Source organism: Loxodonta africana, chromosome 7 (genome assembly GCF_030014295.1).
Source record: "Loxodonta africana isolate mLoxAfr1 chromosome 7, mLoxAfr1.hap2, whole genome shotgun sequence".
Classification (NCBI taxonomy): Eukaryota; Metazoa; Chordata; class Mammalia; order Proboscidea; family Elephantidae; genus Loxodonta; species Loxodonta africana.
This window is the reverse complement of record NC_087348.1, coordinates 82,406,478-82,467,425: the sequence shown is the minus strand read 5'-3', so window position 1 is coordinate 82,467,425 and position 60,948 is coordinate 82,406,478. Positions and strand designations below refer to the sequence as shown.

The window sequence follows — 60,948 nt, the reverse complement described above, 5'->3', positions numbered from 1 at the left end:
TTTCACCACACTTATTCAATCTTTTTGCTGAGCAAATAACCAGAGAAGATGGACTATGTGAAGAAGATTTTGGCATCAGAAGTGGAGGATGATTCCTTAATAAACTACGATATGTAGATGACACAACCCTGTTTGCTAAGAGTGAAGAGGATTCCAAGCACTTACTGATGAAGATCAAAGAACTCACCCTTCAGTATGGAATACACCTCAACATAAAGAAAACAAAAATCCTCACAACTAGACTAAGAAGCAACCTCATGGTAAGCAGAGAAAAGATTGAAGTTGTCAAGGATTTCATTTTACTTGGATATACAATCAATGCCCACAGAAGCAGAGGTCGAGAAATCAAACAATACATTTCATTGAGCAAATCTGCTGCAAAACATCTCTTTAACATGTTCAAAAGCAAAGATGTCACTTTAAGGACTAATGGTGTTTTTAATCATCTTATATGCATATGAAAGCCACACAATAAACAAAGAAGGCTGGAGAAAAACTGATGCCCTTGAATTATGGTGTTAGCAGAGAATATTGAATATACCATGGACTGCCAGATGAACCAACAAATCTGTCTTGGAAGAAGTATAGCCAGAGCGCTCATTAGAGTTGAAGATGGAGAGATTCTCTCTCACGTATTTTGGACATGTTATCAGGAGAGACCAGTCCCTGGAGAAGGACATCATGCTCCTTAGAATAAAAGGTCAGCAAAAAACAGGAAGACCCTCAACGAAATGGATTGACACAGTGACTGCAACAATGGACTCAAGCATAACAACAATTGTGACGATGGTACAGGACTGGGCAGTGTTTGATTCTGTTGTACATAGGGTTGCTATGAATTGGAACTGACTCGACAGAACCTAACAACAACAACATAGTTGTATTTCTTTTTTCTGAGGAATTCTGTCATATGCTTTCCCATTAATCTAATATGGTCTTAATATTTATAAGTATTAATACATTTATTTTTTTAAAGATATTAATACATTCTATGGCCTGTTTTGGATTCCCTGGTGGTGTAATTGCTTGTCTGATAACAAAAAGTTAGAGGTTCAAATCCACCTAAAGACACCTTGAAAGAAATGCCTGAATCTGCTTCTGAAAAGTCAGTGAAAATCCTACAAAGCACATTTCTACTCTGACACAAGTACAGTTGCCATGAGTAGGAGTCCACTCAACGGCACTGGTATAGCATGTCATAATAATTTTTTTTGTAATTTCACCATTTTTCCGGTATAGAGAAACATTTAATTTTCCTGTGTTCACATCCACTTGTCCTTACCTCAGTGATTTTTGTCTGCTTTTGTAAAATTTAGAGAGACATTTCAATAAGAGTAAATACTAATATTATTTTCTCTATTACATATTTTGTTACTGATTTACATTTAACTTCTTAATCCATTTGGAATTTAGCAAAGGCTCTTGATGGTAGAGCTGACTTACCAGCTTACCAGTGAGACCCAAGGTCTCAGGATACCTCTTCAGGTAATCCTGAAGGGACCTGCCACACTTCCCCACCCTCCAGCCTAGGGATTTGCAAAAGGTTGTAACATACCTGCCCCTGTGCCTAGAAGATAAAACAGAGGCCTCAATTAGTGAAGAGGGCACCAGACACAAGAAACCATGGGTCAGATTCCTCAGTGAATGATAAGAGAAGAAAAGAGGGATGATAACTGTTGTTAGAGGATGAAGAGAATTAATAAAGGTAACATACTTAGAATGGTGCCCAAACATAGAAAGTACTCTATAAATGTGATTGTCCTCACTTGGGCTGCTGTAATAGCCATCTGAATGGTCCCACTCCTCCTTCTCTCGCTCTTCTCCTGTACACCTGCCCCTTGCCTCTAGGTTTGTTTTAATATTGTAGAAATATAATCCATGGTATCAGGATGACATTAACTAATGAAAATAAAAAGTGGTATGTTAGACTAGAAATAAGGACTTACCTTGAGGAAGAGTGGCTTTAGTGTATGATAAAAGAGAGAGGCACTAGTGAAAGAGATTACAATGAATTGGAACTAGTGAAACAGGTGAGAATGTTGTTATTAAAGTCAAAGAAGGATTCAAAAGGAGATGTTGGATACAAACAACTCAAAAAGGATGAAAACTCAATATTAGCCATTACTTTTAGCTAGGAGTTCTTTTTAAGTCTTTGTGAGAAAGAACAGTATTGGTAGTGTGATTTGGTTGAAAGACATATTTCAAATTGCTAAGAACTGAATGAGAGTAGGCAAAGAGAAGCAGAAAAAATTTAAAAGTTTCCTATGAAATAAACTGTACTGAGTGTTGAAGAGGTGACCAGTTTTGTGGAAGCAACCTGTGATAAGATAGATTTAGGAGGGCCAACAATGGTGTTCTTGAACTTGTCCTTAGTTACCCCCCAAAACTCTGAATGTTTGTTTGGAAAGAGTTTAGATCAAATGGGCAACAGGTAGAGTTACAGAACAATAAGAGTATTTCTAATGTTTCTGGTTCTCCTTGAGCAAAGACCCTGAGTCTGGAGCCTCATTCATCTATTAAGCCCCAGATAACTAACACTACGCAAGACCCGTTCTGCTTCATCCTAACAGGCATCCCTGGATTTGAGGCCTCTCACATCTGGATCTTCATCCCCTTCTGCTGTTTCTACACCATCTCCATCATGGGCAACACCACCATCCTTTCCTCTGTGATGCTAAGGAGAATATACACTAATATTAGTCTTTGTATTTGGTTCCTAGAAAGTTATTTGAAAGATTAATGAGAGCACTTCTAGTTAGTAAATGCGTATGTCTAAGTATATATGTATATAGACATACACAGGAGCAGGTGAGAAATATAATACAAGAAGATTGCAGGAAGCATAAATTAAACTGGCAGACATGAAAGATTTAAAAAAAAAAAAAGCTCATTTTAAATAGAAGTGAAAGCAGAAGAACCCACCTTTGATAGTGTTCTAGCTAATTACGTGGCTCAGTAGTATTAGATAAAGCAATCCCAGACACATCTTTGAGTCTTGAAATGAATAGACAATGACTCTATGACAGTAGCACACTGATGAGATTCTTATTGTAGGAAACAGACATTCTGGTTCTTCATTCATCAGTCATGTCCAAGGAGAATAACACCACTCAAGACGCCTTCTACTTCATCCTCACGGGTATCCCTGGATTCGAGGCCTTCCACATCTGGATCTCCATCCCCTTCTGCTGCTTCTATACCATCTCCATCATGGGCAACACCACCATCCTCGCCGTCATCCGCACAGAGCCATCTCTCCACCAGCCCATGTACCTATTTCTCTCCATGCTGGCCCTGACTGACCTGGGTCTCACCCTCACCACTCTGCCCACAGTCATGCAGCTCCTCTGGTTCAACATTCAGAAGATCACCTTTGAAGGCTGTTTTGCCCAGTTCTTTTTCCTCCATGGATTCTCATCCATCGAATCTTCTGTCCTCCTGGCCATGTCTTTTGACCGCTATGTGGCCATCTGTCGCCCCCTCCATTATGCCTCCATCCTTACCAGTAAAGTCATTGGCAGGATCGGAGTAGCCATCATTTGCCGTTGTGTTCTGGCTGTCCTTCCCTCCCTTTTGCTGCTCAAGCGCCTGCCTTTCTGCCACTCTCACCTTCTCTCTCACTCCTACTGCCTACACCAGGATATGATTCGGCTGGTCTGTGCTGACATCAGGGTCAACAGCTGGTTTGCACTCGTGCTGGTGTTGCTCATTATTGCAGTTGATCCACTGCTCATTGTGCTCTCCTATGCACTCATCCTAAAAAGTATCTTGGGCACAGCCACCTGGACTGAGCGGGTTCGGGCCCTCAATAACTGTCTGTCCCACTTTCTGGCTGTTTTGGTTCTTTACGTCCCTATGGTGAGTGTGTCTATGACTCACCGCTTTGCCAAGCATGCCTCTCCCCTTGTCCACGTGGTCCTGGCCAATATCTACCTGCTGACACCTCCTGTGATGAACCCCATCATATACAGTGTAAAGACTAAGCAGATCCGACAGGGAATCTTTCACCTCCTTTTTCAGAGAAAAATGCACGAATGATTGAGATTTAGGTTTACAGGAATCCTTTTGCTTGAGTCACATGAAGTCAAGAGCAGAGACCACTATCATTAAATTTGTAAATAGAATAGATGGCGAAGAAATGTTGTTGTTGGTTGCTATCTAGGCTGTGACTCATGGCAACCTTATGTATAACAGAACACAATGTTACAGGTCTTGCGCCATCATTGTGATTGGTGGTATGTTTGAGTCCACTGTTTTGGCTATGTGCCAATCCATCTCATTGAAGGTTTCCCTTGTTTTTGCTGACCCTCCACTTTACCAAGAGTAGAGACTATATAAGAAGTTTTCAGTATAAATAAAGGGACATGATAATACCTTGACTAGAAATTGAAAGAGGTACATTTTTTTTTTTAAACCCAACATTAGTCTAAACCAGCCATGTGACTTTGGGGAAAAAAAATTAAAAATATAATTGAAAATTTAATCTCTATTATGTCCTTTTCATGGTGATGGTGTCGTTATTTAGTGTGTGCTAAAATATAAGATTTCCATTATAAATGCAAAATTCTGGTAAATGAATAAAACTGCTTTTAAAGCTGAAATATGTTTATCCCCTTAAAAACAATTGGTAAAGTCAATATCAGCTTCCAGTTAAATAAAGGTGCTCATGTAACATCAATCAAATAATGGAAAAGTACCTTGATAAACTAGGTCAAATTAAAGAAAGAAAAAATCTCGGATATGGGTGCTACACGGAAATGAAAAATGAGCACTAAATATCAAACTAAAGTGGAAGTAGCCTGGGATTTGAGAACCAGTTGAACTAATTTTCAAGGCAGAGTTCATTTAAACTCATTGATGGGATCAGCCTTTCAGAGAAATGGAAATGACTGCTGAGAGAAGGTAATAGACGTTAGAAGGAGGTATAAGACAAACCCCTCCAGAAGATAAGCATAAGGAGAGCTTGAATGTTAAGGGTGTGATGCATAGAAACAACTGTGAATTGTTTAAATTAGACTTGTTTTCTAAGTTTGGTTGGGCACCTTTAATTTGTCATCATGAGTTGTTAACAAAGGAGCTGAGAAATTCGTTTAACTTTTTAGAGGCGCACTTTCTTCATATGTAAAATGTGTATAATTATACTTCCATGACCTATTTTAATTAAATTAAAACACAGGTAAAATGTGTTTAATAACACAGGTAAATTGTCTTAAATTTTCAACAATTATTTTGGCAAAGGAATATGAATTCAAGAAGACATATATATATACATATAAAAAAATGTATATAAAATGTGTGTATGTATGTACGTGTGTGTGTATATACAAAAAAACCAAAACCAAACCCATTGTTGTCAGTCGATTCTGACTCATTGCTGCTGTATGGGACAGAGTAGAACTGCCCCGTAGAGTTTCCAAGGAGTGGCTGGTAGATATGAACTGCCAACCCTTTTGTTAGCAGCCAAGCTCTTAACCACATATACATATATGTATACATAGCTATACATACACATATGTATACATATATAAACACACACACATACATATGCCTAGTAATGCCCACTAACCCCCCTGAGATATTTCCTACCAAAGTCCCAACTTTCACTGAAACTTCAAAAACAAGATTATAGATAGTGTTCTCAATAATAGATAAAATTCAGGGACAGACAGGATTAAGTCTTGGAAAAGCATATGGATTAAGAATGCCTCTATAAAACTCTTAATTTTTTAAGAAACTATATTAAATTGTTAATTAAATGTCCCATCACAGACTGAGATGTATCTCAAAAAATATTCCTATGTTCAATGGACTTTCTCCAACAGCATCAGGGCCCCAATTTTAGTACCACATTCAAGTGTGAAGCCAGGGAGTTGAGTCAGGTCTCAAAGTGTAACCCATTTAGTTGTGACACATGGCAGTGAAACAATATCTAGCCGCTTGTCCACCTCTGCCAAGGTGGTGAAATCAGATCTAGTATCTCACCCTTAATTATTTTTAAGACTAAGTTGTTAGAAAAGATGTGTTTTACTTACTATATAATTAATTTTGTTTCTTAAATCGAAGACCAGCTACACTAAATTAACAGTAAAAGTCTGCTGCTGAGTAAAATCTGCTTTTGTCGTTTAAGGAAGAGCATTCAAATACAATTATGTTTCCCATGTCCTCACTTTCCCTTTTTCTAAAAAAGAGATAATATTAATATTGTTATTATCACTTAAAAAAAAAAAACTCCCATAAAACAAGACGGGATTTCATTTTTTTTTTTTTGGCTCCTCAATACATAAATGCTGTTATTTATTTGTTTGTTTATTATTTATTTATTTAAATTAATGGTGTAGTTAAGCAACCATTGATAACTGGGACTTTCCAAGTTAGAGAAGTTAATACTGTTAACAGTCCCAGGGGATAGAAATATAATATCTATTTTGAAAATTGGGATTTTTAGGTTCAGAAATACTAAATTAACTTGTCATTGCTACATGGTTACCAAGCAATGCAATTTTCAGTAATCTGCTTGGCTTCTTGTTTTAGCTCTCTTCTTTCTCTCTCTGCGTCTCCTTGACTCCCATCACTTCAATTACCTGCTTGTTATTGCTGTTGGTGACCTTTTTTATCACAGAAGGAAATGTCCTGTGCCATCTTCATGATCATTACTATGTTTGAGTCCATTGTAGTGCCTTGTGTCAGCTCATCTCATTAAGGGTTTCCTTCTTTTTTAGCGACCTTCTCCTTTACCAAGTGTGATGTCCTTTTCTAGCAATTGGTCTTTCCCAATGACACGTCCAAAGTAATAGAGCTGAAGTCTTGCTATCCTCCCTTCTAAGAAGCATTTTGGTTGTATTTATCTAAGATTGGTTTGTTTCTTCTTTTGACAGTCTATGGTATAGTCAATATTCTTTGTCTGTAGCACAGTTTGAATGCATCAATTTGTCTCCTGTCTTTCTTTTTCACTACCCACCATTCGTACGAGCATAAGGAATGGAAAAGATCATGGCTTGGGTCAGACATACCTTAGTTATCAAAGTGACATTTTTGTTTTTTAAAACTTTAAAGAGGTCTTTTGCCACAGATTTGGCTAACCTAAGAGGAAAAAAATCACCAATTATCTTATCTTTGTTTATAATTTTTTTTGTTGTTTATAAATCCCAAATCCATGCTCATAGCCTAAAATTCTTTTTTAGCTTCAAGAATTATACATCCAATTTTTGTCTCTATTAGGATGGCACACCATCATCTCAAACCCATATATTTAAAACTATACTCCTGCACCTCATGCACAGGTATGACTTATCCATCAGTGGAATCTTGTGTGTTGTTGTCATGCTGAACAGGGTTCAGTAGAGCTTTCAAACTATGACAGATTAGGAAAAAAGACCTGGCAATCTACTTCCAAAATTCAGCAAGGGAAAACCCTATGGATCATAACTGCTCTATTCAAAACCTAGCATGGGGTGGCACAGGACTGGGCAGCATTTTGGTCAGCCTTGCAGAAGGTTGCTGTGAGTCAGGGGACAACTTGACAGCATGTAAAAATAATAACAACAGAAAAAATTAAGATGCAGTTTGTAATTTATAGGGTAATCACTAAAAGAATGGTAAAATAATTGTCTCAACACATTAATAGATTAAAAATAAAACAATTATAGAGGAAGTCCCCATTCAAGGAGATTCTGGATAACAGAAAGCATGACTGGATAGTAAGAACAATGATATCACCCACCTACCCAAACACCTCATGGAATTTGTTTCCTTGGTTTGGAGGTTTAGGGTCATGGTTTCACAGGACATTCCACTTATTTGACCTAAAAACTTATTTAGGTTCTACCTCCTAGTTCATTGTGTAGTATCTGGAGTGTTATAAGCTTGCAGGCGGCCATCCAAGGCACAACAATTGGTCTCTATTCACCTGGAGCAACAGAGAAAGAAGGAGACTCAGGAATAGGAGGAGAATATGGAATGTGTGGGCTAATTGCCTCTGAACAACTGCCATGCTTGCCATGAGAACTGAATGGCATTCGGTTACCATTACTGAACACGTTGATCGAGGATTCAATAGAGGAATCCTTATGAAGGCTTTCTTGAGCCATGGTGAACCCCTGAAACTATTGCCTTGAGATAATCTTTAAACCTTAAACCAAATGTATACCTTGGAGTCTTCTTAAAACCAAACAATAGTTTAGCTTAACCAGTAAAAAAAAGTCTGCCTTGAGCATTAAGCTATTTTAAGAACTATCTATATGGGATCAAGCTGACAACAGCAACTCGAAAGATTAGATAGGAACTTTAGTGGGCAGTGAGTATATGTTAATGGGGGAGGAACAACTCAGAAAAGGAGGGTGAGAGTAACTGCACAACTTGAAGAATGTAATCAGTGTCACTGAAATGTAGGTATAGAAACTGGTGGCTTGGTGTAAGTTTTGCAGCGTCCATTCTAAAAAACAATAATAAAATAAATGTACAAAAAAAATTTTTTTAAGATGTCCATGTACTAATTCCAGGGACTGTGAATACGTTAATTTACATGACAAATTAGATTTACAAGAATTTTTATCTCTAAGTAGCATAAACTAAAGAGCTGAGACTACTACCATCAAAACTGTAAATAAACAGGGAAGGAATGTTGTTTGTTGTTAATTGCCACTGAGTTGGCTGCACTCATGGTGAACTTATGCGTAACAGAACAAAGTGTGACATTGTCTTGTGCCAGCTTCAGAATCATTGGTTTGTTTGAATCCATTGTTGCAGTTATTATGTCAATTCATCTCATTGAGGGTTTCACTCAGTTTTGCTGACCATCTGCTTTACCAAGAATACGAAATGTATATGAATCTTGCAGTGTAAACAAACACGGTTATTCCTTGACTAGAGAAATGGTAGGTTTTTCTTTTTTCTTTTGATTCAGCTTTGCTCTTAATTTGTCATATGACTTTGGGAAAAAAATTAAAAATATAATCCATATTCTACCTTTTCCACAGTGGTTTTGTTATTAAGTATGTGAGGGTACATAAGATTTGTGTTGTAAACTCAAATGCTGGTGTGATGGTTAATGCCAAGTGTCAACTAGGCTAGGCTACAATTCTCAATAGTTTGGCAGACACTATGTAATCATCTTCCATTTTGTAATCAGTTTTGAGCAGCCAATCATTTGAAAGGGGAGTTTCCTTGGAGGTGGGGTCTGCCTTCAATACATAAATGGATGCTCTGGTAAAGCTTGCTTCCTCCTGATGCTGCACTCTTCTCGTTGTGTGACCTCTGGTTCTTGAGACATGAGAAGCCTTCAGACTGCTGCCTGATGAGCCAAATTTGAATTTATCAGCCCCTGGAACCACATGAGCTGCCTGTCGCCTGAACCATGGATTTGGGACTTGCCAAACCCCAGAATTGTGTAAGCCATTTCCTTAAAGGAAATGCCTCTGTGTATATTTATACAAACAATTCACTGGTTTTGATCCTCTAGAGAACCCAGATTAAGATAGCTGGTAAATGAATAAAAATGCTTATTGAATCTGGAATGTTTATGCCCTCATAAACAACGTCAATGTCGGCTTTTACACACAGGTACACATTTAATCTCAGTCTGCAAAAAAGAAAGAAAACCTTCATAAAGTGGAGACCAAATGAAAGATAAAAAGAAAGAAGTTGTGGGTATTGGTGCTACATGGAAATGGAAAATGAACACTAAATATCAAAATCCAAGGTGGAAGGAGACTGAAGATTTTCACAACTGTTGAACTAATTCTCAAGGGAGAGTTCAGTTAAACTCAATGGTAGAACCAGAAATTTAAAGAGATGAAAACTATCACTGAAAGAAGATGGTAGATGCTTGTAGGAGCTAAAGACAGACAGACACATCTGGAAGAAAAGTATAAAAAGAGCTTGGATATCAGGAGTTGGAAAATATAGAAATAACCACAAATTGTTTAAATTAGACTTGTTTTCTAAGTGGCTCAATGTGTGCTGTTATTACGTCTAGGACCTTTGATTTTTCATCACGTCTCATTAAGGAATGACCTTTGAAAGTTGTTTCTTCATATGTAATATGTGCATAAGTACATGGTTTTAATTAATTATGTAAAACACATGCAAATAGTCTTAGATTTGCAGCAATCACTTTGGTAAAAGAATATGGAGCCAAGGGGAGAGACCACCTCATCAAACCTGTGAATGGTATCCGTGGTTGTACGTAATGGTACTGTGATAAGAGATTTTCAATAGAAGTAAAAAAATTAAAAAAAACACTGTTTAGAGTACAGATTTCTCTTAATAAATGTCATTTTCTGCCCTTTATTAATTCCATTCTGTGATATTTTCAATTGTCATCTACATGTTTGTGTATATATCTCTATGTGTGTGTGTGTATTGTTGTTAGGTGCCACCGAACCAGCTCTGACTAATGGTGACCCTAGCTACAACAGAACGAAACACTGCCCGGTCTTGCAGGATTCTTACACTGGTTACTATATTTGAGGCCATTGTTGTAGTCATTGTGTCAATCCATCTCGTCGAGGGTCTTCCTCTTTTTCACTGACCCTCTACTTTACCAAGCATGATGTCCTGCTCCAGGGAAGGTCCCTCCTTATAACATGTCCAAAGTCAGTGAGACTCACTTCTAAGGAGCATTCTGACTTCTTCCAAGACAGATTTGTTCATTATTCTGGCAGTCCATGGTATGTTTAGTATTCTTCATCAACATCACAATTCAAAAGAGTCAATTCTTCGGTCTTCGTTATTCACTGTCCAGCTTGCAAATGCATGTGAGGTGACTGAAAATACCATGATTTTCTTCAGGAACACCTTAGCCTTCAGAGTGGGATCTCCGTCTTTTAACACTTTAAACAGATCTTTTGCAGCCTATCTGCCCAATGCAATGCGTCATTTGATTTCTGGACTGCTGCTCTCGTGGCGCTTGATTATAAATCCAAGTAAAATGAAATCCTTTACAAATTCAGTCTTCTCCCTGTTTATCATGACGTTGCTGATTGGTCCAGTTGTGAGGATTTTTGTTTTCTTTATGTTGAGGTGTAATCCATCCTGAAGGCTGTGATCTTTGATCTTCATAAGTATGTGCTTCAAGACCTCTTCACTTTCAGCAAGCGTGTCATTTACGTAATGCAAGTTGTTATTGAGTCTTCCTCAAATCCTGATACCACATTCTTCTTCATATAGTCTAGCTCCTTGGATTATTTGCTCAGCATACAGGCTGAATAAGTATGGTGAAAGGACACAACCCTGATACACACCTTTCCTGGTTTGAAACCACATGTTATCCCCGTGTTCTGTTCGAATGATTGCCTCTTGGTCTACGTACAGGTTGGGCATGAGCACAATTAAGTGTTCTGGAATTTCCATTTTCATGATGTTATCCATAATTTTTTATGATCCATAGAGTAAATGCCTTTGCATAGTCAATAAAACACAGGTAAACTTCTTTCTCCTATTCTTTGCTTTCAGCCAAGACCCATCTGGCATCAGCAATGATATCTCTCGTTCCATGCCCTCTTTGGCATTCCGCTTGAACTTCTGGCAGTTCCTTGTTGACATACGGCTGAAATTGCTTTTGAATGATCTTCAGCAGAATTTTACATGTATATGATATTAATGATATTGTTCAATGATTTTCAATTATTTTGGATCACCTTTCTTTGGAATGAGCACAAATATGGATATCTTCCAGCCAGTTGGACAGGTAGTTGTCTTCCAAATTTCTTGGCATAGATGAGTGAGCGCTTCCGGTGTTTTATCTGTTTGTTGAAACACCTCAATTGGTATTCTGCCAATTCCTGAAGTCTTGGTTTCCACCAATGCCTTCAGCGCAGCTTGGACTTATTCCTTCAATACCATCTGTTTTAGATCTTATGCTATGTCCTGAAATGGTTGAATGTTGACCAATTAATTTTGGTACAGTTACTCCCTATATTCTTTCACCTCTTTTTAATACTTCCTGCATCATTCAATATTTTGCCCATAGAATCCTTCTGTATTACAAACGGAGGCTTGAATTTTTTCTTCAGTTCTTTCAGCTTGAGAAATTTTGAGTGTGTTATTCTCTTCTGGTTTTCTAATGTCTCTGCACATTCCATTATAATACTTTACTTGTCTTCCCGAGCTATGCTTTGAAATTTTCTGTTCAGCTCTTTCATTTCATCATTTCTTCCATTCACTTTAGTTCCTCTATGTTCAAGAACAAGTTTCAGAGTTTCTTCTGATATCCATTTTGGACTTATTCCTCTGTGTTCATGGGTTTTCTCCGTTGTTTGAGAACAATATATACAATCTTGCTTTTTGTGTCTGAGTAGTGAGAGTTGGGAAATGTAGATATATATATATATACATATATATATATATATATACACACACATGGAAACCCTGGTGGCATAGTTGTTAAGTGCTAAGGTTGCTAAGCAAAAGGTCAACAGTTCAAATCCACCAGGCTCTCCTTAGAAATTCTATGGGGTAGTTCTACTCTGTCCTATAGGGTCGCTATGAGTTGGAATCAACTCGACGGCAATGGGTTATATATATACATGTATATATGTATTTGTGTATAATTGGAAATATCCCAAGTAGGTTGGGAATGCCCAGGTAGGTACCTGGGAATGCCCTTACCAACATACTTCCAACCGACTTGGGATAATTCCCTTTACACACAAATATTTTTGTTTTATTCCTAGGAATGCTCTCACTAGTCCACTTGGGATATTTCCTATTCATATGTCCTGGTGGCACAGTGGTTTTAAGCTTGGCTGCTAACCAAAAGGTAGGCAGTTAAAATCCACCAGACACTCCTTAGAAACCCTATGGAGTAATTTTACTCTGTTTTATAGGGTCCCTATGAGTCTGAATCAACTTGACGGCAATGGGTTTATATATATATATATATATATATATACACATACATATTTATGTATGCATATATTTATATACATGTATGTGTGTAATGCAATATATCCGAACCTAAGCTTCCCAACTCTTATTTCTTGGACACAAAAAACAAGATTATACAAAGTGTTCTCAACAACAGAGAAAATCCAAGAACATGGAGGATTAAGTCCTCGAAATGTGGATCAAAAAAGGAGCCCTCTAGAAAAGCCTTATTTTTTTTAAGTCTATAATAAATTCTTAAATGTCCCATCGCAGGTTGAGATGTATCTCAAAAAAGTATTCCTATGTTCGGTGGATTTTCTCCAGCAGCATAAGGACCTCAACTACAGTACCAGGGAGATGAATCTGGTCTCCAAGTGTAATCCATTTAAGTCGGATGTACCACACAGCAGTCAGACAAGGTCTGGTTCCTAGTCCACATCTCCCAAGGTGATGAGATTAGATCAATGCTTCATCCTTAACTACTTATTTTTAAGGCTAAGTTATTAGAAAAGATGTATTTTAATTACTATACAATTCATTTTGATTTATAAATCAAAGACCAGTTACACTAAAATAACAACAAAAATCTGTGCTGAGTAAAACCTGCTTTTGTCACTTAAATAAGAGCATTCAGAACATGTTCTGATGTCCTCACTTTTCCTTTTTCTGAAAGGAGATAATCATAACACTGTTATTATGATTTAAAAAAAAATTCCATACAATATGGGATTCTCAATACATAAATGTTGTTATTATTTATATTGAATTATTTTTTCGGATGGGGTAAGTAAACAGTCACTGATAACTGGGTTATTCCAAGTTTGAAAAGTTAATCCTTATAGCCGCTCCCAAGGAACAGAAACATAATATTTACTTTGAAAATTAGGACTTTTAGGCTCAGAGAGGTTATGTGAACTCATTATTACCAGATAATCAAGCAATGTGGGGCCCGGGTGGCACAGTGGTTAAGCTTTTGTCTGCTAACCAAAAGGTTGGCAGTTCAGATCCATCAGCCACTTCTTGGAAATCTTAAGGGGCAGTTCTACTCTATCCTACAGGGTCACTATGAGTTGGAATAGCAACGGTTTTGGGTTTTGGGTTCTTAAGTGACATAATTTTCAGGAATCTACCTAAACCCAACCAAACCCACTGCTGTGGAGTTGATTCCAACTCAGAGAAACCCTGTAGGACAGAGTAGAACTGCCCTATAGGGTTTCCAAGGCAATAAATCTTTGAAGAAGCAGGCTGTCCTGTCTTTCTCCTGTGGAGTGGCTGGTCAGTTTGAACCACCACCTTTTGGTTAGCAGCCAAGCGATTTAACCACTGTGCCACACACGAGCTCCTGGAATCTACCCAGGTCCCCTTCTCTCTAAGCTCCCTTGTCTCTTAAAGTTCAATTATCTTATATGTCTCTGCAACTCACAAAAATGTACTCAGAGTTTATCATTCTCTTCTGGTCTCTGGAATTATGTACCCAATTTTCATCTCTGCTAGAATGGCTTACCATCATCTCAAATTCAATTTGTCTAAAACTATACCTATTGCCTACTACTCTCTGTACTGTTATCTGCCCTCCTCCCATGCACACATTTACTTTTCTGGCAGTATTGCCTCAGTAAGCTGTTCCCACATGCTCTCAAATTAGAAAGCTCTTATTCTATCAGTGTATCCCCAGAGACAAGTAGAGATTCTGGTTTATACTACATATCTAATGAATATGTATTGATTAAATGAATAAACTTGTGGCCTTGCCTTTCTCAATCATGACACCTTCCCATTCAAACAGTCAACAAAGTCATGTTTATTCTCTCACCTAAATCAATTTCGAAACTTTTTATTTTCTCCCTTTTCACTGCCTCAATTCCTGTCCAAAGAACAATCATCTATGGCCTGAAATATTTCAGTATCTTAACAGTGCATTTACCCTTACCTCCTTCCCAATATATTGTTGTTTTTTTTTTTTCTTTAATTTTTATTGTGCTTTAAGTGAAAGTTTACAAATCAGGTCAGTCTCTCACACAAATACTTATATACACCTTGCTACATACTCCCAATTGCTCTCCCTCTAATAAGACAGCCTGCACACTCCCTCCACTCTCTCTTTTCGTGTCCATTTTGCCAGCTTCTAACTTCCTCAAACCTCTCATCTCCCCTCGAAGGTGGAGATGCCAACCTAATCTCAAGTGTCCACCTGATCCAAGAAGCTCACTTGTCACCAGCATCCCTCTCCATCCCATTGTCCAGTCCAATCCCTGTCTGAAGAGTTGACTTCGGGAATGGTTCCTGTCTTGGGCTAACAGAAGGTCTGGGGGCCATGACCACCAGGGTCCTTCTAGTCTCAGTCAGGCCATTAAGTCTGTTCTTTTTATGAGAATTTGGGGTCTTCATCCCATTGCTCTCCTGCTCCCTCAGGGGTTCTCTGTTGTGTTCCCTGTCAGGGCAGTCATCGGTTGTAACTGGGTACCATCTAGCTCTTCTGGTCTCATGCTGATGTAGTCTCTGGTTTATGTGGCCTTTTCTGTCTCCTGGGCTAGTAATTACCTTGAGTCCTTGGTGTTCTTCATTCTCCTTTGATCCAGGTGGATTGAGACTCATCGATGCATCTTAGATGGCCGCTTGCTAGGGTTAAAGACCCCAGACCCCTCCCTCCAAGGTGGGGTACAGAATGTTTTCTTAATAGATTTGATTATCCCAATTGACTTATATGTCCCCTGAAACCATGGTCCTCAAACCCCTGCCCCTGCTATGCTGGCCTTTGAAGCATTCATTTTATTCCAGAGACTTCTTTGCTTTTAGTTTAGTCCAGTTGTGCTGACCTCCCCTGTACTGTGTGTTAGCTTTCCTGTCATCTAATGTAGTTCTTATCTACTATCTAATTAGTGAGCACCCCTCCCCACTCCACCTCCCTCCCCCCTCTCCTAGCCATCAAAGGATATTTTCTTCTCTGTTTGAACTACTTCTCGAGTTCTTATAATAGTGGTCATATACAATATTTGTCTTTTTGCAACTGACTAATTTCACTCAGCATAATGCCTTCCAGGTTCCTCCATGTTATGAAATGTTTCACAGATTCCTCACTATTCTTTATCAATACATAGTATTCCATTGTGTGAATAGATCATAATTTATTTATCCATTCATCCATTGATGAGCACCTTGGTTGCTTTCATCTTTTTGTTATTGTAAACAGTGCTGCAATAAACATGGGTGTGCATGTATCTGTTTGTGTAAAGGCTCTTATTTCTCTAGGATATATTCCAAGAAGTGGGATTGCTGGATAGTATGGTAGTTCTATTTCTAACTTTTTAAGGAAGTGCCAAATCGATTTCCAAAGTGGTTGTACCATTTGGCATTCCCGCCAGCATTGTAGAAGTGTTCCAATCTCTCCACAGCCTCTCCAACATTTATTCTTTTGTGTTTTTTGGATTACTGCCAGGTTTGTTGGAGGGAGATGAAATCTCATTGTTGTTTTGATCTGCATTTCTCTAATGGCTAATGATGGTGAACATTTCCTCATACATCTGTTAGCTACCTGAATGTCTTCTTTAGTGAAGTGTCTATTCATATTTTTGCCCGTTTTTTAATTGGGTTGTTTGTCTTTTTGCAGTTGAGTTTTTCCAGTATCATGTCGATTTTAGAGACCGGGCGCTGATCAGAAATGTTATAGCTAAAAACTTTTTCCCAGTCTGTAGGCAGTCTTTTTACTCTTTTGGTGAAGTCTTTGGATGAGCATAGGTGTTTGATTTTTAGGAGCTCCCAGTTATCTAGTTTTTCTTCTACATTCTTTATAATGTTTTCTATACTGTTTATGCCATGTATTAGGGCTCCTAACATTGTCCCTATTTTTTCTTCAATGATCTTTATCATTTTAGATTTTATATTTAGGTCTTTGATCCATTTTGAGCTCATTTTTGTGCATGGAGTGAGGTATGGGTCTTCTTTCATTTTTTTGCAGAGGGATATCCGGTTATGCCAGCACTGTTTGTTGAAAAGACTGACTTTTCCCCAATTAACTTTTTGGGGGCCTTTGTCAAATATCAACTGCTCATATGTGGATGGATTTATGTCTGGATTCTCAATTCTGTTCCATTGGTCTAGGTATCTGTTGTTGTGCCACTACCAGGCTGTTTTAACTACTATGGTGGTATACTAGGTGCTAAAATCAGGTGGAGTAAGGCCTCCCACTTTGTTCTACTTTTTCAGTAATGCTTTACGTATGCGGGGACTTTTTCCCTTCCATATGAAGTTGGTGATTTGTTTCTCCATCTCATTAAAGAAAATCGTTGGAATTTGGATTGGACTTGCATTAAATGTATAGATCGCTTTTGGTAGAAAGACATTTTGATAATGTTGTCTTCCTATCCATGAGCAAGGTATGTTTTTCCACTTATGTAGGTCTCTTTTGGTTTCTTGCAGACGTGTTTTGTAGTTTTCTTTGTATAAGCCTTTTTTTGTCTCTGGTAGGATTTGTTCCTAAGTATTTTATCCTCTTGGGGGCTACTGTAAATGGTTTTGATTTGGTGATTTCCTCTTTGATGTTCTTTCTGTTGGTGTAGAGGAATCCAATAGATTTTTTTATGGTTATCGTGTATCCCAATACTCTGCTGAACTCTTCTATTAGTTTCAGTAGTTTTTTTTTTTTTTTTTTTTGAGGATTCCTTAGGGTTTTCTTTGTATAAGATCATGTCGTCTGCAAATAGAGATAATTTTACTTCTTCCTTGACAATCTAAAAAAAAAATCTAGATGCCCTTTATTTCTTCATCTAATCTAATTGCTCTGGCTAGGACCTCCAGCCCAATGTTGAATAAGAATGGTGATAAAGGGAATCCTTGTCTGGTTTCCACTCTCAAGGGAAATGCTTTCAGGCTCTCTCCATTTAGAATGATGTTGGCTGTTGTCTTTGTATAAATGACCTTTATTATGCTGAGGAATTTTCCTTCTATTCCTATTTGCTGAGAGTTTTTATCATGAATGGGTGTTGAACATTGTCAAATGCCTTTTCTGCACAAATTGATAAAATATGTGATTCTTGTTTTTTGTTTTATTTGTGTGATGGATTCAATAAATTGTTTTTCTAATGTTGGACGATCCCTGCATGAATGAATGTATGAATCCCACTTGGTCATGGTGAATTATTTTTTGGATATATTGTTGAATTCTATTGCTGGAATTTTGTTGAGGGTTTTTGCACCTAAGTTCATGAGGGATATATGTCCTGTAATTTTCTTTCTTTGTGGTGTCTTTACCTGGTTTGATATCAGAGTTATGCTGGCTTCATAGAATTAGTTTGGGAGTATTCCGTCCTTTTCTATGCTCTGAGATAACCTTTAGTAGTAGTCGTGTTAACTCTTTCTCTGAAAGTTTGGTAGAACTCTGCAGTGAAGCCGTCCAGACTGGGGTTTTTTGTTGTTGTTGTTGCTGGGAGTTTTTTGATTACCTTTTAAATCTCTTCTTTTGTTCTAGGTCCATTTTGTTGTTCTACCTAAGTCCTGATAGGTTAGGTAGGTAGTGTGTTTCTAGGAATTCATCCATTTCTTCTAGGTTTTCAAATTTTCTAAAGTACAATTTTTCATAGTAATCTGATATAATTCTTTTAATTTCAGTTGGGTCTGCCGTAATACTGCCCATCTCATTTCTTACTCGGGTTATTTGCTTCTTCTCCTGTTTTTCTTTTGTCAGACTGGCCAATGGTTTATGAATTTTGTTGATTCTTTTAAAGAATCAGCTTTTGGTCTCGTTAATTCTTTCAATTGTTTTTCAGTTTTCTAATTCATTTGGTTCTGCTCTAATTTTTATTGTTTTCTTCTAGTGCCTGAGGGTTTCTTTTGTTGCTCTCCTTCTATTTGTTCAAGTGTAGGGAAAATTCTTTGATTTTGGCCCTTTCTTCATTTTTTTTTCTGTGTGTATTTACTGATATAAATTGGTCTCTGAGCCCTGCTTTTGCTGTGTCCCAAAGGTTCTGATAGGAAGTGTTTTCACTCTCATCGGATTCTATGAATTTCTTTTTTCCATCCTTAATGTCTTCTATAATCCAGTCTTTTTTGAGCAGGATATTGTTCAGTTTTCAAGTGTTTGATTTTTTTCCCTGCTTTTCCTGTTATTGATTTCCACTTTTATGGCCTTATGGTCAGAGAAGATGCTTTGTAATATTCCAATGTTTTGGATTCTGCTAAAGCTTGCTTTATGACCTAATATGTGATCTATTCTAGTAAATGTTCCATGTGCACTAGGAAAGAAAGTATACTTAGTTGCTGTTAGGTGGAGTGTTCTGTATATGTCTATGAGGTCAAGTTGGTTGACTGTGGCATTTAGATCTTCCATGTCTTTGTTGAGCTTCTTTCTGGATGTCCTGTCCTTCAACCAAAGTGGTGTTTTGAAGTCTCCTACTATTACTGTGGAGCTGTCTATCTCACTTTTCAGCTCTGATAGAGTTTGTTTTATATTTCTTGCAGCCTTGTCATTAGGTGCATCAAAATTTAATATAGTTATGTCTTCTTGGTGTATTGCCCCTTTAATCATTATATAGTGTCCTTCCTTATCCTTTATGTTGGATTTAACTTTAAAGTCTATTTTGTCAGAAATTAATACTGCCATTCCTGCTCTTTTTAGATTGTTGTTTGCTTGATATAGATCTTTTCCATCCTTTGAGTTTAGGTATTTTTGTGTCTCTAAGTCTAAGGTGTGTCTCTTGTAGGCAGCATATAGACAGATCGTGTTTTTTAATCCACTCTGCCACTCTAGGTCTCTTTATTGGTGTATTTAGTCCATTTATATTCAGCTTAATTATGGATAGGTATGAGTTTTTTTTTTTTTATGCATTTAGTGCTACCATTTTGATGTCTTTTTTGTGTGTTTTTGACAGTTTCTTTTTCCCACTTAATTTTATATGCGGAGTAGACAATCTTTATATATTGTTCTTTCCTCATATTCATTATTGTTGATTTTGTTTCTGCTGAGTCTCTATTTTTTTCTTGCATTTTATTTTGATGAGTAGAGTAGTATGTCTCCTTTGTGGTTATCTTTTTATTTACCCCTATTTTTCTAAATTTAAATCTAATTTTCTTTCTTCATGTCGCCATTTCTTCCTCTCCATATGGGAGGTCTATGTTCACATTTCTTAGTCCCTCTTTATTGTTTTAATGTCGTCTTCCTTTACGTAATACCATTGCTGTTACCCTGTTTTCAGCTTTTTTCTTTGAAACTTGCTTCATTTTTTTTTTTTTTTTTTTTTTGATTTCCCTGTCTGGTTTGACTTCTAATTGCCCTGCCCAGTCTCCTAGTCTTGGGTTGATACTTGATGTTATTGGTTTTCTAACCAAAGAACTCCTTTTAGTATTTCTTTTTTTTTTGGGGGGGGGGAGTAAATTTTTTTTTTTAATAATTTTTATTTTGCTTTAAGTGAAAGTTTACAAATCAAGTCAGTCTCTCACACAAAAACCCATATACACCTTGCTACACACTCTCTATTACTCCCCACAATGAGACAGCCTGCACACTCCCTCCACTGTCTCTTTCCGTGTCCTTTTTATCAGCTTCTAACCCCCTCTACCCTCTCATCTCCCCTCCAGGCAGTAGATGCTAACTTACTCTCAAGTGTCCACCAGATCCTAGAAGCTCACTCCTCACTAACATCCCTCTCCAACCCATTGTCCAGTCCAATCCATGTCTGAAGAATTGGCTTCAGGAATGGTTCCTGTCCTGTGCCGACAGAAGGTCTTGGGGCCATGACTACCGGGGTCCGTCCAGTCTCAGTCAGACCATTAAGCCTGGTCTTATGAGGATTTGGGGTCTGCATCCCACTGCTCTCCTGCTCCCTCAGGGGTTCTCTGTTGTGTTCCCTGTCAGGGCAGTCACTGGTTGTAGCCGGGCACCATCTAGTTCTTCTGGTCTCAGGATGATGTAGTCGCTGGTTCATGTGGCCCTTTCTGTCTCTTGGGCTCATAATCACCTTATGTCCTTGGTGTTCTTCATTCTCCTTTGATCCAGGTGCGTTGAGACCAGTTGATGCCCTTTAGTATTTCTTGTAGTTTTGGTTTGGTTTTTACAAATTCCCTAAACTTCTGTTTAGCTGGAAATCTCTTTTTACTCATTTCACCTGCATATTTAAGAGACAGTTTTGCTGGACATAGGATTCTTGGCTGGCAATTTTTTTTTCCTTCAATTTCTTTAAATAAGTCATCCCATTACCTTCTTGCCTGCATGGTTTCTGCCTAGTAGTCCAAGCTCATTCTTATTGGCTCTCCTTTGTAAATGACTTTTTGTTTACCCTTAGCTGCTCTTAAAATTCTCTCTTTATCTTTGGTTTTGGCTAGTTTGATTATAGTATGTCTTGGTGACTTTCTTTTAACAGCTACCTTATTTGGAGTTTGATGAGCATCTTGCATAGCTATCCTCATCTTTCACAAAATTAGGGAAGGTTCCTGCCAACAAATCTTCAGTAATTCTGTCTGTATTTTCTGTTATCCCTCCCTGTTCTGGTACTCCAACCCCTCGTAGGTTATTTCTCTTGATAGAGTCCCACATCATTCTTGAGGTTTCTTCATTTTTCTGAATTCTTTTACCGGATTTTTCTTCAAATATATTAGTGCCAGTTGATTTCTCTTCAATTTCAGAAATTCTGGCTTCTACTTGCTCAGTTCTCCTCCTCTGACTTTCTATTGAGTTGTCTACTTCTGTAATTTTTCTGTTAATCTTCTGAATTTCTGGTTGCTGTCTGTCTATGGATTTTTCCAGCCTATTAAATTTTTAGTATGTTCCTGAATATTCTTTTTAATTACTTCAATTGCTTTATCCGTGTATTCCTTGGCTTGTTCTGCATATTGCCTCATTTCCTTCCTGATGTCTTGAAGGGTTCTGTATGTTAATCTTTCGTATGCTGCCTTTGGTAATTCCAGGGATGCACTTTCATTTAGAAGATCCCTTGATTCTTTGTGTTGAGAGCCTATTGAGGTGATCATGGTCTGGTTTCTTTATGTGACTTGATATTGACTGTTGTCTCTGAGCCATCTATATGTTATTGTATTAGGTTATGCTTGCTTAATGTGTTGTAGCTTCTTGCTTTGTTTTATTTTGATATTCCCAGATGGGTTGCTTGAGTGAGCTATCTTGATTATTTTTGCCTTTGGAGCCCTGACATCTATTCCGCCATCTTGTCTCTGCCTCTCTCCCAATATATTCTTAAAGCTGCAACAATCTTAGGGAAAAAAAAAAAAAAAAAACTTTCAGACAAGCATGTTAATACTCTATAAAATAACCTTTCAGTGGCTTATGTCGCACTTAGAATAAAACTGAAAAGATCTTCACAGGGCTGATAAAACTTCTGTGATTTGTACTGACCTTCTCTGCAGCTACACTTACATCCCTCTTCTCGCTTTCTGTCTGAACTACTTACTCCATTCCCCAGAGCACCAAACTAAGTTTCAGTGCACAGCTTAAGGCATGCTGTCTCATGCCTCTGTAATGATTTTTTGCCCTTCTTTATCCACCACAGTCCTCACCTAATTACCCTTGTCTCATCCTTTAAGTTTGATCCCATGATTTGGTTTCTTAATGCAACTTTGTTTTATCCACCGCACTAGGAAAAATTTCTTAGTCAAACCTTCTCAGTATAGCCTCCTATTCCTCTTTTTTTTTTTTTTTTTTTTTAACACTCAGCCCTCTTTTTCTATGACAGCCTTGGATGTATACTAATAAACATGGTTGAAAATTTTAGCAGTCTCAGTAACTGTTCTAATTTCTTATTTTTCCAACCCACCTGCTAGAAATGAGGGTTGGGGGGGGCCTTGATTATTAACCCAAAAGTTGGTCATTTGAACTCACCCAGTAGCAGTGGGAAAAAAGGCCTAGTGCTCTGCTTCCATAAAGATTACAGCCAAGAAAATCCTATGGAACAGTTCTACTCAGGTAACACAGGGGCTTGCCATGAGTTGGAATTGATTTTGTGGCAATGATTTACTGTATTTTTGTAACATTGATAAGCCTAGTTGGTACTATCACCAACACTTTGGTGTTTCTAGATGTTGATCCACCACTCATAGGTGAATCTTGGTGTTCTCTTGTTAAACATAAACAATTTTAGAACTTCAGTATCAGACAAGGCCAATATTCGGCCATGATGTATAAGAACAAAAGCACCACTTCATAATCGTCTTTGAACACAGACAAGATGTGAACACTGTCCTAGCCACAAATTACGAAACATCCCCCTCTCTCATGTAATACCAGTGACTCCTGCTTCTTTACCAATTGCAGCTTTAACCTCTTTTTACACTGCCCTCCTTATGGATAACGTTTATTCAGATAGCCAGTGATAAAATTCCCCACTTCTGGACAACATCTTCACATTCTGAAACCTTCCCCCGAATCACCTAAAACATACCCAAATCCTGTATAACCGCTCTTACTGCGATGCCCAGTTGTTCCCCCATGGTGTGCATACAACTCAGTGCAACAATAAACTCAACTTCCTCACTGAAGGTGTGTTCCTGGTCTTTTTTAGCCTGTTAAAATAGATACTCTGATTTTCACTCTTGCTAAGGATGTTCAATTTCTTCTCCATTTATCATGATGTTATTTATGGATCCAGTTGTCGAGATTTTCATTTTTTTCACTTTGAAGTGTAATTTACACTGAAGCTTGTAGTCTCTGACCTTCATCCGTAAGTGCCTCAATATGTCTTCATTTTCAGCAAGCAAGGTTGTGACATCTGCCTTTCCCAGGTTTTTAATGAGTCTTCCTCCAAACCTGATACTGCATTCTTCTTCATATAGCCCAGCTTCTTGGATTATTTGTTCCACAAACAGATTGAATGATTGAGGTGAAAGATACAACTCTACTGCACACCTTGGCTAATTTTGAACCATTCCGTACTTCTTGCTCTGTTCAGAGGAATGTCTCTCAATCCAGGTATAGGTTCTTTATGAGCACAATTAAATGTTCTGGGATTCCCATTATTTGTAATGTTATCCGTAGTTTGTGGTGAACCATATAGTCAAATGCTTTTAGGAAGTTAAAAAAAAAAAAAAAGTTTTACCATTTAATTTTCCATAGTTAGAGCCTTGGAGGAGATTGACCCTTGCATTATGCTCATTTATGGTTGTATTTTTTTCTTTTGTATTGAACTTTGTCCTATATTTCCCATTAAACTTTAGTGGTCTTCATATCGATAAATGTTGATACATTTAATTTTTTATATTTAAGATATGAATCCCCTCTATGGCATCTTTTAATAAATGTTTTTGTAAGGTTCTTTTAAATTTCATCATTTTTCTATTATAGGGAAAAACTTAATTATCCTGTATTCATATACACCTTTACACTGTGCAATTGTTGACTATTGCATCTAAACGTAGAGATCCCTGCCAATGAAAGATTTAAATGCTTATTTTTGTTGTTGTTGTTGTTGTTACTTCTTGACAACTAAAGTTTTAAACCATTTGGAATTTAACAAAAGCTCTTACTGACTGGTCTGACTTACTGGCTTACCAGTGGGACCCCAGGTCTCAAGATGACTCTTCAAGTAATCCTGAAGGACCTGCTACAACTCTCCACCCCCCACTTTAGAAAGCTTCCAAAATTGTATAACGTACCTACCCCTGAGCCTAGAAGAGAAAACAGAGGCCAAAAATAGAGAGGAGGGCACTGGACATCAGAAACCACAGGTAAGATTTTTTTGTGAAAGATCAAGGAATAAAGGAAGGAATAATGACTGTTGTTAATGGGTGAAAAGAATTAATACAGGTAACACACTTAGAAAGCTGCCTAAACATATAAAGCACCTAATAAACATAACTGCCCTTACCTGAGCTATTGGAAGAGCCTTCTGACTGGTCCCTCTCTTTCTACTCTCACTCATCTCCTAGGAACCCTGCTCTTTGATCCATTATTTTTGGATATTGTAGGCATACAATGCATGGTATCACATGACATTAACCAATGAGAATAAAAAGACAGTCTAGAAATAAAGAGTAACTTTGAGGAATAATGAACTTACTGTATGATAAAAGGGAGAGGCAATAGTGAAAGTGATGGCAATGAATTGAAACAGGTAAAAATGTTGCTATAAAAGTCAAAGGAGAATTCAGAAGGAGATATTGGATATAAAGAACTCAAAAAGAATGAAGACTTAATATTAACCATTACTTTTAGTTGTTGTTGTTGTCGTTAGATGCTATTGAGTTGGTTCTGACTCATAGTGACCCTGTGCACAACAGAACGAAACGTTGCCTTGTCCTGCACCTTCCTCACAACTGTTGCTATGCTTCAGCCCAATGTTGGCTCTGCTTTGAAGAGGCAGCTCTTCTGCAATCATATTTTGAGTGCCTTCCAACCTGAAGGGCTCATATTTCAACACGTTATCACACAATTTTCTGGTATTCTTCATAAGGTTTTCACTGGCTAATTCTTTTCAGAAATAGACCCACGGGTCCTTCTGTATATTGTATCTTAGTCTGGAATCTCAGCTGAAAGCCGTCCATCATGGTTGACCCTGCTGGTATTCGAATACCGGTGGCATTGCTTCCGGCATCACAGCAACACACAAGCCTCCACGTAAGACAAACTGACAGACGCATGCGGGTATTTCAGTTAGGAGTTCATTTGAAGTCTTTGTTAAAAGAGTATTGATAGTGTGATTTGGTTAAAAGGCGGATTTCAGGTTGCTAAGAACTTAATGAGAGTAGGACAGCAGAAACAGAAAAAATTAAAAGTTTTTTGTGAATCCATCTGTATTGAGCCTTGAAGGGGAGAACAGTTATGTGAAAGCAACCTCTGATAAGATAAGCTGAAGAAGGGCAGCAATGATGTTCTTGAATTTTCCTTAGTCATCCCCAAAACCCTGAACCTTTATTTGGAAGAATTTAGATCAAATGGGCTAAAGATAGAGTTATGAAATAAGAAGAGTATTTCTAATGTTTCTTTGAGCAAAGACCCTGAATCTGGAGCTTCCTTCATTGGTCATGTCCCAGATGACTAACACTACTCAAGACCACTTCTACTTCATCCTCACGAGCATTCCTGGATTTGAGGCCTCTCACATCTGGATCTCCATTCCCTTCTGCTGCTTCTACACCATCTCCATCATGGGAAACACAACCATCCTCACTGTCATCCGCACAGAGCCATCTCTCCACCAGCCCATGTACCTATTTCTCTCCATGCTGGCCCTGACTGACCTGGGTCTCACCCTCACCACCCTGCCCACAGCCATGCAGCTCCTCTGGTTCAATGCCCGGGAAATCAGCTTTGAAGGCTGCTTTGCACAGATATTTTTCATTCATACGTTCTCCTTCATGGAATCCTCTGTTTTGCTGGCCATGTCCTTTGACCGCTATGTGGCCATCTGTCGCCCCCTCCATTACACCTCCATCCTCACCAACAAAGTCATTGGCACAATTGGGTTAGCCATCCTTTGCGGCTGTGTTCTGGCTGTTCTTCCCTCCCTTTTCCTACTCAAGCGCCTGCCCTTCTGCCACTCTCACCTTCTCTCTCACTCCTACTGCCTCCACCAGGATATGATTCAGCTGGTCTGTGCTGATATCCCGGTCAACAGCTGGTACGGATTTGCCCTGGTGTTGCTCATTATTGTGATGGACCCATTGCTCATTTTGCTTTCTTATGCAATGATTCTAAAAAGTGTCCTGGGTGTTGCCTCTATGGTTGAGAGATTCTATGCTTTCAATAACTGTCTGTCCCACATTCTGGCTGTTTTCGTCTTCTATGTCCCCATGGTTGGAGTATCTATGACTCACTGCTTTGCGAAGCATAACTCTCCAATGGTCCATGTTATCATGGCCAATGTCTACCTACTGGCACCTCCTGTGATGAACCCCGTCATTTACAGTGTTAAAACCAAGCAGATCCGCCGGGCAATTATCCACTTCCTTTCCCAAAGAAATATGCACCAGAGATGAGGGAATGAAATTTTTTTTAATCACCCAGGAGTAAGAGTTGTAGACTTAGGGAAAGAGTATAGTTTAAGAATTGGACAATGAAGACTATAAAATAAGCAGAATATTTTTTTTTGCATAGTGTTTTGACAATTTTGAAGTTTCACTCTATTTATTCAAGACATCACTTTCCCAAATTAAAATATAATTATATATTCACATAAACTCATGCATTTATGGGAACAATTTTACCTTATGTAACAAAGAAAAACACAGTAAGAAATATTGAAGCTCAAAATTATTTGATTTTTAGTGAGAAAATAAACCCAAGACTTTCATAAAATAAAATATTATTCTACCAGTACATTTCATACTGAGATAACATCATGGAAAAAAAACAGATTCAAATAGTTTTTTAAAAAGCTAAACTAGACTAATTTTTCTAAAGGTTCACCCTTACTAGGAATACTAAGTGAACTTGAATACTTATGTAATTCTTCCATATTTATTTACAAAATATCAAAATGTTTTAATGCTGTTTATAAGCCTTAATAAGAGCATTTTATTTGTGCATTTTTATGATTTTTAACCTGATATGTATTTTTATTTCTCCTATCTTAGACTTTTTAGTGCTTATTAGTCCCTATAAGCAAAATAGAATAAGAAGTTCTTTAATATGAGAATTTTTTAATTTTAATTTGTGTCTTATTTGGTTGAAGGCAAAGCTTGTCAACTTGTTTTTTAAACAATATTTGATATTCATCCAGTTAAAAAAAAAAGTCTGAAACACTTGGGCCAGAGAGAACTGCAGAGGGAGGCATTTAGAGCTGGGAAGACGTTCCTCAATTTCATTATCTCCTATTTTCTGAGGCATTTACCCAGTTAGAGCTCAAGGTCAACAAATCAAACCAAACCCGTTGCCACGGAATGATTCTGACTCACAGTGATCATTTTTTTTTTTTTTTTTTGCCACACAAAGATTTTTCTCCCAATCTTTCCTTGGTTCTCTTATGTACATATGAAAATTCTACTTTTTAAAGAGAAAAAGTCATTTACTTAGGCCACTTGGGATTTCTTTTTAATGATCAAGTCAGGTCATGAAGCTCAGACCAAACCAAAACAGCATTTACAATTCCCTGTTTTCCTTCCAATTCTACTTCTGATCCTAGATTTAAAGCATCAATTCAGGTTAAATCACACAACTTTTGAAAGAGTCAGGATGGTCCGCTTAGATGAGTAAAGATCTTTTGCTCTCAAAACCATGTAGAATCTGTTTCATTATTCAAATTTTTGCACACATTTCCTCCCCTTTGATGGCAGATCTGTTTGATTTGAAAATGTGGCATAGGCAACAAATTCCTATGATCAATTAGTCTTCAGGTGTGACCTCCCTCTCCTTCAAAATACACAGTCACCTTTATAATAAGGGCCATGATTACAAACAGACCAATAATACCTTTGCTGTGTCTAAGTGGAGAAGGAGTACTTGTTTTTTGTTTTGTTCTGTTCCTTATGAAGATATATGGAAAACTGGCAGCATCATTCTACAACTTTGACGTAAGAAAAAAGCAAATTCTAGACCTGGATATATACATCAGCAACTCTTACAGAGGAAAAGATATCTCTATACCTAAGTGTATCCATGAGAATGCATAATTGCATATAAGCAAAAACAAGGGAAACCTTTAATGAGATGGACTGACATAATTGCAGTGATAATGGATTCAAACCCACCAACGATCATGATGACAGCACAGGACTGGTCAATGTTTCCTTCTGTTATGTATAAAGTTCCATGAGTCAGAGCTGACTTGGCAACAACATATATAGATGTATAGATAGAGATAGATACAGACACAGATGATACAGATATAAATTATGTATGTGTGGTTTCTGTGTGCATACATAGATTCAAGTTCTTAAGAAATATGGCAGACTGCTATATGATGTTTGTTAATTCTCTGGCATTTATGCTGAAAATTTTGTGACTTGAAATTCATAGAATTTATTAAACAAAGAAATACAACTTTCAAGCTCATTATTCTATTTCCCTACCATTTTTTATTAGCTTCCATTATTTCACATATAGCCTAGGGATGTCCAATAGAAATAAGCTACATAGGTACTTCTGGGGTCTTAAAAGCTGTGAGCAGCCATCTAAGATACCTCTACTGGTCCCACCCCATCTGGAGCAAGAGAGAATGAAGAAAACCAAAGACACAAGGGAAAGGTAAGTTAGAAAAACTATTGGGCCACAGTTACCATAGTCTCCACCAGACTGAGCCCAGTACAATTAGGTGGTGCCTGGCTACCACCTCTAATGGCTCTGACAGGATCACAATAAAGGGTCCTGGGCAGAGCCGGAGAAAAATGTAGACCAAAATTCTAAGTAAAAAAAAAAAAATGACCAGACTTACTGGTCTGACAGAGACTGGAGAAACTCCAAGAGTAAACTCCCGGACACCCTTTTAACTCAGTACTGAAGTCACTCCTGAGGTTCACCCTTCAGCCAAAGGTTAGATAGGCCCATAAAACAAACAATAATACACATAGCTCCACCACATATAAAAGACTAAACAGGCTCACCAGCCCAGGTACAAGGATGAGAAGGCAGGAGGGGGCAGGAAAGCTGAACAAATGGAAATGCAGAATTCAATGTCGAGAAAGGAAGAGTGTTGACAAGTCAGGGGGCTGGCAACCAATGTCCCAAAACAACATGGCTATTAATTGTTTAATGAGAAACTAATTTGCTCTGTAAACCTTCACCTAAAGCACAGTTTTAAAAAAAAAAAAAGGTATAAGGTACACATGTAGGTTACAATTTTCTAGTAGCAGGAAAAGGGAAAATTTTTAAAATACATTTTAATTAAGCCAATATATCTAAAAAGTTATTTTAATATATAATCAGTGTAAAAGTACATTAGTGAGATATTTTACATCTTTTCTTCATTCTACATGTTCTAAATTTGGTGTGTATTTTATATCTACAGCATATCTCAATTTTAACTACCCACATCAAGTGCTCAGTAGCCATGTGTGGCTAGTGACTACCATATTGTGTGGCATAGCTTTAATCTTACAGGGCTGCAAAACATCTGTGATCTCGTCATTTGGTGATTGTTACTCAAAAACACAGTCCCTGAGACAGTGAAAAGATGGCCAGAAAGTTTACTAGATAAAATCTTAATGCATTTTTTTTTAAAGCATGAAGCTATCATTTTGGATTTTTCTAAGTCTGGCATTCTTAAACAACTGTGAAAAAAGATAAATTCTATTCATAATAATCTGAAACTCTCTCTGAGAATTGCTGCTAAGCAATCATGTCCCCAGAGATGATGATTTCTATGGTAAAAGAAGTGACAATAAAAATAGCCCTGCTAAAAATGAGATTTGATCATACATGCAAGGTTTATTCATGTACGTTCATGCTTTAGAGTTGTGGCTTATATGGTATAACCATCTGCTGACAATATTCAAGACCTAGAGGGAAATTCCCTGCCCCAGGGAATTACTAAAACATCCATACCTAAGCCTTTAGATCTATTCGTCATACTGGGTCCAAAAATCAAATAATTATATATCTATCCTCCAGTCGATCCTGACTTATAGGAACCCTACAGGACAGACTAGAACTTCCCCATAGGGTCTCCAATGGTGTATTCTTTCCGGAAGCAGTCCACCTCATCTTTCTCCTACAGAGTGGCTGGTGGGTTCCAACCACTGACATTTCGGTTAGAAGCCAAGCTCTGAACCATTGCACCACCGGAGTTTCTTATATCTATCCGACTAAAAGCTAAATAGTGCCTGACATTGAGTTAATACACAAAAAATATGAATTTAATAAAGAAAGGAAGTAGGAAACCACTACCTTCAATGAAAGACACACATCCATTCATAACTTTCTGAGTACCGATCTGAAAAATCATCTTCCCGTGCATTGAATGGTGAGATTTGACATGGATTTGTTCAGGACAGTCACTTTGGCCTCACAGAAACTGTCAAATTACTACTTTTCAATCACTACATATAGCCCTGGAGAAAAGGGAAACATTACACAAAATGCCTGAGCACTTTTTATAGTTTTAAGGGAATGAACTATTAGATATTCTATTTCCATATACTCTCTTTGCTTAAAATGCTTTGCCTGCGAATATATCTGGTTTACTGGATTTCTGATACACCTTTTTTCCGTCCTTTTCACACTCTCATTTCTCTCACTTTACCCCCCAAAAAAGAAAATACATAGTTTATCAAAGCCACCTTGAATCATCCCAAGATACACAGATTTTGACATAGATTTTGACGAAGCTAATGATATCGATAGCTGGGGAACAAAAGTCAAATGGTAAAGTCAAATGGCTTTAGTTCATTACTTTCAACAGAAGTAAAGACGGAACAAGTAGAATTAAGGTTTATTGTTGTTGTTGTTGTTAGGTGCCGTCGAGTCGGTTCTGACTCATAGAGACACTATGCACAACAGAAAGAAACACTGCCCGGTCCTGCGCCATCCTTAAAATCATTGTTATGCTTGAGCTCATTGTCGCAGCCACTGTGTCAATCCACCTTGTCCAGGGTCTTCCTCTTTTCCGCTGACCCTGTACTCTGCCAAGCATGATGTCCTTCTCCAGAGACTGATCCCTCCTGACAACATGCCCAAAGTATGTAAGACGCAGTCTTGACATCCTTGCTTCTAAGGAGCATTCTGGTTGTACTTCTTCCAAGACAGATTTGTTCGTTCTTTTAGCAGTCCATGGTATATTCAATATTCTTCGCCAACACCACAATTCAAAGGCATCAATTCTTCTTCGGTCTTCCTTATTCATTGTCCAGGTTTATTAGGTCATTAAAAACAATTTTTAAATAATATATCATCATTTGGTTTTTGTTAATTCCAAAAGCATTGAAAAAAATAGTACCAGGCCACGGTAAAACTGCCCCAATACCATCTTCTTATTTGAGTGAACAAACTTCTCAGTGTTTACATTTACAAAAAGAAGAGAAGGTAAATACGAACAGAAATGATACTGACACACAGTCCCTTCTTTCAGAAAGTATTCTATTCAGATAGGAAAACTGTTGTTGCTGTTAGGTGTGGTCGAGTCCATTCCAACTCATAGTGATCCTATGTACAACAGAACAAAACACTGCTCCATCTTGCACCGTCCTCACAATCGCTGTTGGTCCTGACCATTGTTGCAGCCGCTGTCAATCCAACTAGTTGATGGTCTTCTCCTTTTTGCTGACCCTTTACTTTACCAAGCATAATGTCTTTCGCCAGGGAGTGGTCCTTCCAGATAACATGCCCAAAGTATGTGAGATGTGGCCTCGCCATTCTTGCTTCTAAGGAGCATTCTGGTTGTACTTCTTCCAAGACAGATTTTTTTTGTTCTTTTGGCAACCCATGGTATGTTCAATATTCTTGGCCAACACAACAATTCAAAGGCATCAATTCTTCTTTTATCTTCCTTATTCATTATTCAGCTTTTGCATGCATATGGGGTGATTGAAAACACCATAGCTTAGGTCAGGCTCACTTTAGTCTTCAAAGTGACGCCTTTACTTTTCAACACTTTAAAGAGGTCTTTTGCAGCAGGTTTGCACAATAAAATGTGTCTTCTGATTTCTTGACTGTTGCTTCCAAGGGTGTTAGTTGTGGATCCAAGTAAAATGAAATCTTTGACAACTTCAGTCTTTTCATTTATCATGATGATGCTTATTGATCCAGTTGTGAGGATTTTTTTTTTATGTTGAGGTGTAATCCATATGGAAAGCTGTGGTCTTTGATCTTCATCAGTAAGTACTTCAAGTCATCTTCACTTTGAAGAAGCAAAGTGTGTCATCTGCATAACACAGGTAGTTAATGCATCTTCCTCCAATCTTGATGCCCTGTTTTTCTTCATAGAGTCCAACTTCTTGAATTATTTGCTCAGCATGTAGATTGAATAGGTATGATGAAGGGATGGACACTTTTCCTGACTTTAAAACCTGCAGTACCCCCTTGTTCTGTTCGGACAACTGCCTCTTGGTCTGTGTAGAGGTTCCTTAGGAGCACAATTAAGTGTTCTGAAATTTCCATTCTTTGCTGTGTTATCCATGATTTGTTATGATTCACACAGTCAAAGGCCTTAGTATAGTCAATAAAACAAGGGTCTACATCTTTCTGATATTCTCTGCTTTCGGCCGGGGTCTATCTGACATCAGCAATAACATCCCTGGCTTCACATCCTCTTCTGAACCCAGCTTGAATTTTGGGTAATTCCCTGTTGATATACTGCTACAGCTGCTTTTGAATGATCTTCAGAAAATTTTTGCTTGTGTGTGATATTAATGATACTGTTTGATAATTTCCGCATTCTGTTGGATCACCTTTCTTGGGAATAGGCATAAATATGAATCTCTTCCAGTCAGTTGGCCAGGTAGCTGTCTTCCAAATTTCTTCGAATAGACTTGAGGGCCTTGTTTTTCACCAGTGACTTCAGCGCAGCTTGGACTTCTTCCTTCAGTACCATCAGTTCCCTATCATACGCTACCTTCTGAAATCTTTTTGGGATAGTGACTATGTGTATTCTTTACATCTTCATTTGATGCTTCCTGTGTTGTTTAATAATTCCCCATAGAATCCTTCACTACTGCTACTTGAGACTTGAGTTATTTCTTCAGTTCTTTCAGCTTAAGAAATGCTGAGCATGTTTTTCATTTTTGGTTTTCTATTTCATTCTCTTTCCACATGTCATTATAATACTTTACTTTGTCTTCTTGAGCTGCACTTTGAAATACTCTGTTCAGGCCTTTTACTTAGTCATTTCTTTCTTTTCTTTAAGTACTGGATGTTCAAGAGCAAGTTTCAAAGTCTCTTCTGACATCCATTTTGGTCTTTTCTTTCTTTCTTTCTTGTCTTTTTAATGATCTTTTGCATTCTTCATGTATGATGTCCTTAATATCATTCCACAACTCATCTGGTCTTTGGCCATTAGTGTTCAAAGCATCAAATCTGTTCTTGAGATGATCTCTAAATTCAGGTGGGATATACTCAACGTTGTACTTTGGCTCTTGGGGATTTGTTCTAATTTTCTTTCAGTTTTAACTTGAACTTGCCTATGAACAATCGGTGGTCTATTCTGCAGCTGGCACCTGGCCTTTTCTGACTGATGATATTCAGCTTTTCTATCATCTCTTTCCACGTATGTGGTTGATTTGATTCCTACATATCGTGTATTCCATCCAGTGAGGTCCATGTGTATAGTAGCCATTTACGTTGGTGAAAAAAAGAATTTGCAATCAAAAAGCCATTGGTCTTGCAAAATTCTATCATGAGATCTCCAGCATCATTTCTATCACCAAGGCCATGTTTTCCAACTATGGATCCTTCCTCTTTGTTTCCAGCTTTCATATCCCAATCACCAGTAATTATCAATGTGTTCTGATTGCATGTTTGATCAATTCCCAACTGCAAAAGTTGGTAAAAATCTTCAATTTCTTCAACTTTGACCTTAGTGGCTGGTGCCTAAATTTGAATACGAGTCACATTCACTGGTCTTCCTTGTAGGTGCATGGATATTGTCTTATCATTGACAGCATTGCACTTCAGGATAGATCTTGAAATGTTCTTTTTGATGATGAATGCGACACCATTTCTCTACAAGTTGTCATTTCTGGCATAGTAGACCATATGATAGTCCAATTCAAAATGGCCAATACCAGTCCATTTCAGCTCACTAATGCCTAGGATATCGATGTTTATGCTATCCATTTCATTTTTGACAATTTCCAGTTTTCCTAGATTCATACTTCAGACATTCCACATTCTAAATATTAATGGATGTTTCAGCTGTTTCTTCTCATTTTGAGTCATGCTACATCAGCATATGAGGGCCTCGAAAGCTTGACTCCATCCATGCCATTAAGGTCAACTCTATTTTGAAGAGGCAATTGTTCCCCAGTCATCTTTTGAATGCCTTTCAACCTAGGGGGCTCATCTTCCAGCACTATATCAGACAATATTCCAGTGCTATTCATAAGGTTTTCGCTGGCTAATTCTTTTCAGAAGTAGAGCTCTAGGTCCTTCCTGGTCTATCAGTCTGGAAGCTCAATGAAACCTGTCTACCATGGTTGATCCTGCTGGTATTTGAATACTGGTGATATAGCTTCCAGCATCATAGAAACACAAAAGCCCCCACAGTATGACAAACTGACAGACAAGTGGGGAAAATAGGAAACTATATGTAAGTAAAAAATGTGCATAATAATACACAGACATTATGGTATAAGTCTACACGAAATACAGTAGAGGCATAAAATTAGAAAAAAAAAATCTATTTTACTACCACTGGAGGTGGAGTGAGCAAGTAGGGAGAAAGCAGGTACTAAAGGAAGTGCTAGAAACCTGACCTACAGTAAATAATCCAAAAGGTGAATCATTCCCTGGCCCACGATATCTGTTCAATAAACATTTTTAATGAATTTAGATTTTCATGAATGATGTATGGTTACCAGGCGTATACGCATGGATAAGAAATTCTAAGTAGAAGCTATAAAAACAAAGAAACAGATGCATAAAGAAATCTGTTGATTCAGGAAACTATACATTGTTCAATAAAGTTGGAGCAAGTTATTTGGAGATAGGGAAGATGGTTAGAGCCACTGGGTGGCACAAAACATTAACACGCTATACTGCTAAAAAAAAAAAAAAAAAGTTTGGTGGTTTGTGTCCACCCTGAGGTATCTCAGAAGAAAGCCCTGGCAATTTAAATCCAAAAAAATAGCCATTGAAAACCCTATGGAATACAGTTCTACTTGTACACACACGGTGTTGCCATGAGTCGGCGTCTACTCAAACACAACTGATACTGGAAAGGAAGATGATTAAGGGCAATAAGACACGAAAGACAGACAATTGCAGTGGTGGAATCATCAAGAGACATTTTATCAAATTTTATTTGACTGAAAGATCACTTAATGCAACTTGCATGCAATTACATTTATCTCATTTTAAAGACCAGGTAAATGACATACGTTACATGAAATAAATCTTGCTGAACATAATTATTATATATATATGTTCATATATACGCAATTTTAACTAATAATCCTTTGACACAATCATTGGGAAAATAATTTTTTCCCATTAATACAGTGTTTCTATACTAATAAGTAATTTTCTATGTGATGATTTACTTTAAACAAGATAAGTGAAATATATTGTGGCAAAAATTAGGGACAGATTATCAGAAGGTTTATTTTTTAATTAAAAAAGAGGGAAACAAAGCCCCCCCCCCGATCCTGAACCATTTAACCTTTCTGAAATCTGTTGGCTTGGGACTTAACTACTGCAAGACTGTCACCATACATTTGCTGACAGGAATCCTAATAACCCCCCCCCCCAAAAAAAAACCCAGTGCCCTCGAGGAATCCTAATAGTGGGTCAATATTCAAAATTAAGTTTAAAAATCCTTGTCAAAGCAGATCTTGGAAATTCAAATGTGAGTAGTAAGTATCCATTGGCTCGTGGCCTTTCAACATGTCCCCTTCTGCTCAAAACTTGGTTGCCAATAGTGTTTTGTGAAGTCCTATGCGAATCTCTTTGGTTTTGATGGAATATATGACAGGGTTGAGCATTGGAGGCACGAAGAGGTAGATCAGAGACAACAGTGTGTGCACATACTTTGGTGCATGCCTCCCATAGCGAGCAACAATGGATACACCAATCATTGGCACGTAAAATGTGAGCACAGCACAAATGTGTGACACACATGTGTTGAGTGTCTTTAACCTCTCCTCCCGGGAGGCAATGGCCAGCACAGAACTTAGTATGAGAACATAGGAGAGGAGAATGAGTGCAGAGTCCAGGCCAAAGGTAGAGATGACAATGAATAGGCCAAAGATATTGTTGATGGTGATGTCACCACAGGGCAGGTGGATCAAGTCTGGGTGCAAACAGTAGGCGTGGGAGAGTACATTGGCCTTGCAGAAGAGCAGCCTCTTCAAAAGGAAAGGGAGTGGGAAAACCATGCAGAAACTGCGGATGATAACAGACATGCCCATGCGCAACACTTGGGCATCAGTGAGCACTGTGGCATACCACAGTGGGTTACAGATGGCCACATAGCAGTCAAAGCTCATGGCCAGTAGGATCCCAGACTCCGTGAAGGAGAAGAAGTGGATAAAGAACATTTGAGCCATACAAGAATCAAAGCTAATCTCCTTTAAGTGGAAGCAAAATGTGGTCAGCACAGTGGGCAGTGTGGAAAAGGACACACCTAGGTCATTGACTGATAGCAGGGACAGGAAATAGTACATAGGCTGATGCAAGCTCTGTTCCTCCTTGATAATGAAGAGAATAAGGGCATTGCCCACAATGGACACAGTGTAGAGCACACCAAGCAGCAGAAACAGCCAGTGTTGGGAGGTCTCCAGCCCTGGGAGCCCCATCAGTGTGAAAGGAGGCAACCCTGAGCTGTTGTGGAGGTTATCTTCCATGATGGGACTCCTGCTTAGATTCTAGGACCACTATCCTGTAAAGAAGACAAATATAAAATATCATCCACGGCCTCTGCCTGATATCTTAAGACCATATTATGTCATTCAGTTTCTCACTTTATAAAAATAAATCAATTTTATTCTGTAAGTCACTCATTCTTGCCCTTTACTAACACCAAGATTTCTGGAATCATGTAAGTTTTCTCAACTTATTCAGCTGGCTAGACAGGTCACTTTGCCTTCCTTTATGACTGTGTCTATTTTTATCATACTCTTCCTCACCTTCAAAGGTATGAAACTCTTTTTAATCAATCCATAGGTATTACTTGGTTTAATACTTAAGATAAAATTCTCCTGATCACTACTTCCTCAGCTAGGATGTAACCTCTCCACATACTCCAAACAGTTATTCACTGAACAGTGAATTTTTCCTTCATTTACTTTCTCAGGCTACTGAGAATTCACTACCTTATTGTGACTCCCCAGCTTTGTTATTTCTCAGTAGTCTCTCAATTTTTCCAACTTTTCATCCAGAAAGATATCCCTTCAAAAACAGAGAGGTAATTTTTCAGACATTAAGACACACTATTGTTGTTGTGTGCCATCAATTTGCATTCACTTCCAAATTCCATCCACCTTTTCATTTTTCTGGATTCCTTGGGTGATGCAAATGGTTAACTCACTCAACTGCTAATCTAAAAGCTCAAGTCCACCCTGAGGTGCCACAAAGAAACATCTGGCGATCAACTTCTGAACACTTAGCCATTGAAAATCCCGTAGAGCACAGTTCTACTCTAACATACATGAGATCACCATGAGTGGGAGCTGACTGCAAAACAGCTGTTTTGTTTTTGTCTTTTCATTCCTCTGTCCATTTAGCTCATGGCAACAAACTGCTACCCAAAAAACTTAATTTGCTGCTAATTCACTTCCTAATAACTTTTTTCAGAAAAAAATATACCTACTCCTCACTTGTCAGCACAGTTAAGTTCCAAAGACTAGGTTATTAATGGAAAAAATCGACATTATACAGAAATGGAGAATGACCACAACAGATCACAAAATAGAAGACGACTAAGTCATTACATAGCTGCCAAATTACATCATTACAAAACTGCCAAATTACATTATTACATAACTGCCCAACTACATCTTTATATAATAATTTCCAGACCACTGAGAATCATGAGATACCTAATGTGGTCAGAGCAAGGTCTTGAACAGAAAAGGGGCTCTCTAAGTCACTAATCCTTTCTAGGTTGGTTCCATTTGCTGTTAACTTTCCTAATGAGGCTTTGAACGCCCAAAGAGGAGAGTCATAAAAATTCTTAGGACCAAGGACTTTGCAAATGTAAATACTAGAGCCAGCTCTATACCTTCATGTTTAGCATTTCATCAGTCTTTGCTCCTCCATCTCCACTCAGGACTCCCCTATCCCTCCTTCCCAGAATGAATTTTTTTTCTCCATTCCAAATTCTTAGGACTCCTTTATTTCTCTACCCATAAGCTTTTACTTCACTTTCTGTTTCCCTATATAAGCAGTGTTCAGATACCTCTGATTTGGAGTCTTTTAGCATTAAGTAGGGCCTTCCAAGTAGCTTCTAAATAACCAGGGTCTTTTTTTTTTTTTTTTTTTTAATATACCCTCTCATCGTCTCATTGCAAATGATTCTGAGAAAACGTTGGAAGTGCTTTCTTACACCAAGGCATCTATTGTAAAGTGTAACCTGACAAGGTACCTCTTTGGAGAAAGTAATTCTTAAGCAGAAAGTATAATAGGATTTCAGAGAGGAAGAGCAACTGATAGGTAATATAGCCTGGGAGTGAAAGAAGGTGAGAGCATGCAAGTAGAGGGAAAAATCAACTCAGACTAAGGTCAGTCTTTCCCCCTTAGGATTGTCATATGACAGCATTCAGGATTTAGAACCTAAAGACAGAGTACATTAGAGCCTGACATACCAGCTTACCTACCTGAGACAGCCTTATTCAGGGAAAGCTCAGAGGGAGGGAGATAAGCCCTGGGGCACTGTACATCCTGCCCATAGCCAAAAGTTACCTTGGTCAGCTTCCCAGCCTGGGCAATATAAGGCTATCTTCAAGAAATCCCTTGAGCTTATTTAACCTCATGTGCTCATGGACTGCTGGGAATACAGAGATGCTCCAAGCTTCTGAGCCTGGGCATATCCTCACTCCCAGGAGTATCAAAGTAGCAGGGATGGTCAGAACCAGAAGAGACCTGGGAGAATGTTGTATTTTACAGAAGAGGTAACTAAAGCCTAGAAAGGGAAAGGGACATCTCAAACTTTCAGTGGTCATTAGTGGCAGAATGACATTTAAATCTAGGTCTTCTAACTCAGTGCCCTGGCTTTTCCATTTTGTTACCATATCAATAGCCACACATACACAAAAAAATGCTGAATCTCCTAAAGAGTGATCAGACCCCATAAAATTAATTCTAGCATTCAAATTTATTAGAACATGTAAAATTCCAACTTGAGTCATATGTGAACAAGGCCCTAACATGATAAGTAAAGAAGTAGCACTGGTATATTGTGGATATTCATAAAGCTAGGGTAATTATAGGTCAGATTACAGAACATACTTGTCTTGATTAAAAAGGTGTTGAGGACACAGCAGTGTGCTGCCTTCTCCACAGGTGTTTATTGAACACCCACTTGAGAGACAATATAGACAGATAATAGGGTTTAGCTGATAAAACTTGGAGCCAGATGGACCTTAGTTTGAATCCAGGTGTCACTACATGCCTTGGAGAAGTTTCTAACTGATATAGAGCTTCATTTTTTCCCTGAAAAATAAGTAATGGTTATCCTTACATCATAGGAAAATTGAGGCAATTAAATGAAATAAGGCATGGAAAGTGTGTAGCTTACAGGCCACCACATAGCACTTAACGGATGTTAGTGGTTATGTTTAACTCTTAAACATTGGATCCTGAGAGTTAAACAATTGGGAATGGATATAGATCAAAACATAACAGCACCAATGGTAATAAATTGTTAGAATAGATGGAACAGCTCATTTCGCCTGCAAAATCCTAGCAGCTACAGTGATTGGTAACTGGAGACTAACACTTGAACCAAATGAGAAAGGAAGTGAAAGAAGTCTGTTTTAGAAAAAGTCTCTCTGATATGGAAAGTTTGCCTGTGACTAAGCAGGATGAAAAAGTAGTGGGTTTTCAGCAATACCACTCAGAGGTAAGTCAGATCAAAGGATTGAGTATGTCACCTAATACACTCCTTGATCTTCTTCTCAAGGTCACATTAATCCTCACAGAAAAAGATCAGGAAATTACTGAGTTTGATTAATCAACGTGGATTGATCAGCAATTTGACCCATTATTTCTGTGTCATAAGCTTTTCTTTTTAAGTTCTTCCATCAGAAAAAATAAATAAAGTAATAGGCTTTTCATTTAAGACTAAGTCATAATCCCTACCTTCAAAGTGTATGATATAAGGTTTATGTTAACACGAGTAACTATAAATAGAGGCATGCATTCAATGTTAGACACTATTTTAGTCATGACAGTGTACGGATGAATAAGTATATGAATCCATAGACTAATTTGGGAGGCCCCTAATGCAGTGAGTATGGTGATACAAGAAGATTCTGGGGGAAAACAAAGCAGGGGAATTTGCAAAATCCAGGACAGTCAGAGATTTCCTGGAGCATGCGATATTTCTCCTGACTGTCAAAGAAATGATCAGAAATATTCTTCCAAAGATGTCCATGCCCAAAAGCTGGATGTAACTGAGATTATGGGCCTTAGAATAGAGATTTGTTTGTTTGTTTTTAAACCCAGATGTACCCAATCTAATCACAGGAGCATTTAAAGGCACAGAACTTACTCAAGCTGGAGCCAGAGAAATGTGAGGACAGAGAAGTCAGAGTGCTTAAAGCCTGAGAGGCACTCAGCCCCCCACTGCTGGAGGATGTCAAATGAAAAGCATCAGAAGTAATGTGGGCAGCCTTAGAAAGCAAAGACCTGTCCCTGACTAATAGCCTGCAAGGAAATAGAAACCACAAAGAGCTGAATTCAACCAACAACCTGAATACTCTTGGAAGCTGATTCTTCCTCAGAGGCTTCCGTAAGGGATGCCTCACTGCTGACACCTTGATTTCAGCATTGAGAGATTTTAATGGAGCACCTAGTCAAGCCCACCTTAATTTCTGACCTGCATAAATGGTGAGATAATAGATTTGTGTTATTTGAAGCTGATGAATTTGTGGTAATCCCTTGTAGCAGCAGTAAGAAATAATACAATGAATGCCAGGTGGAAGAGAGAGGATAGGCAAAGAAAAAAGGACTGCTTCCGGGAAAAATGAAAACATAAGTACAGTTAAAAAGGCTTGAAAAAGAATGCTGGAGGAGGAGAATGTGGGTAAAACAAGGGAGATGGATAGTTACAGTTTTAAGAGTGAGTTGGAAGTTCGTGAGAAATTAATCTATAAAAGTAATCTGGGCAGATTATGCAGTCTCATTTGTGGGGCCAAATAATTTGGAGAAGAAAGATTTACACAAATGTTATAAATAGGGAAAGAAGATAAGCAAAGGCTTAGTGATGAAGACTTGAGAATTCATGTGTAATCCACATTGACATTTTTCAGAAGTAGGAAGTAAGATCATCAGCTGGGAATAAGATGTTGGAGTAATGAGAGCTTTGAAAGAGAGACAATATGAAATAAGAAACAGGCAAGCATCTGTGACCATTGTTGAGTTTCCATTACTATTTGGGCTGATTAATATTGACCTGGTTTATTATTCCGTCAAAGTCTATCTATCTTCTGGATCACATTACTATTCTATTAAATGCTTTTCATTTTCCTTGGCAACCTCCCCTGGAACCCTCTGTTCTCTTGCTTCAATCTGGATCAGTTTCTTCCCCAAAGTATTCTACAGCTGTCATCAAGGCCATTGACATAACTACAGTCCTGGGTTGGACCCTGTTTCCAGGATCACATGTCCTCCATTGTTTCATCATCTACGTTTGTTTGTTGAAGTTCTTTTTTCCATCACGCTTTATTGAAGGAAGATATTTTTATTAGGATACAATGTTTTTCATTTTGATGCAACATTGCTTTCCTCTCCTTTTCCTCAACTGTTTGTAGAGAAGCTTTTAAATGGTATACACTGTACTAGACACTCTCAAGGGTGCATAGTTTACTTTGGAATACTAATCTATAAAAAGATACTAGATGACTGTTATGATCCTCTTCTAAACTGATATTTTCCATCTTGGGATAGAAATACAATCACATTGTTATCAAGGGACAAATCATGGGCTTTTTCTCAGTTATAAGACAGACCCTACGAAGCAGGGAAGGACAGTGTGCTTGAATCACTAATTCAGATCTGATCCTGATTTTTCCATACCCATTCTTGGATTTGCTAGAAGTAGAAGAATAAGAGGGAGTCCCTTAAGACATGTCTGTGAGGGTCCAAGTTAGAACCCTTCCTGACATTGAGTTGAATGTGTGGCACTGTGGCACGGTGCGAGGTGTGTTGTGTGAAACCTGAGGGAGAGAGGCACAGACGGAGTTGGAGGACCTGAATTGAGGCTTCACAACTGTGTAGATCTGTACCAAGAAGTTCAAGAGACCAAACAACTCCACATCAGACCCAGATTCCAACCAGTAGTGCTGCCTACACCTTCTACTCCTCAAAGCTTTTGGAGTTTCTCCATATACCACCACCAACTTGGGAAATGCTTTATCCTTTTGTTCCACAGAGTAAATGTCTCAGCATTTGTCTTCAGAAGTTCAAACAAAAACACAGACTGTATGACCCTCGGACCTGCTTCCAAAACTATTCCAGGTCAGAGCAAAAGGTGGATAGCCCTAGCTTTGCCTAAAAAGAAAGCTGAAATTTATGGTACAGCTCTAGAAGAATGAGCAATGAAACCTAAGACTGCCTTAAGAGTGGACATGAATCACAGGAAGAGGCTGAAGAAGCCAATGACCTCAGCGCATACATAGCTGTTGGACTTGATATCCAGAGTCTGTGATGGTGAGACTACAGCTGTTATCACAGAGGGGTTCTAGACTCACAGTCATCATCAATGAACTAGGGAAAAGTCTGAGTTACATCTCCAGATTGGCGAATTATAGATCTAGACAGAGCCATAAACTCTGTTTGCTGGGCTGAAGACAACTGTCAAGAGCAAATGTTTGCTGAGCCTCATCTAGACTGAGCTGATTTTTGAGGCCGAAGGAAGGATTCTGAGACTCCTTGCTTATAGAACGTGACATGGAAAATATTAGCTTAAATGTTGCTAGTCAGCTTTTCACAATACCTAAATAGATCATTGCTACAAAATTCTTTACGTTTCAAGAAGCAAACAAAGGTACTGCCATTGAAAGCATCATTTTCCCTTATTATTATGGCAATAACTTCATTATAAGTCATGTTTGTGACAGAGCCAAAATTATTAAACAGCAACATCCATTCAAAAACGATTATTTAAGCATCTCTTAAACACCGGGCATGGTACTATTTGTTTTTTTAATTTGCTATGGGTACACACTGTGCTATTGGTACGCTCTGTGCTACGGGTAGACTCTCTGTAGTACATAGGGTGCAAGCACTGTGAATGTGTAATGTCCGTTTGTGGCATGTTTGAAACTGTCAAGCACAAACCATTTTTTATTCACTGGAGTCATATCCGTAATGCACACATGACTGAGACTATGATCAAAAACAAAATCCTCATGTAAAAATTGTTCTTAACTAAAATTGTGATCTATTTTAGAGTAAAATATTTTAGGATATGATTTCTGCTAGTTCTTCCAAGTGAAAGAGACAGCTAAGATGTAAATTTATGCAAATATGATCTTTTATTAATTCATTCTTCTATTATTTTTGTGTTTATGCCTGTATATATCAGGCTCTGTGTTAGGACCTGAAGGGAACAAAGAGAAACAAGATATGCCTCCTGCCCATGAGTTTCTTAAAGCCTAGTAACTGAAAAATATATCTCATTGCCATCGTGTCAATTCAGGCTCATAGCGACCCTGTAAGAGAGAGTAGAACTGCCCCATGGGGTCTCCAAGTAGTGGCTGGTGGATTTGAACTGCCGAACTTTTGTTTAGCAACCCTAGCACATCTTAGGTCTTAACCACTGCACCATCAAGGCCCTGAGCAAAGCCTAGTAGAGGAGACAAATTAACCAAAGCAACTGACCTCGTTAAAGCACTTTCCAAGTACACTGGGAACATAAAGCAGGGAGTGAGCAGTTCTACTTAAAATTCAAGAAAATCTCAAAATCTTTCTTTAGACTATGGCCTATGCAATTGACATTTTGAACTTAAACATATAATTCTGTGTTTATCCTTGATGAATAAAATAACGTAATAAGTAAGCCACCTTTATGTATTATTATTTAACTTAGAACTGCCTATTTTCTTCACTCTTCTGAATAAGCATTTGAGGTAGATAAGTTACAGATGAGGGAATTAAGACCTAGAGAAGTTCAGTCCACTTATTCAGGATTTCATAGCTTCCCCCGTAGGAACTGAGTAACGGAGTGGGGGCATTATGGGGAACAAAGGGAGAGGAAAGAAAATTTCTTAAGATGAAACTCTGATTTTAGGAGTCATTAGTCGTTCATATGTTCATTCATTTTTCTTCTCTTATTTATCCATTTTTTTTCAATTATTCTTTTATAATTATTCTACTATCATTAAACATTATCTGGGTGGAAGGCCTATGGCAGGTCTGATGTCAATGGACAAGGTGGAAAAAGGCAAGACTTCTGTCTTTGGGAACTAACAGTCCACCAGAAGAAAGCAGATATGTATGGACTTAATGGCAATAATGACAGATAGAGGGAAGAGTCACAAAAGAGATATACACAAAAGGCATTTTCAGTGGACATGAGCAGGTATCTTAGGCCCCCCATGTGAAAAGAACATAACCAGTAATCCTAGAATCTAATCCCAACTACCTAAATATCATAGCTGTCAAATTCCAAAACGTCCCAACTTTTCACACACCATAATTGCAAGGACCATGGGTCCTGGAAACATCAGGAATCAACCACCCAAGGTCAACGTGCATGTTGATAATGTTGTGACACCTAGTGCATAATTTCTCCACCTGTCCCTCAGCCTTTTTCGGAGTTGCTAGGCCAATAACCAAAAGTCCCAGACATATCACCAAGTGTCCTGAAGCTAGTCCCCAGTTCCTCCAGAGAATAGTCCCACACTGTAGTGACCCTTGATATTCTCCTGGTAATTCTTTTTTTTTTTTTTTTAGTCTTTATTTACTTTTTTGAAATAGTCTTTATTTGATATCATAAACAAACCACACTGAAATGCCTTTTTGTTAATTAAAAGGGAGCATTTTAGATATAGGGAATTTTAATTAGATTAACACAGTTAAGAGCAAAAAAATAAAGTGGCTGTTGCTTCCCTATCTCCAGCCCTTGCATTCAAACAGACTGATGGATACAAACTGAAACACAGAGAAGCCTTGCTCTGTTCCATGAGACAGTGAAGAAATTTCCCCACTATTAAATATATCCATATAACCAGTTATACAAATCTAAATATAAAATCAATCTCCTATAGGTTGTGAGATGCCTTTTACCATCTTTGTGAAAAACTGAACATTACTAACTCAATCTAGCCTCAAGTCCAAACATATCTTTAGAAGGAGAAACGGATGATAACACTTGCTGAACTGAAATTACTGTAAAAATTTAAAAAGTTTGATCATATTTATTTAACCACAGCCAATCTTATTTACTTCAGGAATGTCCAACAAAAATATTCTATCAGCCATTCATGATCTGAATTCTGGTGTATGAGATCAATTTAAATATGGTGCATGTAAAAAAAAATCACGAGACATTACTACTTTGTAATAAATAAGGCAGTGACCAATGATTACTCATCAGTAGCTTTCTTGAGATAAGCTATCAAGTCTGCCCTTTGTGCTTTCTTCTTAATGCCACTGAAGATCATTTTTGCTCCTGGAATGTACTTCTTGAGATTCTCCAAATAGTCCCTCAGTGTGTCCTGTCCCCAAGTGATACCTTTGCTCTTATTGGCATCCGTGTAAGAGAATCCAGGGCCTTGACCGGTCTTCTGCCCAAACAAACCATGCAGATTTGGCCCAGTCTTGTGCTTGTCTCTCTTTTCCACAGTGTGGCACTGGGCACATTTCTAAACAAAAATTTTCTTGCCGTTCTCAACATCATCCATTTTGAATACACTGTCCCCTCATGCACAATTCGAAGGTCACCGCTCAGAAGCTGAAAGTCCTGCTCTCTGTCTCCTGGTTACTCTTGAAGGGAGACAATTTTTCTGCCTCTAGAGGACATTGATATATGAGTTAATTTCTGGATAAGGCCCAAGATGGTCCTGGAAATTGTTAGCCCAATGTGTTAGACTAAATGATTGATCATTGAAACTAGAACTTGTAGTACAGCACTAGCATCCCTGGATTGATCTGTTGAGCTTTAGGGATCTGGCTGGCTATATCCCCAACACTAGAGCTTCTAGATCTGCCAGAAAGTCAGAACTTTACCCTGAAGTGCATCTTGAGAAGCCTGCAGTGTATCTCCTTGGTCTTAATGGAATCGATGATGGGTTTGATCATGAAAGGCACAAAGAGGTAAAGGATTGACATGAGGATATGAACAGCATGGCGTAGGCCATTACCAAAACAATGCACCATGGACACACGTACCATAGGCACATAGAAGATGAGCACAGCTAGGATGTGGGAGACACATGTGTTGAGTGTCTTCAGGCGCTCCTCACGGGAGGCAATGGCTAGCACTGATGTCAGGATGAGTACATAGGATATAAGGATGAGTGCAGAGTGCAGTCCAAAGGTGAACAACACAATGGACAGCCCATAGTGGCTATTGAGGGAGACATCAGTACACACCAGCTTAATCATATCAACATGACTTGGGAAAGGACGTTCTGAGGGTAACAGATCTGCAGTCTGTGCAGCAGCAATGGAAAGACCAGGATGAGGATGAATCTGTGGAGGAGAGTTCTCAGGCCCATAGCCACAACACAAGCATTGGTGAGCACTGTGGCATAAGGAAGTGGGTTGCAAATGGCCACACGACGATTGAAGCTCATGGCCCGAAGGATGCCAGATTCTGCCCGGGAGAACAGGTGAATGAAAAATAATAAAATAGAACACATTGAACATTGTCTGGCACATAATAAGCCATTAAGAAATGTTATTATAGTATAACATTGCAACTGATAAAGTTGAGCGTCAGAGATTTTAAATGACTGGTCTAGTTACCTCAGCTGCATGAAGAGATCAGGTGATATTAGTGCTGACATCAAGCCTGCCATAGATACAACATTTTGTTATTTTGTCTTGAAACAATTATCTGATATTACTTTTTGACTGCAGAGTAAACATTTTAGCTAGTATAGGTTTGGTGACCTGGGATATGAGGTGTGAAAGTATGATCTGCTCCAGATCAGCACTGAATTCCATGAGCATGGGAAAGGAATGTCCCGTGGGGACCAGAGAGCCCTGGTGGAGAAGTGGTTAAGAAATCGGCTGCTAATCAAAAAGTAGGTAGTTTGAATCTACCAGCCACTCCTGGAAAACCCTATCGGGCAGTTCTACTCTGTCCTATAGGGTCTCCATGAGTCAGAATCAACTCGATGGAAAAATTGTTTTTTTTGGTTTGAGGACCAGGGTCAGACTCCCATGGGTAGTGGCAGTGGGCCCTCCATAGCCCATAGCCATATCTGGAAGGGAATGGTTCCACTAGGGAAAGGAAGTGCTTAATCCTTGGGATGGACAGAGAGGAGCATTTGGAAAGCACCTCAGTGGGGAGCCAGCAGGAGCACCAACACTCAGACCCCTCCCCTGTGAGGTTCACAGCTTGGAGCTCTCAGACTGCTCTCAGTTGCCTCCATTTCTTTCCTCTCTCTCATTTCATGACAAACAGAATGCATAAGTATTACAGAGAAATAGAAAATGCACAGAAGAAAAATCTTCCCAAATCTCACTAACCAGAGACTGCTAATAAAATTTCCACAAATAGGTCAAACATTTTTCTATGCAAATATGTAAATGTATAGCAATAACATTGCATGCTTACAAAAAAAGTTGCTATAAATACTATTTGATAGTAGTTTATTTGAAAATACTCCTTTACAGTAGTTTATACATTTTTACAAGCTATCCTATTCTATAAATGTTGCAGCCTTGTCTTCTATTTCCATCAGTATAGCTTTTTTTTTTTTAATTTTAACATTTTGTACTGTATTATATTCCTGCTCACAATTTCTCACCTTTTTAGAATTTTTGAAGGAGGGAAATATCACTTGTATATGAATTCTAAATGAACTTCAAAATCATTTTGTTGGGTTCTGAAAAATGTCCTGAATTAATTATATTGATTTGAGAACTACTGCTTTCAAATATGTGTTTAATCTTTCTGTTAAGAAATATGCTTTTGTGTTTATTCATTCAAGCTACTTTGAAACCTATCAATAATATTTTCACGTTTTTGGCCATAAAATTTCTCTTTAAAATATTGTCTAGTATTTGAGAAATTGCTAGTTTTTTTTTAATTTATATTTGAGATATTTTCCCAATGTTCAGGGTTTCTGTGTTTTTTTGATTCACAAATTATGTCACTTGCAGATAATGGTTGTATACTCTAATTCATTTGTTTATCCAATGCACAAGTGTTAATTTAAATCTACTATTTAATTTGCATAATGACAAATTCTAAGGTTAAATATTTGATTACTGTAAAAATAGTAGTTTCTCTATATTGAAAAAGTGTTATATGTTGAACAGCGTACTAACCATTTTACATATATTGTTTTTAAAAACCAAACCATCTGGTAATTTTTTAAGTAATTTTACAAATGAGTAAATTGAGGCTCAGAGAAGTTTGTTTGATTTTTTTCCCTAAGTCTATAAACGGTATGCCATAAAATTCACACTCTTTCTAATGTAAACACACAGTCCATTCTTTCAGAAATGATTCCATTCAGATAGGAAGCTATTGTTTTTGTTTGGTGCCATTGAGTCCTTTTCCGACTCATACCAATCCATATGTACTACATAACGAAACACCGCCTGGTCCTGCGCCATTCTCACCATTGCTGACGTCCGGACCCCAATGTTGCAGCCACTGTGTCAATCCAACTAGTTGATGGTCTTCTCTTTTTCACTGACCCTCTACTTTACCACGTATGATGTCCTTGTCCAGGGAGTAGTCCCTCCAGATAACTTGCCCAAAGCATGTGAGATGTGGTCTCGCTATCCTTGCTTCTAAGGAGCATTCTGGTTATACTTCTTCCACCACAGACTTGTTTGTTCTTTTGGCAGTTGATGGTATATTCACTCTTCATGGCCAACCCAACAATCCAAAGACGTCAATTCTTCTTCAGTATTCCTTATTCATTGTTCAGCTTTTGCATGCGTATGAGGCAATTGAAAACACCATGGTTTAGGTCAGGCTCACCTTAGTCTTCAAGGTGACATCTTTGCTTTCCAATGCTTTAAAGAGGTCTTTTGCAGCAGATTATCCCAATGAAATGTGTCTTTTGATTTCTTGACTGCTGCTTCCAAGGGTGTTGATTATGGATCCAGATAAAATGAAATCCTTGACAACTTGAATCTTTTCTTCATTTACGATGATGTTGCTTATTGGTACGGTTGGGAGGATTTTCTTTTTCTTTTATGTTGAGGTGTAATCTATATGGAAAGCTGTGCTCTTTGATATTCATCAGTAAGTGCTTCAAGTCCTCTTCACTTTCAACAGGCAAGGACGTGTTATCTGCATAAGGCATGTAGCTAATGCATCGTCTGCCAATCTTGATGCCCTGTTCTTCGTAGAGTGCAGCTTCTCAGATTATTTGCACGGCATATAGATTGATTAGGTATGGTGAAGGGATACAAACATGATGCACACCTTTCCTGACTTTAAAACATGCAGTACCCACCCCCTTGTCCTGTTCCAACAACTGCCTCTTGATCTATGTAGAGGTTCCTCATAATCACAATTAAGTGTTCTGGAATTTCCATTCTTTCCAATGTTATCCATAACTTTTATGATCCGCACACTCAAGTGCCTTAGCACAGTCAATAAAACAAAGGTCCACATCTTTCTGGTATTCTCTGCTTTAGCCAGGATCCATCTGACATCAGCAATGACAACCCTGGTTCCAGGTCCTCTTCGGAATTCAGCTTGAATTTCTGGCAATTACATGTCGATATGTTGCTGCAGCCACTTTGGAATGATCTTCAGCAAATTTTACTTGTGTGTGACATTAATGGTAGTGTTTGATAATTTCCACATTTCGTTGGATCACCTTTCTTGGGAATAGGCACAAATATGAATCTCTTCCAGTCAGTTGGCCAGGTAGCTGTCTTTCCAAATTTCTCGGAATAGACACGGAAGCCTTGTTTTCCACCAATGACTTCAGTGCAGCTTGGACTTCTTCCTTCAGTACCATCAGTTCCTTATCATATACTACCTTCTGCAATCTTTTGGGGTTAGCGACTATGGGATAGCATCTTCTTTTGATGCTTCCTGCATCATTTAATATTATCCTCACAGAATCCTTCACTCTTGCACTTGGACTTAAATTTTTTCTTCAGTTCTTTCAGCTTGCGAAATGTCGAGTCTGCTCTTCACTTTTGGCTTTCTATCTCCAGCTCTTTCCACATGTCATTATAATACTTTCTCTTTTCAAGCCACCATTTGAAATATTCTGTTCAGCTCCTTTACTTTGTCATTTCTTTCTTTTCTTTAAGTACTGGACGTTCAAGAGTAAGTTTCAGAGTCTCTTCTGACATCCATTTTGGTCTTTTCTCCCTTGTCTTTTTAATGACCTCTTGCTTTCTTCATGTGTGCTGTCCTTGATATCATTCCATAACTCATCCGGTCTTCAGTCATTACTGTCCAAAGCATTAAATCTATTCTTGAGATGGTCTCTAAATTCAGGTGGGGTATACTCAAGGTCATACTTTGGCTCTCGTGGACTTATTCTAATTTTCTTCAGTTTTAACTTGAACTCGCATGTGAGTAGTTGATGGTCAGTTCTGCAGTTGGCATCTGGCCACTGCCCTATTTCTGACTGATGATATTGACCTTTTCTGTCATCTCTTTCCACATATGTGGTCGATTTTGTTCTGGTGTATTCCATCTGGTGAGGTCCATGTGTATAGTAGCCATTTATGTTGGTTAAAAAAAGGAATTTCCAATGAAGAAGTCGTTTGTCTTGTAAAATTCTATCATGCGATATCCAGCAACATTTCTATCCCCAAGGCCATATTTCCCAACTACCAATCCTTCCTCCTTGTTTCCATTTTCACATTCCAATCACCAGTAATTATCAATACACCCTGATTGCATGTTTGATCAATTTCAGGTTGTAAAAGTTGCTAAAATTCTTCAATTTCTTCATCTTTGCCCTTAGTGGTTGGTGTGTGAATTTGAATAACCTGCCTTGCTCATAGGCGTATGGATATGATCCTATCGCTGACACCATTGTACTTCAGGATAGATCCTGAAATGCTCTTTTTGATGATGAATTCAACACCATCCCTCTTCAAGTTATCTTTTCCGGCTTAGCAGACCATATGATTGTATGATTCAAAAAGGCCAATACCAGTCCATTTCAGCTCACTAATGCTTAGGATATCAGTGTTTACTCATTCCATTTCATTTTTGACAATTTCCAATTTTCCTAGATTCATACTTCAAACATTCCATTTTCTGAATATTAATGGATGTTTTTAGCTCTTTCTTCTCATATTGAGTCATGGCACATCAGTAAATGAAGACCCTGAAAGCTTAACTCCATCCATGTCATCAAGGTCAACGCTTTTTTGAGGAGGCAGCTCTTCCCCAGTCATCTTTTGAGTGCCTTCCAACCTGGGGGGCTTATCTTCCAGCACTATATTAGATAATGTTCCAGTCCTATTCATAAAGTTTTCACTGGCTAGTTCTTTTCAGAAGTAGAGCACCCAGTCCTTCCTGGTGTATAAGTATGGAAGCTCAATGAAATCTGTCTACCGTGGTTGATCCCACTGGTATTTGAAGGCTAGTAGCATAATTTCAAGCAGCACAGCAACTCAAAAGCCCTCACAGTATGACAAACTGACAGACACATGGGGAAAATAGGAAACTATATGTAAGTAAACAAAATGCATAGTAATACATAGACATTGTTGTATAAATCTACATGAAATACATTACAGGCATAAAATTAATAAAACATCTGTTTTACCACTGTTGGAGGTGGAGCGAGCAGGTAGGGAGAAAGCAGGTACTAAAGGAAGTGCTAGGAATCCAACCTGCAGTAAATCACCAAAAAAGGTGAATAATTTCCTGGCCCATGATATCTGTTCAATAAATATTTTTAATGAATTTATTTTTTAGTGAATGATGTATAGTTACCAGGCATATAAGCGTGGATAAGAAATTCTAAGTAGAAGCTATAAAAGCAAAGGAACAGATGCATAAAGAAATCTATTGATTCAGGAAACTCTGAATTGTTCAATATTGTTGGAGCAAATTATTCGGGGATAGGGAAGATGATTGGAGGTACTGAGTGACACCAAATGTAAACACACTATACTGCTAAACCAAAGGTTGGTAGTTTCAGTCCACCCAGAGGCATCTCAGAAGAAAGGCCTGGTGATTTAACTCCAAAAAATCCGCCATTGAAAACCCTATGGAATATTGCTCTTCTTGTACACACATGGTGTTGTCGTGAGTTGGAGTCTACACAGACATAACTGATACTGGAAAAAAAGGTTGTTAGGAGTAGTAAGGCACAAAAGATAGACAATTGCAGTGGTGGAATCATTAACAGACATTTTGTGAAACTATTGTCCTGAAAGATGATTTAAGGAACTTATATGCACATACGGAAACCCTGGTGGTGTAGTGGTTAAGTGTTACGGCTGCTAACCAAAGGGTCAGCAGTTTGAATCTGCCAGGCGCTCCTTGGAAACTCTATGGGGCAGTTCTACTCTGTCCTGTGGGGTCGCTATGAGTCGGAATCAACTCGACGGCACTGGGCTTGGTTTTTGAGTATATGCACATACATTTATCTCATTTTCAAGGCCAGGTTAATGGTGTACGTTACATGAAATAAATCTTGCAGAGCAGGATTATTTTATATATATTTTTCTTATATATGTCATCTTAAGTAATATTTCTTTGACATAATCATTAGGAAAATAATTTTTCTTCCATTAATACAGTGTTTCTATGGTAATAAGTAATTTTCTATGTGATGACTTACTTTAAACAAGAGAAGGGAAATATATTGTGGCAAAAACAAGGGACAGATTATCAGGACCTTTATTTTTTAATTAAAAAAGAGGGAAACAGCTTTTTTCCCCCCTTATCATGAACCATTTAACCTTTCTGAAATCCGTTGGCTTGGGACTTAACTATTGCCAGTCTGTCACTGTACATATGGTGACAGGAATCCTAATAGTGAGTCAATATTCAAAATGAAATTTAAAAGTCCCTGTCAAGGCAGATCTTGGAAATGCAACTGTGTGAAGTAACAGTAAACATCAACACATTCTCTTCCACGCAATACTTGGTTGCCAGTAGTATTTTGTGAAGTCTTTGGCGAATCTCTTTGGTTTGGATGGAATATATGACAGAGTTGAGTGTTGGAGGCACAAAGAGGTAGATCAGAGACAACAATGTGTGCACACACTTTGGGGCATGCCTCCCATAGTGAGCAGCCATGGATACACCTCTCATGGGCATGTAAAAGATAAGCACAGCACAAATGTGTGACACACGTGTTGAGCATATTTAACCTCTCCTTCTGGGAGGCAATGGTCAGCACAATGCGTAGTATGAGCAAATAGAAGAGGAGAAAGAGTGCAGAATCCAGGCCAAAATTAGAGATGGCACTGAATAAACCAAAGATATCGTTGATGGTGATGTCGCCACAGGGCAGGTGAACCAAGTCTGGGTGCAAACAGTAGGCGTGGGAGAGTACACTGGCCTTGCAGAAAAGTAGCCTCTTCAGGAGGAAAGGTAGGGGGAAAACCATGCAGAAACTGCGAATGATAACAGACATGCCCATGCTCACCACTCGGGCATCAGTGAGCACTGTGGCATAGTTCAGCGGGTTACAGATGGCCACATAGCGGTCAAAGCTCATCATCAGAAGGATCCCAGACTCCATGAAGGAGAACTGGATAAAGAACATTTGAGCCATACAAGAATCAAAGCTAATCTCCTTTAAGTGGAAGCAAAATGTGGCCAGTACAGTGGGCAGTGTGGAAAAGGACACACCTAGGTCACTGACTGATAGCAGGGACGGGAAATAGTACATAGGCTGATGCAAGCTCTGTTTCTCCTTGATAATGAAGAGAATAAGGGCATTGACTACAATAGACACAGTGTAGAGCACACCAAGCAGCAGAAACAGCCAGTATTGGGACGTCTCCAGCCCTGGGAGCCCTGTCAACGTGAAAGGAGGCAACCCTGAGCTGTTGGGGAGGTTATCTTCCACGATGGGACCCCTGCTTAGATTCTAAGACCACTATCCTGTAATGAAGACAAATATAAAATATCATCCACGGCCTCTGCCTAATATCTTAAGACCATATTATGTCATTCCGTTTCTCACTTTATAAACATAAATCAATTTTATTTCCCTAATGCACTCATTCCAGCCCCTCACAAACTCTAAGATTTATGGAATCATGTGAGTTTTCTCAGTTTATTCAGCTGGCTAGACAGGTCACTTTGCCTTCCTTTATGACTGTGTCTGTTGTCATCATACTCTTTTTTTAAAATCAATCCATAGGTATTAGTTTGTTTAAGACATAAGATAAAACTCTCCTGATCTCTACTTCCTCAACTAGGATGCACCCTTCTCAAATATTCCAAACAGTTATTCATTGAACCCTGAACTTTTCCATCATTTACTTTCTTAGGTTACTGAGAATTCACTACTTTATTGCGACTCTCCAGCTTCCTTGTTTTTCAATAGTCTCTCAGTTTTTCCAACCTTTCATCCAGGAAAATATCCCTTCACAGGGGTAACTTTTCAGACATTAAGACACTCGCCATTGCTGTTGTGTGTCATCAAGTTAATTCCCACTCACTTCCCAAATTCCACCCACCTTTTCATTCTTCTGGAGTCCCTTGGTGATGCAAATCGTTAACTGTCTCAGTTGCTAATTGATAGGCTCAAGTCCACCCAGAGGTGTCACAAAGAAAGGTCTGGTGATCACCTTCTGAAACCTCAGCCATTGAAAATCCTTTAGAGCACAGTCCTACTCTAACAAACATGAGATCATCATGAGTGGGAATTGACCGTGTAAAAGTTGTTTTGTTTTTTCATTCTTCTATCTATTTAGCTCATGGCAACAAACTGCTACCCAAAGTATTAAATTTGCTGCTAAGTCATTTCTTAATAATTTTTTTCAGAACAAAATATACCCACTCCTCACTTATCAGCATAGATAGGTTCCAAAGACTAGGTTGTTAAATGCAAAAATTGGCATTATACAAAAATAGAGGATGACTACAACAGATCACACTATAGAAGATGAATAAATCATTACATAACTGCCAAATTACATCTTTATATAATTTCCAAACCACTGAGAATCGTGATACTTGATGTGGTCAGAGCAAGGTCTTGAAAAGAGCAGGTGTTCTCTAAGTCACTGACCCTCTCCAGGTTGGTTCCATTTACTGCAAACTTTCCTAATAAGGCTTTGGACACTCAACAGAGGAAGGCTGTAAAAATTCTTAGGACCAAGGACTTTGCAACTATGAATACTAAAGCCAGCTCTACAACCTCGTTTTTAGCCTTTCCTCAATCTTTGCTCCTCCAACTCTACTCAGAGCTCCTCTATCCTCCCTTCCCAGAACCAATTTTTTTCTTAATTTGGATACTTAAAAAAAAAAAAAAAAAAAATTTTTTTTTTGGTTTTTTTTTTTGATACTTAGGACTCGTTTATTTACCAAGCCCTTACTACACTTTCTGTTTCCGTCTATGTGCAGAGTGCCGACACCTCTGATTTGGAGTCTTTTAACACTAAGAAGAACCTTCCAAGTAGCTTCCAAAGCAACCAGGGTCTTTTCATAGACCCCTCATCACAAATTATTCTGAGAAAAGGATGAAAGTGCTTTGTTACACCAAGGCATCTAGTGCAAAGTGTAGCCTGACAAGGTACACTTTCGAGAAAGTAATTCTAAAGCAGAAAGCATAATAGGATTTCAGAAAGGAAGAGCAACTGATAGGTAATATAGCCTGGGAGTGAATGAAGGTGAGATCAAGCAGTAGAGGGAAAAATTGATTCAGATCAAGGATAGTCTTTCCCCCTTCAGATTGTCATATCATAGCATTCATGATCTAGAACTTAAGGGCAGAGTACCTTAGAGCCCGACACACCAGCTTACCTACCTGAGACAACTTTCCCCATGGAAGGTGCGGAGAGAGAGAGCTAAGCCCTCGGGCACTGCCCACCCTGCCCGTAGCCACCAGTTACCTTGGCCAGCTTCCTAGCTTGAGCAATATAAGGCTGCTTTCAACAAACCCCTTGAGCTTATTTCAGCTAACATGCTCATGAACTGCTGGTAATACAGAGACGCTCCAAGCTTCTGAGCCTGGGCATATCCTCACTTACAAGGGTATCATGGACAACCCATAGTGGCAATTGAGAGAGACGTCAGTACACGCCAGCTTAATCATATCAACATGAAGGCAGTAGGCATCGGAAAGGATATTCTGAGGGTGGCAGAACTGCAGTCTATGCAGCAGCAATGGAAAGACCAGGATGAGGATAAATCTGTGGAGGAGAATCCCAGGCCCATAGCCACAACACAAGTATTGTTGAGCACTGTGGCCATAAGGAAGTGGGTTGCAAACGGCCACACAACGATTGAAGCTTATGGCCAGAAGGATGCCAGATTCTGTCCAGGAGAAGCGGTGAATGAACAAAGAATAAACTAAGAAATAAAACACTATTGAACACTGTCTGGCTTGTAATAAGCCATTAAGAAATGTTATCACATTATAAAGTATAACATTGCAGCTGATAAAGCTGAGCATCAGAGTTTTTAAATGACTGGTTTAGTTAGCTCAGATGCATGAAGAAAGAAGGTGAGATTAATGCTGATATCAAGCCTGCCACAGATACAATATTTTGTTATTTTGTTTTAAACTAATTATCTAATATTACTTTTTGACTGCAGAGTACACGTTTTGGCTAGTATAGGTCTGGTGACCTGGGATATGAGGTGTGAAAGTTGGATCTCTTCCACATACACACTGAACTCCATGAGCATGGGAAAGAATGTCCCCTGGGGACCAGAGAACCCTGGTAAGGCAGTGGTTAAGAAATCGGCTGCTAACCAAAAGGTCGGTATTTGAATCTGCTCCTCGGAAACCCTATGGGGCAGTTCTACTCTGTCCTGTAGGATCTCTATGAGTCAGAATCAACTCGGTGGCAAAAGTTTTATTTTTTTGGTTTGTTTTGTTTTTTGATTTTTTATTTATTGGTTTGAGGACCAGACTCAGACTCCCATGGGCCCTCCACAGCCCATAGCCACATCTGGAAGGGAATGGCTCCACTAGGGAAAGGAAGTGCTTATCCCTTGGGATGGGCAGAGAGGAGGACTTGGAAAGCACCTCAGTGGGGAGCCAGCAGGGGCACCAACACTCAGACCCCTCCCCTGGGAGACTCAGAGCTTGGAGCTCTCTTTCTAATATAAACATACTGTCCATTCTTTCAGAAAGTATTCCATTCAGATAGGAAACTGCCATTGTTGTTGTTGGGTGCCATTGGGTTGGTTCTGGCTCATAGCAACACTATATACTATAGAACAAAACAGTGCTTGGTCCTGCACCATTCTCACAATGGCGGATGTGCCAGTCCCCATTTTTGTAGCCACTGTGTCAAAACATCTTGTTGAGGGTCTTCCTCTTTTTCTCTGACCCTGAACTTTACCTTGGTGGCACAGTGGTTAAGAGATACAGCTGCTGACCAAAAGGTCAGCAGTTCAAATCCACCAGGCATTCCTTGGAAACCCTATGGAGCAGTTCTACTCTGTCCTATGGGGTCGCTAGGAGTTGGAATCAACTCAGCGGCAACAGGCAGGTATTTTACCTAGCATGATGTCCTTCTCCAGGGACTGGCCCCTCCTGATAACACGTCTAAACTATGGGAGACACGGTATCAACATCTTTGCTTCTAAGGAGCATTTTGGTTGTACTTCTTCCAAGACAGGTTTGTTTGTTCTTTTGGCAGTATATTCTTGCCCCACAACACAAATCAAAGGTGTCAATTCTTCTTTGGTCTTCTTTATTCATTGTCTACCTTTTGCATGCATATGATGTGATCTAAAACACTGCAGCTTAGGTCAGGCACACCTTAGTCTTCAAGATGACATCTTTGCTTTTCAACACTTTAAAGAGGTCTTTTGCAGCAGATTTGACCAATAAAATGTGTCTTTTGATTTTTTGACTGCTGCTTCAAGAGGTGCTGATTGAGAATTGAAGTACAATGAAATCGTTGACAACTTCAAACTTTTCTTCAATCATCAGGATATTGTTTATTAGTCGATAGGGCTAAATAATAGGTTAACCACAAAAGAGAAAAACTATCCTACTCATCAAAACAAGCCACAAGAAAAAAATAGAGACTCAGCAAAATCAGCAACAACGAATATGAGGAAAGGACAATATATAAAGATAATCTACTTAGCATGTAAAATTAAATGGGAAAAAGAAAGTGTCAACAACACACAAAAAAAGATGTCAAAATGATAGCACAAATTCATACCTCTCAATAATTATGTGGAATATAAATGGACTAACTGCACCTATAAAGAGACAGAGAGGGGCAGAATGGATTAAAAATCTTGATCTGTCTATATGCTGCCTACAAGAGACACACCTTAGACTTAGAGACACAAAAAAACTAAAACTCAAAGGATGGAAAACATATATGTATATCAAGCAAACAACAATCTAAAAAGAACAGGAGTGGCAGTGTTAATTTCGGACAAAATAGACTTTAAAGTCAAATCCATCATAAAGGATAAGGAAGGACACCATATAATGATTAAAGGGACAATATACCAAGAAGATAAAACCATATTAAATATTTATGCACAGAATGACAGGGCTGCAAGATACATAAAACAAACTCTATCAACATTGAAAAGTGAGATAGCTCCACCATAATAGAAAGAGACTTCGACACACCACTTTTGGTGAAGGACAGGGTATCCAGAAAGAAGCTCAATAAAGACATGGAAGATCTAAATGCCACAATCAACCAACATGACCTCATAGACATATACGGAACACTCCACCCAACAGCAACCAAGTATACTTTCTTTTCTAGTGCACATGGAACATTCCCTAGAATAGACCACATATCAGGTCATAAAGCAAGCCTTAGCAGAATCCAAACATTGAAATATTACGAAGCATCTTCTCTGACCATAAAGCCATAAAAGTGGAAATCCATAACAGGAAAAGCAGGGAAAAGAAATCAAACACTTGGAAACTGAACAATACCCTGCTCAAAAAAGACTGGGTTAAAGAAGACATTAAGGATGGAATAAAGAAATTCATAGAATCCAATGAGAATGAACACACTTCCTATCAGAACCTTTGGGACACAGCGAAAGCAGTGCTCAGAGCACAATTTATATCAATAAATGCACACATTCAAAAAGAAGAAAGGGCAAAAATCAAAGAATTATCCCTAGAACATGAACAAATAGAAAGAGAGAAACAAAAGAAACCCTCAGACACCAGAAGAAAAAATAATAATAAAAATTAGGGGAGAACAAAATGAAATAGAAAACAGAAAAACAACTGAAAGAATTAACAAGACCAAAAGCCGGTTCTTTAAAAAAAAAAATCAACATGATTGATAAACCATTGGCCAGACTGACAAAAGAAAAACAGGAGAGGAAGCAAATAACCTTAATAAGAAATGAAATGGGCGATATTACAACAGACCCAATTGAAATTAAAAGACTCATATCAGAATACTATGAAAAACTACACTAAAACAAATTTGAAAACCTAGAAGAAATGGATAAATTCCTAGAAACACACTACCTACCTAAACTATCACAAACAGAGGTAGAACAACTAAATAGGCCCATAACAAAAGAAGAGATTGAAAAGGTAATCCAAAGACTCCCAATAAAAAAAAAAAAGCCCTAGCCTGGACAACTTCACTGCAGAGTTCTACCAAACTTTAAGAGAAGAGTTAACACCACTACTACTAAAGGTATTTCAGAGCATAGAAAAAGACGGAATGCTACCAAACTCATTCTATGAAGCCACCATATCGCTGATAAAACCAGGTAAAGACACCAGAAAAAACAAATTACAGACCTATATCCCCCATGAACTTAGACGCAAAAATCCTCAACAAAATTCTAGCCATTAGAATTCAACAACATATCAAAAAAAAAATTCACCATTACCAAGTAGAATTCATACCAGCAGGTATGTTTCAACATTAGAAAAACAATGAATTTAATCCACCACATAAATAAAACAAAAAACAAGAATCACATGGTTTTATCAATTGATGCAGAAAAGGCATTTGACAAAGTTCAACATCTATTCATGATAAAAACTCTCAGCAAAATAGGAATAAAAAAGAACATTCCTCAACATAATAAAGGGCATTTATACAAAGCTAACAGCCAGCATCACCCTAAATGG

The 60,948-nt window shown here is 38.4% G+C and overlaps 4 protein-coding genes and 2 pseudogenes across 4 annotated transcripts in view; 2 read left to right on the top strand and 4 right to left on the bottom strand.

Moving 5' to 3' along the window:
* The first annotated feature begins 3,087 nt into the window (after positions 1 to 3,087).
* Positions 3,088 to 4,038, top strand: LOC135232173 (olfactory receptor 51Q1-like). The gene has a single exon (XM_064289495.1). The coding sequence runs from the start codon at positions 3,088 to 3,090 to the stop codon at positions 4,036 to 4,038; it is 951 nt and encodes a 316-aa protein (XP_064145565.1).
* Positions 4,039 to 25,821: 21,783 nt separating this feature from the next.
* LOC135232004 (olfactory receptor 51Q1-like) lies at positions 25,822 to 26,775 on the top strand. The gene has a single exon (XM_064289253.1). The coding sequence runs from the start codon at positions 25,822 to 25,824 to the stop codon at positions 26,773 to 26,775; it is 954 nt and encodes a 317-aa protein (XP_064145323.1).
* Positions 26,776 to 36,282: 9,507 nt separating this feature from the next.
* On the bottom strand, positions 36,283 to 37,227 carry LOC135232003 (olfactory receptor 51I2-like). Its single transcript, XM_064289252.1, has one exon. The coding sequence runs from the start codon at positions 37,225 to 37,227 to the stop codon at positions 36,283 to 36,285; it is 945 nt and encodes a 314-aa protein (XP_064145322.1).
* An 8,904-nt stretch (positions 37,228 to 46,131) lies between these two features.
* On the bottom strand, positions 46,132 to 46,458 carry LOC135232002 (cytochrome c, somatic-like; annotated as a pseudogene).
* A 304-nt stretch (positions 46,459 to 46,762) lies between these two features.
* On the bottom strand, positions 46,763 to 47,409 carry LOC135232172 (olfactory receptor 51I2-like; annotated as a pseudogene).
* A 6,320-nt stretch (positions 47,410 to 53,729) lies between these two features.
* Positions 53,730 to 60,948, bottom strand: part of LOC100660724 (olfactory receptor 51I1-like) — a 17,592-nt gene continuing 10,373 nt past the window's right edge. Inside the window, 3 exon segments of the mRNA XM_064289494.1 lie at positions 53,730 to 54,021; positions 54,023 to 54,724; positions 56,879 to 57,164. Of these exon segments, the coding sequence (XP_064145564.1) occupies positions 53,730 to 54,021; positions 54,023 to 54,724; positions 56,879 to 57,164 (1,280 nt within the window).

Excerpts from the sequence above, each read along its gene's own strand:
- LOC135232173 (XM_064289495.1), top strand. The coding sequence starts at position 3,088 with ATGTCCAAGGAGAATAACACCACTCAAGACGCCTTCTACTTCATCCTC.
- LOC135232004 (XM_064289253.1), top strand. The coding sequence starts at position 25,822 with ATGTCCCAGATGACTAACACTACTCAAGACCACTTCTACTTCATCCTC.
- LOC135232003 (XM_064289252.1), bottom strand. The coding sequence starts at position 37,227 with ATGGAAGATAACCTCCACAACAGCTCAGGGTTGCCTCCTTTCACACTG.